The sequence below is a fragment of the Prionailurus viverrinus genome, chromosome A3, assembly GCF_022837055.1.
Source record: "Prionailurus viverrinus isolate Anna chromosome A3, UM_Priviv_1.0, whole genome shotgun sequence".
Lineage (NCBI taxonomy): Eukaryota > Metazoa > Chordata > Mammalia > Carnivora > Felidae > Prionailurus > Prionailurus viverrinus.
The window spans coordinates 114,860,129-114,932,217 of record NC_062563.1 but is presented as its reverse complement, the minus strand read 5'-3'; the positions used below and the strand labels follow the sequence as shown (position 1 = coordinate 114,932,217).

At 38.7% G+C, this 72,089-nt stretch overlaps 2 protein-coding genes across 2 annotated transcripts in view; one reads left to right on the top strand and one right to left on the bottom strand.

Annotated features, from left to right (window-relative positions):
• Window positions 1-29,641, bottom strand: part of NLRC4 (NLR family CARD domain containing 4) — a 37,982-nt gene extending 8,341 nt beyond the window's left edge. The window contains exons 1-8 of the mRNA XM_047853246.1: window positions 29,441-29,641; window positions 22,589-22,712; window positions 19,301-19,561; window positions 16,592-18,583; window positions 11,248-11,340; window positions 9,136-9,306; window positions 6,585-6,677; window positions 5,316-5,483 (exon numbers count right to left, since the gene is read on the bottom strand). Coding sequence (XP_047709202.1) covers window positions 5,316-5,483; window positions 6,585-6,677; window positions 9,136-9,306; window positions 11,248-11,340; window positions 16,592-18,583; window positions 19,301-19,561; window position 22,589 — 2,779 coding nt within the window. The 5' untranslated portion in view covers window positions 22,590-22,712; window positions 29,441-29,641. The remainder of the gene's footprint in view (window positions 1-5,315; window positions 5,484-6,584; window positions 6,678-9,135; window positions 9,307-11,247; window positions 11,341-16,591; window positions 18,584-19,300; window positions 19,562-22,588; window positions 22,713-29,440) is intronic.
• A 4,755-nt stretch (window positions 29,642-34,396) lies between these two features.
• Window positions 34,397-65,436, top strand: YIPF4 (Yip1 domain family member 4). Its single transcript, XM_047853254.1, has 6 exons — window positions 34,397-34,708; window positions 50,478-50,631; window positions 52,754-52,925; window positions 56,154-56,231; window positions 60,496-60,609; window positions 64,327-65,436. Exons 1-6 carry the CDS (start codon window positions 34,630-34,632, stop codon window positions 64,462-64,464), a joined length of 735 nt encoding a protein of 244 aa, XP_047709210.1. The 5' UTR covers window positions 34,397-34,629; the 3' UTR covers window positions 64,465-65,436.
• Window positions 65,437-72,089: the final 6,653 nt, after the last annotated feature.

Below are 72,089 nucleotides of genomic sequence, written 5' to 3'. Positions count from 1 at the left end.
GACTGTTCTCCCTGTCCAAGTCTCTTGGAAAAGAGGGAAAGGAACCTCTGCAGAAGGCTAGGTGACACAGATCTAGACACATGGGAGTAGAGACAGCCAAAGTGACATGGAAACAGAAGCCCTGGATCTAGGCTGACATCCTGGGCAGGATATGTATTAGGGCAGAGTTTTTTGTAAGCTTCAGGGTGTCCCCTCCTTTAGAGGAGTGTGAAATAAATTTAATGGGTTGCAATCAGCATCTATTTTAAGTGAAACAGAACAGAAAGAATAGAAAATAACAGCTTGTGTCACACATGGCATAAGATAATCACTTTCTGTGAAACTTTTTTAATGTGTATGTATGTGTATGTTAGATCATAAGATAAAATGTATTTTTTAACTGTGGGTCATAATCAAAAACAGTTTAAAAGACTCTGGACAAGAGGCTTTTTTTTTTTTTTTTTTTTTTTAATTTTTTTTTTCAACTTTTATTTATTTTTGGGACAGAGAGAGACAGAGCGTGAACAGGGGAGGGGCAGAGAGAGAGGGAGACACAGAATCGGAAACAGGCTCCAGGCTCTGAGCCATCAGCCCAGAGCCCGACGCGGGGCTCGAACTCCCGGACCGCAAGATCGTGACCTGGCTGAAGTCAGACGCTTAACCGACTGCGCCACCCAGGCGCCCCTGGACAAGAGGCTTAATGCAGACATCCAAGTTACATATGGCAGAAGAGAGAGCATAGGAAGAGTATGTGACCAAGGAGGAGATATTTCAGTTACGTCTTACAGGGACTGTTAGAGAAGGGAAAGGATGTTCTGGAGAAAGTGCGTGTACAAAGGCACTTTTGGGGAACAACAGAAGTCTGTGAGGATGGAACCTCATGTAAGTAGGGAGGCATGGCAGAAGATGAAGGTGAAGAGGAAGATAAGTTGAGGTTCCATTGTGAATGGTCTTATACATGAAGCAAGCAGGGTTTATTTTGATAAATTTTATTTGTTTTGCAGGCTGAGGAAGCTTTTTTTAAAAAAGGAAGATAAGCCTAGTATCTTGAAGTCCACCGAGGAAAATGATCACGGTACCGTTTATTGAACATAGACAATGGGTCAATGTTGAACTTCTTACTTTATATACATTAGTTTTATAACTGAGTGGCACAGTAACTGCTAATATGGTTGGTATTACAGTGACTCTCACTTGACAGATGAGCAGACCGAGGCTCAGAAACTTTTAGTTGCTACAGGCCATCCATCTATCAAGTGGAAAGGGTGGGCAGATCTGACCCCAAAAGCAGGGCACTCACCATTTCACAAAGATGGAGCCTCTAGATAGCAGCCTCATCACCTGGGAGAGACCAAAGGCAGAGAATACTTGGTTTTCACTCCAGCTTATGGCTCAAGCACAAGCAGACTGCTTTTCCTACTTGTGGGAGGTGAAAGAAATGTCTGGAGGGGACTAGGGTAGGGACCAGCAGCCACACTGTCTCCCCACATCTTCAACTCTTGCTCTTCTGTCTGCAACCCTTTCTTTCCCTGCTTTAGTATGACTACCTTATGTCTCTGCCTTTTTATAAAACAGGGATAATGTTATCTGTTATTAGGGGTGTAATGATAATTCCACAAGTTCTTCTTTAAAACACTTTGAGAATAAAGTAGTTACTGCTCTTGAGGTGTTCATTTTATACTTTTTTTTTTTTTTACTTGCATTTGAGGGTACATTGTTACAGCTCAATTTCCAAGAGCCAGCTGCCTTTTGTTACTCTTATTTTTCTCATTTACATGTGGAGGCTATAAGGCCCTGGGCAACTAAAGTCAAGTGGCAAATTACTGCCTAGCTCAGTTCTTACTTAATTAAATGTACAGTCTCTTTCTCTGGTCTCACTGGCCAGCCTGAGAAGTGGGCAAATCAGGCAGCTAACTACTTAAATATGTGAAAGATGCTAAAAGGCCTCTACCTAAAAATGCCTCCCAAACAAATGATTCTAATTCTACACACTTTCCAGTGGCCTGAAAAAGACACATCCCTTGTGGAGAAAGGGGAACCCTCTTACACTATTGGTGGGAATGCAAACTGGTGCAGCCACTCTGGAGAACAGTAAGGAGATTCTTCAAAAAGTTAAAAATAGGGGCGCCTGGGTGGCGCAGTTGGATAAGCGTCCGACTTCAGCCAGGTCACGATCTCGCGGTCTGCGAGTTCGAGCCCCGCGTCAGGCTCTGGGCTGATGGCTCAGAGCCTGGAGCCTGTTTCCGATTCTGTGTGTCCCTCTCTCTCTGCCCCTCCCCCGTTCATGCTCTGTCTCTCTCTGTCCCAAAAATAAATAAACGTTGAAAAAAAAATTAAAAATAAATAAATAAATAAATAATAAATAAATAAAAGTTAAAAATAGAACTACCCTATGACCCAGCAATTGCACTACTAGGTATTTATCCAAAGGGTACAAAAATATTGATTCAAAGGGGTATATGCACCCAATGTTTATAGCAGTGCTGTCAACAATAGCCAAATATCTATCTCTCTATCTCTCTCTCTATCTATATCTATACCTATCATGGAATATTACTTGGCATTCAGAAAGAATGAAATCTTGCCATTTGCCATGATGTGTATGGCACTAAAGTATATTATGCTAAGCAAAATAAGTTAGTCAGAGAAAGGCAAATACTGTATGATTCTACTCATGTGGAATTTAAGAAACAAAATATGAACATAGAGGAAAGGAAGGAAAAATAGGGAGACAAACCATAAGAAACTCTTCATATAGAGAACAAACTGAGGGCTGCTGGAGGGGAAATGGGTGGAGGGATGAGCTAAGTGGGTGATGGGCATTAAGGACACTTGTGATGAGCACTGGGTGTTATATGTAAGCGACAAATCCCTAAATTCTACTCCTGACCCAAATGCTACACTATGTATGAACTCATTTGAATTTCAATAAAAATTTGGAAGAAAAAAACACATATCCTTTCCAACTTGTTTAAGGTATGAAGTTACCTGACAGGGATAATTTATTAGCTAACTAATTAGCCTGTCACAGAAGCCACCTGCCTCCAAAATCACCCAGAATAGAGAAGGGATCTGTAAGAATGACACCCAGAATTACATGATTTGATGGGTTAAAGCAGTGAGTAAAGTTAGAGTTAGGAATTAAGGGAAGAAAAAAATCCAGCATTTGAAGCACCATTAGGGAAGGCTAAAACCCTGGAGCAGCCTAAGCACTTAGAGACATATGCATCTCTAGGAGAAAAGGTTTTAAATACAGGAGTAGGTGGGGAGTTAGTTTTGTAATGGGTACAGAGGTTTAGTCAAGGAAGATGAAAAAGTTCTAGAGATGGATGTGACGGTGGTGGCTCAAAAATGTGAATGTCCTTAATACCACAGAACTGCACACTTAAAATGGCTAAAAGCATAAATTTCATAATTTTGTACACTACAAATATATTCTAGACAATCTGTGACAGAAATAAAGTCAAGGTTGCTTTCACCAATGTTGCCTTAGATGGTATTGTAGTCAGCAGTTAAGATGGGGCCAGTGATCCTCACATCCTATTATATTCTCCCCTGTGTTGTCCCATCCCACAGTGGATAGGGCTGACCCAAGTAACCAACAGCATACAGCAGAAATGACCTTCCAAGGCCAGCTCATAAAAGACATTGCAGCTTCTAAATGGTTTTCTCTTACATCTCTTGCTCTGAGGGAAGTGAGCCGCCACACTGTGAAAACACTCATGCAGCCTATGGAGAGGTCCAGGGATGAGAAACTGAGGCCTCTGGGCAACCTGCCAACCCACTGGGGAGCCACCCAGAAAGCAGATCCTCCGGCAGCCCCATCCAACATCTGGACTGCAACCTCGTGACAGAGCCTAAGCCAGAACCACGCGGTTACCACTTTCCTCACCCACAGAAATTGTGAGATAACATTTATAGTTATTTTAAGACACTGTTTTTGGGGGTAATCTGTTACATAGAAATTAATAACACACAGGTAGAATGAAGACCTTTCATCAACTGCCTGAGGTTAATGGAATCTTCAGTCATTTCTATATCTCTATTTGTTCCTGGATTATATCACAATTGCTTAAAGATATTCAGTGATCCCATTTAGATAAAGTTGCATTTACCTTTATATTTTTTTTAAGCTTATTTACTTTGAGAGAGAGACAGCACGAGCACATGGGTGCATGGGAGAGGGTCAGAGCGAGAGGCAGAGAGAGAATCTCAAGCACGGGTTTGATCCCACGAACCGATAGATGGCGACCTGAGCAGAAATCTAGAGTCAGACGCCCAACCACTGAGCCATGCAGGTGCCTCTACCTTTACATGTTTTAAATACCCAACAGGTAACTTAAAAATATTTCCCCAAACTGGAGGAGCATTGCTGAATTTCAGACAGTTAAGGGTAGGAAGAGCAATTCCTAAACATAATATACCTTCTCAGGTAATGGGAATGTTTTTCCTTTAATACTTTTTAATGCTTAAAAACCTGAAGGCAGGCCAGTGTTTTAAACCATTTTACTCCTTGGGGCTCCTGGGTGGCTCAGTCGGTTAAGCACCTGACTCTTGATGTCAGCTCAGGTCATGATCTCATGGTTCTCTGACAGCACAGAGCCTGCTTGGATTCTCTCTGTCTCCCTCACTCTCTGCCTCTCTCTGTCTCTGTCTCTCTCTCATAATAAATGTTTAAAAATGTTTAAATCATTTTACTTCTTTTTTTTTTTTTTTATTTTTTTTTCAACGTTTATTTATTTTTGGGACAGAGAGAGACAGAGCATGAATGGGGGGGAGGGGCAGAGAGAGAGGGAGACACAGAATCGGAAACATAAATCATTTTACTTCTTAATCTCTTGATTAATTAATACTCCTTGAATGCTCTTTAAATATACTTGTACAAAAAGAGGAGGTGGGGCCCCTGGATGGCTCTGTTGGTAGAGAATGTGACTCTTGATCTAAGGGTTGTGAGCTCAAGCCCCACACTGGGTGTAGACATTACTTAAAAATAAAATCTTGGAGCACCTGGGTGGCTCAGTCAGTTACACATCTGACACTTGATTTCAGCTCAGATTCTGATTTCATGGTTCATGGGATCAAGCCTTGCGTCTGGCTCTGCACTCACAGCATGGAGCCTAGGATTCTCTCTCTCCTCCCTCTCTCTCTGCCCCTGCCCTGACTTAGGCACACACACTCTCTCTCTCTCTCAAAATAAATACATAAACATTAAAAAATAAAATCTTAACAAAAAGAGAAGGTAAATAAATAAATACAATTAATTAATTTTTAAAACCAACTTAAGAGCTTTGTTAGAGCTCACTTCTTTTCTCTTGGCTCTGTATGTATGTACCTACCTAGAATTCTAATCTCTGCATCTGTGAGTCTCCAGTTTTTCAGCCCAAGCTTGATGAGCCGCAGGGCCCCCTCCAGTTGCTCCAACAGCCTGGTCAGACTAACTCGTACATCACTCCACCAGGGCAACATGAGCACAGTCAGCTGTTCCAGGATGTACAGCCTGTCAACTTCAAGAACCAGAGAGCAATGCAGGAATTGAATCATCTCAATGGATTCTTCTTGATGAAGAATGAAGGGATGTGGGAAAAGGAATAGTCTTTATCTCTACAGCCTACTCATTGTGTGGTGATGTGATGAGAATCTACTTGAATTTTGGTTATTATTTTTGTGGAAAGTACTCAAGAGTATACAAATATTATGCAGAATAGTATAATGAAACTATATGTACTAATAAGCCAACCTTCAACAAACATCAGTTTATGGACAAGCTTCCTTCATCCTCACCTAATTCTTTTTCTCCTGAATTATTTTAAAGCAAATCTCAGACAGTAAATACAGTTCTTTTTTAAATTTAATTTAATTAATTAATTTTTTATTTTTTTAATGTTTATTGTTGAGAGACAGAGTGTGAGCGGGGGAGGGGCAGAGAGAAAGGGAGACAGAATCTGACGAAGGCTCCAGGCTCTGCAGAGCCCAGTGCAGGGCTCAGACTCACGAACCTTGAGATCATGACCTGAGCTGAAGTGGACGCTTAACCGACTGAGCCACTCAGGTGCCCCATATAGTTCTTAAAAAGAAAAAAAGAAAAAAAATGTAATCACAATATCACTATCACACTTTAAAAATCTTATCATTGGGGTGCCTGGGTGACTCAGTCAGTTAGGTGTTTGACTTTGGGTCAGGTCAGGATCTTTCAAACTCAGGTTTGTGAGTTTGAGCCCCACATCAGGCTCTGTGCTGACAGCTCAGAGCCTGCTTCAGATTCTGTGACTCCCTCTCTTTCTGCTCCTCCCCTGCTTCCACTCTGTCTCTTTCTCCAAAATAAATAAACATTAAGAAAATAAAATAAAAATCTTATTAACTCCTTAAATTTGTTTTGAATATCAATTAGTCTCAGACACTGGCCCCCTAGAATGAAGCAAGCAGTTGGGAGCCTCAGGTGTGATGAGCGTGTGAAAACTGGCAGCTCAAAGTCATTGGTCTGTGTCCCTTGAGGGACGTATAGTAAGGCACACACGGACCAAAAAACATCAGGGCCCAGATACGTGTTTCTGACTATCTAGTACATATACTCAACTATGTGATTTTGGCTAAATTGTTATTCTTACTCAGTTCATGTAGAGCTTCATTTCCATCCTTTTCCAGGTGATTTTCAGATAAATCAAGAATGCTCAGTTTGGCCAAATTGTGAAGATTCTGAGCTGGGAAAAAATTTCAATCCAAAATTAAAAGGCTTTTACAGAACTATATATGCATTTAAAAAATATCCTTAGGAGAATCCTAAGTCCTTGTCTTCTTTGTTGACAGCATACACATCATTATTTGACCTGATTAGTTAAATTATTTAATTATTCCCAAAGGTATCTGGCTAGATTTAACCCTGAACTTTCATGGCTATGACTAAATGGACAGATAGATATTTCCAGTCCTAAGCTCTAATAAACTTCATGTAAAGCCTAATGCAGCATAAAATATACTTGTTACATAACTATAGGAAGGTCACTCCATTTCTCCAAGATTCCACTGAAGCTTCATCTTTAGAATGAGGAAGTTGAGGGGCGCCTGGGTGGCTCAGTCAGTTGAGTGTCTGACTCACAGTTCCTGAGTTTGAGCCCTGCATCAGCTCTGTGCTGGTGGGGTGGAGCCTCCTCAGGATTCTCCCTCTCCCTCTCTCTCTGCCCCTTACCTGTACACACTCTTTCTCTCCCTCTCAAAAATAAACTTAAAAAAAAAACACACAAAAACTTAAAAACAAAGAACAAGGAAGTTGAACTAGATAAAATGTAAGATTGCTTCCAATTCTAAAATGTCTTTATGCAGGAGAAACAAAGGAACAACAACAAAAACAGATGAAATGAGCAGTTCTTTGTTTATCTTAATTTAAATGATTTTGGTAATGTCATAGTTGTGATGTTAATAATAAAAACTTAGGAAGTAAAAACAAAAAAAAAGACAGGTGAGAAAAATAGAAAACAAATAGCAAAATGGCAGATGAAAATCTATCCACATCAATAATTACATTAAATGTAAATGGACTAAGCACTAATTAAAAGGCAGAAATAAGACTGGACTTTTTTTTTCCCCCCAAAAAGCAAGACTCAATTCCATGCTATCTGCAAAAGATATAATTATGTTGAGGTAAAAAATATGGAAAATTATTTTACGCACAAGCGTTAATCGTAGAATAACATCACTCTAGCTAAAAACTGCTTAGTTCTTTTCTTTACATTAGGTATTTATCATGGTTGTTTAATCTAATTGAGGTTTCTCCTATCAAGACTAATAAGAAATATCTCTAATTAAAAGAGGTTTTTCATGATATATACTCTTATTAAACTATTAGCTATTATTATTATTATTAGCTGTTTTTAAAATTATTTTTTTAGGTAAGCTCTACACCCAACCTGGGGCTTGAACTCATGACCCCCAGATGAAGAATCACATGCTGTACTGATTGAGCCAGCCAGTTGCCCCAGCTATTATCACTTTTACTCAATTGTAGAGTAAAATAACCTCTGGGGTTTGGTGCTTTAACATAAAAAACCCATGGAACTCCTCTCAAAAAGAGTACAGCTGCTATTTATAGTTCTAAGTCTGTCTGTTTTCAGGATCAGGTAGAGAAGTAAGGATCTACTTATCCTTGTTTTCCTAGTGTTTAGCCTCTTCTAATCATGGGTTTCTCTAGCTTTTGGTTTATAGTAGCATACAAATGATTTCATTTTACAGATTCCGAGCAGTTTTTTTTTAAGTTTATTTTTTTTTATTTTTATTTTTTTATTTAAAAAAAAATTTTTTTTTCAATGTTTATTTATTTTTGGGACAGAGAGAGACAGAGCATGAACGGGGGAGGGGCAGAGAGAGAGGGAGACACAGAATCGGAAACAGGCTCCAGGCTCTGAGCCATCAGCCCAGAGCCCGACGTGGGGCTCGAACTCACGGACCGCGAGATCGTGACCTGGCTGAAGTCGGACGCTTAACCGACTGCGCCACCCAGGCGCCCCTAAGTTTGTTTTTTTAAGTTAAAAAAATTTTTTTTAGTTTATTTGTTTTGAGATAGAGCACAAGTGGAGGAGAGGCAGAAAGAGAATCTCAAGCAGGCTCTGTACTGTCAGTGTGGAGCTCAACATGGGGCTTGATCTTACAAACCATGAGATCATGACCTGAGCCAAAATCAAGACTTGGACGCTAACTGACGGAGCCACCCAGGCACCCCAAGACTCAACTCTTATATTAATGTACGTTAGCTGCATTTTAAAAGGGCAGTGGGAAAGAATTGGATGGCCTGAGAACATTTAAGAAAATCCTTCTCTCTCTGCTTCTCAATCATTTATTTATCCATCATCTAAATATTTATTAGGCAGTTATTATATAACAGAGTATGTGCCAAGTTTCAAGCACCTATTCTTTTCTTTTTGTTCACCATATCATAAAATTATAATATCTTCCATTATTCTGAAATGTTCTCCTAATTCTCCATTTTCATTCCAGTCATGGAGAAGATCATTAAAAACAGGCTAGATATTACCTGGAAGTCTTTATTATCTTTTCCAGTTTCTCTAAAAATTAAATTTCCTTTTGAGAGACTTAACATGCATTAGTATGAAAGTATCACATGTTCTCTTACACTGTTCTCATTCACTTAATGCAGGCAACAGTTACCTAGGGTTTTCATAGCATTGGCAGACAGGCAGCAGGAGACTAATTGGATTTCTTCAAGGTCACAGGGTTCAGCTGACAGAGACTTTACTATGTAATCCATTCCCTTCCCAATGTCAGACAAGTGGGTTATATGAAGTAAACACAACTTCTTCAGGTTTGTCAGACCTTCAGCTGCAAAAAGTAGGAAAGGAAATACATTAGGACACCAAGTTAATTTGATTTAAACATAGACTGATGGACTGAAAAGAAGGCAAAGAACAATTGCACACAGATCTTGCCACACTCTGTCTCTAGAGACCTTGAGTTATAAAAGCTGAAGAGAGTTGTTCTTCTTTCAACCATTACTCTCCAATCTCCTGGACCATACCAAGGTCACCTATGTGGAGGTCATTCTCTCAGTAACATGAGAAAAACTATAGTAAATGGGCAGTATTTTAATGCATATCAATGTGTGCCTTTTACCATATTTTTGGTAGGATGAGGATGAAATATTCTGAATGAGCACTTTCTCTTAATCTCCCCCCAAATTTTGGGAGGGGTGGAGTCTAAATTCAGAGGGGTAGCATGGGGACTTCTAGTGCTTGGTGTGCTTCTAGTGTAACTGTTTATAGTCAACTATATAGTTTAGGGGTTGTGAACATGAGCTTTGCAGTCAGTTTGATTCCTGGATCCCATACTTTAATTGTGTAACCTTGGACAGGTTATTCAACATTTTGGCTGTGGATTTAGGGATAATTATACCTATGCCCTGGGACTATTATGAGGATCCAATGAGAACAGGTATGTAAAAGTACCTAGTGTAGTGTCTAACCTATGCATAGTAACCCTTTAATAAACAATAAATTTAGATTTGTCTATTTAAGCTCAGACAGGTTCCTTTTCTTTTTTTTTTTAATTTTTTTTTCAACGTTTTTTATTTATTTTTGGGACAGAGAGAGACAGAGCATGAACGGGGGAAGGGCAGAGAGAGAGGGAGACACAGCATCGGAAACAGACTCCAAGCCATCAGCCTGCCGCAGGGCTTGAACTCACGGACCGCGAGATCGTGACCTGGCTGAAGTCAGGCGCTTAACCGATTGCGCCACCCAGGCGCCCCACCTTTTTTTGTTTTTAAAGTAGGCTTCATACCCAGAACAGAACCCAACGTGGGGCTTGAACTCGGAACCCTGAAATCAAGACCTGAGCTGAGATTAAGAGTCAGATGTTTAACTAACTGAGCCACCCAGGCGCCCCCTGCCCCAGACTGGTTCCTGGGGACCAGATCATCTGAGATAGGTATTTTTGAACCCTTTGTACCAATTAGTGAACCCTTTGTACCAATTATTGCGCAAGTCAATAAACTGTTCTAGGTTTCAGTGGCAGTAAAATGAGAGAGTTGAACTAGATGCTCTGAGGCTCCTTCCAGCTCTAATACTCTGAGTAATTTATAAGCATGCAACAGATGTTTATTGAACACTGAATTAATCTGATTATTCTTATATAGGCCATGTAATGAAAAAAAGGGCAGCCATTTTTCACTTGTAGGATAAGGTTGTCTTTAGGCAGGAAGCAGAATAAAAAAAGAATAAGGCTGAGGAACATTTAACTGAGGGCTCAAACAGTGGGGGGAAAAAGAGCCATGGGGGAGGGGGCAGAAAGCAGGGACACTGGAGGAAAACAGCTTCAATGGGAATTCTCCCTGTCCTGGAGAGGCTGGCTCCCTGTGACAAACCACACATTCTGCTCGTACTGTTTGGGTTTTCTTGGTCCACATTCCTTCTTGTGTTCCATTCCATTTACAAAGCTTTATTTAATTATGAAACCACAGTATAAACTTTTTTATACTGTTTCTATGCTTCAAATATAAACATAGTCAATCAGCCAGGAAGATAAAAACATATCATGGCTTCTGTCCCCCAAAGCGTTACAGTCTACGTGTGTGCAATTTACATAAAATGGTGCTGAAGGATTGGAATGGCCATGGAGAAAAACGTCTAGAAAATCAATGTAACACAAGTAGATAAAGGCATCCTTGCCTTATACAGACACAACCAGTGTCTAGGAGTCTTAAGTTAACTGTTCTTATTATCAAACTTACATTAATAAAAATAACAAAGAAAATAAAAATCTGACCTAATTTTATAGCATCTTCTTCATTCATCTTAATGTTGTACAGTATGAGCTTCATAAGATTCTTCAAATTACCCAAGCTGTCAGTCAGACCACCTGGAAAAAGAAAAAAGAATTGACTATCTTCATTTGTCATTTACTAGATTTTTGTTACCAATCAAAAAATTTTAGCTGCTCCATGGGCAAGAAATGCTCCTGAAATTGACACAAGAGTGTTTTGCTTTTGTTTTTTTTTGGTCAGAGATGGGCATCTTCTTTAGCTAAAAGCATGTTCTCCGAATATAATGGAGTTAGACTAGAAAATAATAACAGAAAGATAACAAGGAAATTTCCAAATACTTGGAAATTTAATAATAAGACTTGTAAGGTTTTCATGGTGCTATCATTAAATGATATAAATCCCAGACCAAGAGAATAAAACAAAACTTAAGACGAGTATAATTCATGAACATAGAAGCAAAATCCTCAATAAAATATTACTAAAGAACTCAACCATATATAAAAAGAATATTATACAACCACCAAGTGGGCTTTATACAGAGAATGCAGAGCTGTTTCGATATTTGGATATCATTGTATGTAATTCAATGTATTAATCTAAAGAAGAAAAACTACATGATCAAGTATGTTGATGCAGAAAAAAACATTTGACATTATCTGACATACATCCATAATAATTCTCAGCAACCTAGGAATAGAAGGAAATTTCTTCAACCTGATAAAAGTCATCTACAAAAAAACTACAGTTGATATCATACTTACTGGTGAAAGTCTGAATGCTTTGTTGCTAACATCAGGAACAAGGGAGGATGTTCACTCTCACCCCTCCTATTCAACATTGCACTGCAAGTCATAATCAGTGCAATAAGGCAAGAGAATAAAATAAAAACAAATTGGAAAGGAAGAAATAAACCTGTTCTTTTTGGAAGTGACATGAAGTGAGTGTAGCAAATGTGTAGATTATAAGATTGATACACAAAAATCTATTGCATTTCTATATAGTAGCAATAAATATTTGGCAACCAATTTTTTAAAATTCCATTTATAGTAACTCCAAAAGAATCAAAAAGTTAAGTGTAAATCTGATGAAACATATGCAGGATGAACATGATGAAAACTATAAATTATGATAAAAGAAATAAAAGAAAATCTAAATAAATGGAAAGAGAAACCATGCTCATGGATTGAAACATTCAACAAAATAAAGTTATCAATTCTCCCTAAAATGGCCTATAGATTTAATATAATTCCAACCAATATCCAGGAAGTTTTTGATTATATAAACAATGTGAAAGCCAAAGGAATCAGAATATAAAAAACAATTCTGAAAAAGAATAAAGTTGTAGAAACAACACTATTCAATTTTATGACTTCCTATAAAGCTACAGTTACTAAGACAAGATGAAATTATCAAGGAATAGACAAGGGTACTGGCAATTGATGGATCAATAGGCAAATAGAGTCCAGAAACACAGCCAACATAATCACAGCCAAATGGTTTTGGACAAAAGTACAAAGGCAATTCAAACATGAAAGAATAGTCATTTCAATGAATAGAACAACTGGATATCCATATGCAAGAAAAATGAACCTTGATCTAAGCATCATATTTTATATAAACATTAACCCAAATGGATCATAAATGTCAATGTAAACTTTAAGAAAAAAAGGTAGGAGAAAATCTTCATGACCTGGGGTTAGGCAAAAAGTTTTTAGACATGACACCAAAAGCTTGATTTGTACAAGAAAAAAATGACTGCAACTAAATCTAAAATTTTTGTTCTATGAAAGATGCTATTAAGAGAATGAAAAGACTAGGGGCACCTGGGTGGCTCAGTCGGTTAAGTGTCCGGCTTCAGCTCAGGTCATGATCCCATTGTCCATGGGTTTGAGCCCTGCGTCGGTCTCTGTGCTGACAGCTCAAGAGCCTGGAGCCTGCTTCAGATCCAGTGTCTCCCTCTCTCTCTGCCCCTCCCCGACTCATGCTCTGTCTCTGTCTCTCTCAAAAATAAATAAATATTAAAAATTTTTTAAAAAATGAAAAGACTAGCTACAGATTGGGAGAAAATGTTTTCAAATCACTTATCTGACAAAGGACTGGTATTCTTCATACATATTTGAGCATATAAAGAACACTCAAAACTCAACATTAAGAAGATAAATTACCTAATCAACAGATGGATGAAAACTTAAGATACTTGGCCAAAGAGGTATATAGTTGGCAAACAAACCTATAAAGAGTTTTCTATTTTATCAGATAAGTATGATGAAAGAACACTACACCCAGAGTTCCAGTTGCTCTACATCCTCGTCAGCACTTGGTGTTGTCAATTTTTTTTTTCTTATTTTAAGGCGATTGTAGAATGACAAAAATAAAACACACACACACACAGACAGGATGGTAAGTGCTAGTGAGAATGCAGAGCAGCTAAACCCCTCATATATCGCTATTGGAAATGTCAGATGGTACAAACTGGAAAATAGCGTGGAAGTTTCTTAAAAAGTTAAACAAGCACGAGGGGCACGTGGGTGGTTCAGTCAGTTGAGCGTCTGACTCCGGCTCAGGTAGTGACCATGAGTTTGAGCCTCACATCAGGCTCGCTGCTGTCAGCACAGAGCCCGCTTCAGATCTTCTGTCCCCACCCGCCTCTCCCCTGCTTGCGTTCTCTCAAAAATAAATTAACATTTAAAAAAAAGTTGGGAGTGTCTGGGTGGCTCAGTGGGTTAAGAATCTGACTCTTGATTTCTGCTCAGGTCAAGATTTCTTGGTTGTGAGTTCAAGATCCACATCAGGCTCTGTGCTGACAGTGCCGAGCCTGCTTGGGATTCTCTCTCCCTACTCTCTCTGCCCCTCCCCAACTTGTGCTTGCTCTCTTTCTCTCTGAAAATAAATAAACTTAAAAAAAAAAAGTTAAACACTTGTCATATGGCTTAGCAATCCCACTCCTAGGTATTTACCTGAGTGATTTGAAAACTTGTGTTTCACACAAAAACCTGCATACAAACATTTATAGTATCTCTGTTTATAATCGCCCAAACTGGAAATAACCTACGTGTCTTTCAGAGGTGATGAGATAAACTGTGGCATGTCCATATAATGTAATACTATTCAGCAAAGAAACAGATGAACTAGGAATATTCTGAAGAGATGTGGAGGGCAAAAATAGAAATCAACCTTGGGTAGAAATGTCAGGGAACTGAATTTTTAGCTATAAGAAAGAGTGAGCACTGATTACAAACTCAAATGTCAACAAGTCCAGGGAGATAATGTCATTCCAAGAAGTAGAACAGGTGGGCACTGTGCCCACGTGGATATTATGTATCTTGTCCAAAGGGCACAGGAGAAGTTCATGAAGCTCTACCAATTGTTACCAAGTGAAGATGCAGGCCCACAGTTGCTGGACCTACAATTGTCAAGAGAAATGAGTAACCTGTGTTTTCACACTGCAATCTCCCAATGTCAAAATGCTGACAACTCCGGCAGAAGGGTCATGGCTGGGGGATGTGAAAGGGAAGGAGGTTTCACTGTAGATTGTTTTATAATTTGAATCATATGAATATATTACTTAAAAAATAAATTTTAAAAATTAAGAACAAAATATTGGCAAACATTCAAAAGAAAACTCTACATAATATGTAGGCTAAATTCAGCATAGAGGTGACAGTTTGCAAGATCAGCAGAAAGGAATAGCCATCAAGAGGAGATAGTGAACTTCCTGACACAGAAGGTAATCTAAATGAAGTCTTGGTGACTATGCCGAACCTTATGGAAGGGATTCCTGCATTAAGTAGAAGGTTGCAAAGATTATCTGTGCAAGAGATTCTAGATTTTTCAAAATATTTACTTATCGAGGTGGGGGAGGGGTAGAGAGAGAAGGAGAGAGAGAATCCCAAGCAGACTCCATACTGTTAGCTCAGAGCCCCACCAAGGGCTCAATTCCATGAACCAGTAGTGGAAATCAAGAGTCACTTAACCAACTGAGCTACCCAGGCGCCCCAGATTCTAGATTTTTAAAAAAAAATTTTTTTAACGTTTATTTATTTTTGAGACAGAGAGAGACAGAGCATGAACAGGGCAGGGGCAGAGAGAGAGGGAGACACAGAACCAGAAGCAGGTCCAGGCTCTGAGCCATCAGCCCAGAGCCCGACGCGGGGCTCGAACTCACAGACCGCAAGATCGTGACCTGAGCTGAAGTCGGACGCTTAACCAACTGAGCCACCCAGGCGCCCCCAAATTCTAGATTTTTAAAGTGATATGAAATTTCCTTTACAGGGTGACAGATGAGGCAGAGCTTGATGAGAAATCTATTGCAAATGAAAAGTAATCTTGGATTACAGTCAAGTAGAGCAAGGCTCCTGCCAGCCTGTAGGTTCACACCACAAAGTATCCCCTGTTCGAGTCAACAGGCTGGTCTACACAGGTAAAGCTGGTCTGTACAGGTAAGGCAGACATTCACCTTTAATAGTATTTTGCATTTGGGGAAAATTTGCCTTTATTCAGAAAGATTGGCTCAACTTGTATGTGTCTGAGATCTGAAATTTCTTCATGTTAGACAAAATCTGTCCCCACAATCTTTTTTCAGAATGAAATATAGTTGGCGTTGGGGGGGCGGGGTATGCTCTGCAATCTCCTGGATGAGAATCCAGCAACACAATTAGCTACCAGCTCCTGCAAGTGATGAGTTTACAGGCTGGATTTCCTCCCAGAATTGAAGTGGGGAGGGGTGCCATTTGGCAGGGAAGCAGTGGGTAATGGATGGAGATGGAGAAGGGGGACAGGTCAGTGAAGATGAGCTTAACCTACCTCACATGGACGCACGCACGCGCGCGCACACACACACACACTACCATATAAACTATATTGCCATTCAGTCAGACCGTATAGCTTCAGCTCTGGGAATTCTCCCTAGGGCCTCCCCATATGACAGTCTACCCCCTTATGGACCTCTCTTGCTCAGTCCTCCTACCTCTCTTCCAAGTCCTGACATCTGGTTGAAACTTTTAGAAAATTCAGGGACCCATGGGTGGCTCAGTCGGCTAAACATCTGACTTTGGCTCAGGTCACGATCTCGTGCTTCATGAGTTCGAGCCCCAGGTTGGGCTCTGCACTGACAACTCAGAGCCTGGAGCCTGCTTTGGATTCTGTCTCTCTCTTTCTCTGTCTCTGTGCCCCTCCCTTGTTCATGCTCTGTCTCTCTCTTTCTCTCTCTCAAAAATAAACATTAAAATTTTTTAAAAATAAAAAAGAAACTATTAGAAAATTTAAAGCAAAACTGTATGATATCTAATATTTCCATGGCACCCAAACAGGCTTGATTATAGCTTAAACTGCTGATGTTTGTAATACCTGGAAGCCGTGGAGTCTGTAGGTCCTGAATACTCAAGGTTTTTAGGTTTGTCACGGATGTGATATGCTGCTCATCTTCTATGGTGAGTGGACTGGCTTCCAGGATGAGAGAATAAATGTTCTTACAGGTGCGGAGGACCAAACTAAAGCTTCCGGCCACACCAGCACATCTCTTAATGCACAATCTGAGGTTTTTAGCAGAACTGAATATCTTTCCCAGATATTTGATATCTTGTTTATTCAACTTGCTGAAGTCCCGGAGTGTGACCTCCAGAGTCTTGAATTCCTGCTTCCAGTTGAAGAACAAAGACACAGCCCTGCTGGGAATGTAGGTTTCTGAGGACCCTTCCTGAGTCCTGCTTGTGTCTTCTGTGGTCGTGTCCCTCAAAGCCATAGCTTCTCCGTAGAAGTCCAGTTTAATGAAGTCCAGAGCACTTGCACAATTAGGCAAGTGTTCAAAGAAGTCAAATAAGTAATCGGGGATGTTCTCTGAGTTGATATATAAGCTTTTGCCACAAAAGAAAGCTTCAAATTCTTTACTCAGGTCTGATTTGGATATACTCTCATGGAATAGATTAATGCCACACTCTGTAAAGGAACTGATGTTTATGGCTTTCAGAGTTTCTTGCACGGTGGTGTTTTTCACATTTTGTATAGACTCCTGCCTCCAGAGAGGCTTCTGGGTGACAGAGAGCCCAAGGAGGCTGCCATGTTGATACACTGCTGCAAGGTGTTCCAGAACAGTCCTGGTGGCTTCAGGAGATGATCCACATGTGTACAGGAGCAGGTTGCTATACTTGGATGTAATGTCTGAAATGAAAACCATTTTCTGCAAATAACCTTTCCCCTTGGTCACTTCCTCTGGCTCTTGAGACTTCAGCAAACTGCTGAGTCTGCGTCCTGCTATGTACTCCTGGAAGGAGTTATGAAAGAATTTATACTTTGGCTTGAACTGTTGAGCTGTGTATTTACAGAGAAGTCCAGTTGTCAGTAGGACATCCTCGTTCACACTGGACATGTCCTCCGGTTGGAAATCAAACCTGTGGGAGAACACACCCTCCAGAGCTAGGTCTCCACAGTGGTTCAGGCTCTGAGCGAAGTCACCTGCAGCCAGCCCCTTAAGTTTGTACTTGTTCTTCTGTATCAGCAGGTCATAGAAGGTGTGGAACAGTGTTGTTTGTGTGTAGGAGTGGAACTCGCTTTCCCCCATCTGGATTACACAAGTGATGACCACGAAGAGAGGGGTCTTCATCAGGTTCCTCAAGCATCTGGATTTCCTAATTTGGAGCAACAAGCCTTCAGCATGCTCCTTCATCAGCACTTCTCGGATGAGAGTCTGGGCACTGTCCTCTGTCATGTCCCCTACCTCGGCAATCAGGGCACCAAACTGCCTGATGTGTCTCAGGCACTCAGTGGTCGTGGTGACAATGACCGTATTCTTGAAGCGGTGGTTCTCCTTTATGAGGGCTTCAATCTCTGGGCAGTTCTGGGCCTTGAATTCATTGTAGCCATCAAGAAGAAACAGAACTCTCTGCCGTAGCTTCAGCAGCATGGCCATGAAAGTCTGCTTCCTGATGGTGTCAGGTATATCCAGGAGTTGATCACACAGAGTTTCAAGGAGCCCACCCTGGGCCCTGCTCAGACGGACAAAGAAGACTAATTTGAACTTGGTGAGAGCCCCACACGTTCCGGAAGCCCAGAGCATGGCGATTTGCTGCAGCAGAGTGGACTTCCCTTTGCCTGATTCCCCCTCAATGATGCAGGGACTCTGAAGAGTGTCTAGCAGCCCATCCAGGGTCAGCTGCTCCAATCGGTGATGGTGATGGTCCTTCTTCCATAGAACAGGTTCTGTGAAGGTGCTTTTCAAATTAAAAATAATGTCGAAGTCTTCACCCAGAGGATAGAAGTTCAGGAAAGATGGAGTATTGTATAAATACTTTAGACTCTGAGCCAAATCATCTAAGACTTCTTCTGACATCTGCTTAGAAAGACCTGTTAGAGAAGAGGTAAGGTTAGAGGACCCAATTCTGTGTTTCCCCAGAACTTAAGTTTTCAGGAGGATGAAGAGGGATTTATGTTGGGAATACTCTATTGGTGACTTTACTTTCCTTCTCCAGTTCTGAGCTGGCACAAAGGGTTACAAATATTTACTCTTCCCCTTTTGTCTTCTGTTTCCTTCTTTCCACCACATGGTCTTTGCAGCAGTCAATTGGAAATAGGAGTCTATGTTTGGGTTAAGTTCGAAAGTGTGTGAGAATAGTGGGGTGGTGTGGGGTGGTGTGGGCCGTGAGGGGTGGTTAGGGGTAACTTTCCCCAGATCAAGCCTTAACCTTGATTAAAATCTATCATAAAACAAAATACAAGTTATTATTTAATGATAATATTATTAAAAACAATTCCGCATTGGCCTAAGGAATGTCAAGAACCATGACTGCATTAATTTAAGTGCCTTCATTATCCAGTTTGATTTTGAAATGAGTCTTTACTAAATCATTAATCCCTGACCCTGGCATTACTTATTTGGCTTCACCAACAAGGGATATAATGGGAGTTTTTTCTGAGAGTGTCTGACTTTTTCCTTCGCAGAACCAAAACCCACTACCCAGTGATGTAAGGAGGGAGGAGGGCAGAGGCTCTCTCGTGGGGATTATGAATCTTCTCCATGGTTTATTCTGTTTGTAGAACAGATACAAGAAAACTGATACTTACTTTGTCCATTCAAGTCCTGAAACAGGGGATAGTTCCATTTTTCAAGAGATTTGAGAAAGAGGTTACAGGATTCCGAACCCTTCTTCAGAATCATGTGAATGATCCCTCTTGCAGCATCCTGCTCAACCTTCTCACAGCAAATGACACTTACTTCTTCGTAATTCAGAACATTCCACACAAATAGCTCGTCCACAATTTGCTTTATAACAGTCATTCCCATCCTTTGAATGAGCACTTGACTATTCTCCTTTATGAAATTCACTGAGGAGATGGGGGAAAACACGCACATCGATTTATTTACGTAAAATGTACATCTCAGCATCCTGTTGACAGAGCAGTAGGGTCATGCAGTTTTCCCCCTCTGGACCCACCTTGAGCTATGGAAATGTCAAATGTTTGAATTCCAGGCCCTCAAGAAAAGCTCTGCAAAACCCTCACCCTCAATCCCAGAGTTTTTATTGAGCAACATGGTGTTTCTTTGGTCATGAAGTAAGGGGACCAATCTTGTGCCCCAATATAAAAGGGTCTCTAGGGAGGTCATAGTGGTAAGACTGTGGGCTTTAGAATAATGAAACTGGCTTAGGATCTGCTAGTTGTTACCATCGGTGTAACCTCAGCAAGTTGCTAAATCTCTCTGAGCCTATTTCAGTGCTGTGCTGCTAAATATTGAACACACTTGGGATGCCTGGGGGGCTCAGTCGGTTAAGCATCTGACTTTGGCTCAGGTCATGACTTCGCAGTTTGTGGGTTCAGCCCCGTGTCGGGCTCTGTGCTGACAGTTCAGAACCTGGAGCCTGCTTTGGATTCTGTGTCTCCCTCTCTCTCTGCCCCTCCCCCACGCTCTCTCTCTCTCTCTCTCTCTCTCTCAAAAATAAACAAACATTAAAGAGTCTATTTCATATAGATAGATAGATAGATAGATAGATATAGATATAGATATATAGATATATAGATATGTAAACACCCTTTTTCTCTGGGGGTAAAGGCCCTAATTTGTAGCATGTCACCAATCTCCATGGTAGAAATATTTTTGCCATGGCTGATTTCAAGCTAATAACATGTCAGCTGGCTAAGAAAAATCATGAAAATTCAACAGGTCTCACTAAACAGTAAGAACCAGCTCCACTCCAGCCCTGGTTGCTTACCTGTCACACTGGAGCTGGGAACACTATTGAACTTATGAAGTTACGAGAATTCCTGTATAATATCTCATACAAAAGAATAGCTCAATACGTTACTTACTGTTTTTAGCCAACGATTCTGCTGTCACCACTCAAAGGAGTAGCACATTTTACCTCCCATAGAATTTGGTCTTTTCTGTAGAGTATGTGTGCAAAACAGTCGTCTGTACCAGGGGTGAGCTCTGGCACCTCTCCAAGTTCCCGGAGAAGCTGTACACTTCTGTTTCCAGCTCTCTGAGATCTAACTCTCAGATGCAGACTACACTGCACCTAAGCAGCCGTTCACAGCTTGGAGAAATGTCTCCCTGGTTTTTCACTCTTGGGCACTGTCTGCACTAGTTTTCTTCCTGTATTAGGCTGCTCCTGCTTTTCAGATCTTAAGCTCATCTCAACATTTATTTATTTTTGGGACAGAGAGAGACAGAGCATGAACGGGGGAGGGGCAGAGAGAGAGGGAGACACAGAATCGGAAACAGGCTCCAGGCTCTGAGCCATCACAGACCGCGAGATCGTGACCTGGCTGAAGTTGGACGCTTAACCGACTGCGCCACCCAGGCGCCCCTAAGCTCATCTCATATAAATGATGTGCTCCTCCTGAAGACCCCAAGGCCTCTCTGGTCTGAAAGGCACCATCTGGCACTCATTCCGATCCCCAGGATTTCACCCAGCTTCCCTTTCTGTCCGTCTCAGTTTCTACCACTAACCTCAGTTGGAATGGTACCAGATGACAGTGCACATGACCTGTCAGCGAGTCTTACCTCTCCCCTCCAGGGTCTCATCTGTCCTCTTGGCTTCTGCAGCATCCCTACAGAGATGACCCTTGAGTCTGAGTCTAGCCAGGCTCTTCATTGGATAGTCAAAGAAATGTCACCTCAGAGAGGCCTAGAGACTAGCCTTTTCACAAGGCTTTTCACAAGGCTTTTCACAAGGCTAGCCTTTTTAAATTTCTATTTAATATTTATTTTTGAGAGAGGGAGAGAGAGAGAGAGAGAGAGAGAGAGAGAGAGAGAGAACAAGTGGGGGAGGGGCAGAGAGAGAGGGAGACAGACTCTGAAGCAGGCTCCAGGCTCTGAGCTGTCAACAAAGAGCCCAACATAGGGCTCAATTCCACAAACCGTGAGATCATGATGAGATCATAACCTGAAGTCAGACGCTTAACTGACTGAGCCACCCAGGCACCCAATGCTAGCCTGTTTGAGACTAACATTTCTTTAGCTATAAAATTAAGACATTGATACTTTCTCTGTTTGGAAGACTGATGAGAAAGATTGAATAAAATCGCATAAGTCACATACATAAAAATGTTTTAAAATTTGAAAAGTGCACTGCTGTGTAACTGTAAGGTATTCTTATTGTTAACCGTGGTGTACCTCCCCCTATCTGGACTACCATACTCCTCTCTTATCAAGTAATTAGGTGAAAACACTGCTGCTTATTCATTCATTCATTAATTCATTCATTCATTAATTCATTCATTCAGTATTCATTCTTATCAGATTCTATCTAGGCCAGTGCTAATACAGTACAATATTCTGAGATGATGGGCATGTCCTCAGTTTGCACTGTCCAGTAGAGTAACCACTAGCCACGGTGGCTCTTGAGCACTTGAAATGTGGCTCGCCCAACTGTGCAACTGAATTTTAAATTTTACTTAATTTTTATTTATTTAAATTCACATTTAAATAGATACATGTGGCTAGTGGTTACCATATTGGATAGCACGGGTCTCACTCCAGTCATCAAAGTGGAAAGCATTACATTTTGGTTGCCACTTGGGTCCACACCATGTTTCTTCATAATGATCTTGACAGGTGTAGCTCTTTGCTGTCTGGCTGGGAGGATGCGACTGAATAGAGAATGGCAGGGGACCAACATTTTAAAACATACACCTGGTTACTCTTTGTGCGTAAATCCTGTTCTATGTGGGGTTGTGCCGGTTATCATGGGTTGCCATGTTTGTAACTGAATTCTCAAAACCACAGAATATTTATGGGGAATTTCACAAATAACTGTTGGGGAGAAGACACAGATTGATTTCCCATTCAATATCATCCATATTTGGTGGCACACTATACAACCAAGCAGATTTAATTTCTAGTATACTTACTTGTTCTGAAAAAAAGATTTTCACTTTTCTATATCTCAATAGATGATATTTCCAAATGCACAGGTCAAAGATGATTCTAATAGTGTTCCCTTCTTTTTGTACAACTGCTCCTCATTCTGTAAAACTAACAAAACAGAACCAAAAGCTATCAGGCAGCAACCATTGTCACTTTTGTACTTATTTTTTTCCACACCAAATAGGGACACACTGTATATACTGTTTGACATTCGTTTGTTTGTTTTTTTAATTTACTATATGTTTTCAGACCTTTCTATAGCAGTTAAGTTTTAAACTAATTCATTTTATTTAGTTATGTTTGTTTGTTTTAGTTATCTCTACACCCAATGTGGGGCTTGAACTCACAACCCTGAGATCAAGCGTCACATACTCTTCTTACTGAGCTAGCCAGGTGCCCCTTAAACTGCTTCATTTAAAAAATCAACCTCATTGGGGAGCCTGGGTGGCTCAGTTGGTTTGGCATCTGACTTTGTCCCAGGTCATGATCTCTTGGTTGACAAATTTGAGCCCCACGTTGGGCTCTGACAGCTCAGAGCCCGGAGACTGCTTAGGGTTCTGCGTCTCTCCCTCTCTCTGCCCCTCCCCTGCTCGCACTCTGTCTCCCTCTCAAAAATAAATAAACATTAAAAAAAAATTTTTTTAATAAAAAAAAATCAACCTTGTTAGGGCTCCTGGGTGACTCAGTTGGCTGAGTGTCCAACTCTTGATTTGGGCTCAGGTCATGATCCCAGGCTTAATTCTCCTCTCTCTCTCTCCCTGTACCTCTCTCCCCTGCTTTCACACACTCTCTCTCTCTCTCAAAACAAAACAAAACAACAACAACACACAAACAAAAATATCAACCTCATTAAGGTATAATTATATACAAGACATACATATATATGGTATATTTGTATGCAGGTATTATATTATGTATTTGATGTATATATGTTTATTATATATAATAAATGTTAATGATTATAATAATTATATATTATATAACACATTTGTGTGTATATATTATTATATTATATTAAAATATAATTATATATGATACAAAAACTACAGACAATAAAATGCAAGGAGCTTTGACAAATGTACACACCAAAGTCAATAATACCCCAGTCTATATTTAGACTATTTCTATCACTGCAGAAAGTTTCCTTGTATAATCCATCCCTCCTATTCCTCACCAAAGCAACCACTGATCAATTTCTTTAACTGTAAATTAGTTTCACCTGTTCTAGAGAGTCATATAAATGGAAAAATGTAGTATGCTCTCTTGTGTCTGGCTCCTTTCACTTACCATCATGTTTTTGAGATTTGCCTTGTTTGCATTTATTGGTAGTTGAGTCCTTTTTTGATTGAGCAGTATTCCATTGTATAAACAGATCAGTTTATTTATCAATTTGATTGATTGGCATTTGATTTGTTTCCAGTTTGTGGCTATAATGAGTGAAACTGCTATGAACATTCATATATTACTATCTTTATGGACATGTATTTTCATTTCTCTTGGATAAATACCTAGAAGTAGAATTTCTGAGTCATACGGTAAGTGTATGTTAATTTTTTTAATGTTTATTTTTTGAGAGAGAGAAAGAGTGCGTGAGAGAGTGGGGAGAGGGGCAGGGAGAGGGAGACAGAGGGTCTGAAGCAGGCTCTGGTATGACAGCAGACAGCCTGATATGTGGCTCAAATTCACAAACCGTAAGATCATGACCTGAGCCAAAGTCCGGTGTTTAACTGAGCCACCCACGTGCCCCAAGTGTATGTTAATTTTGTAGAAGGTGCCAAACCATTTTTCAAAGTGGTTATTACCATTTTACATGCCTACCACCATGTAAAACTAACAGTTCCAACTGTTCCAAATTCTCACCAACACTTGGCATTATCTATCTTTTTTATTTTAGTGGTATCTCATTATGTATTTTTAATTTTCATTTAATGATGTTGAACATCTTTTCATGTACTTTATCATTCTTTCATAAATCTTCTGTGAAGTATCTGTACAGATCTTTTGCCCATTTTACAAATTAAGTTGTCTTCTAATTACTGACTTTCAAGAGTTCTTCATAGATTCTGGATATAAATTGTTTGTTGGTTATATGTACTGTGAGTGTTTTCTCCTAATCTGTGGTTGCTTTGATTGTATCCAGGAATTAATTTATAGAGATAATGGAGTGACCAAATGGAGAGATCAATACCAATAAAAGAAGTTTTATTACTTACAACTCCCAGTAGAAGGAGGGGACGCCACATCACACAGGGCTGCCCGAGCAGCACCGGAATTGATCAGGAGACAGGAGAAAAGGAGAAAGCTTAGCCCACAGCCTGCATTATAGTTTTCACAGGAAGAAATGGTAAGGCAGGGCAGGCAAGTTTGAACAAGTTTAGGATTAGACAGTTTGAATAATTTTGGCAAACTCTGGGATATAATGGTGACTCTGGAGTGATTTAAGGCAAGGGAATAATGGCTTGGTGCCTGTTAGTAAAGTTGGTGGTTGGGGATGTCTTTGGATTAGTTGTTTTGCATAAGAAAGGCACACATACAGACAAGTGTTTCGCTGTTTCTAGGAATTAGTTAGCCCTGGTAGGCACAGGCTCTCCCAGCTAGCAAAACCCCCGAGCAAGCCAAGCATCATAAAATATAAAATATTAAAAACATGGTTAATACAAAGGTTTTATTAATACAACGGCCTTGTATCTTTTGGAAAACAAAACATTTTCCTTTTTATAAATTCTACCTTGGTGTGTTTTTTTTGTTTTTTTGAGGGGGGCTTTGTTTGTTTTTTGAGAGAGAGATAGTGGGACTGAGAGAGAGAGAGAAAGAGAGAGAGAGAGAGAGAGAGAGAGCTAGAGTGAGCATGTGTACACACTCCTGAGCTCGCACCCAGCAGAGGGGCAGAGGGAGAGGGAGAGCGAGAATCCCAAGCAGCCTCCACACCCAGCCCAGTGTGGAGCTGGACAAGGGGCTCAATTGCACAACCATGAGATCATGACCTGAGCTGAAATCAAGAGTCGGACGTTTAACAGTCTGAGTAACCCAGGAGCCCCTGAATTCCACCTTATTAATTTTTTCTTCTTTGGTTCATGCTATTTGTGTCCTATCTACAAAATCATTGTTATCCCAAGCCACAAAGATTTTCACCTAAGTTTTCTTGTAGAGGTTTTATAATTTTAGCTTTTACATTTAGGTCATTGATCCATTTGGGGATAGTTTTTGTTTATGAAGATGAAGAGTTGAAGTTTGTTTTTTTCCCCATAGAGATGTCCAATTTTTCCAGCATGATTGGTTGAAAAATTATCCTTTACCCGTTGAATTTGTGAATCTGCTTCTGGATTCTATTCTGTTCCATTGATTTATATGTCTGTTCTTATGCCATTATCACACTGTCTTGATTATTGCATCCTTATAATAAGTCTTGAAATCAGGTAGTGTAAACTCTTCAATTTTTTTTTTAAGAACTGTTTGCATTTCCATATAAATTTAAAGTTTTACTGATTTCTCTTGGGGCGCCTGAGTGGCTCAGTCGGTTAAGTGTCTGACTTCAGCTCAGGTCATGATCTCAAGGTTCATGAGTTTGAGACCTGCATTGGGCTCTGTGCTGACAGCTCAGAGCCTGGAGCCTGCTTCAGATTCTGTGTCTCTTTCTCTCTCTGCCCCTACCCTGTTTCTCTGTGTCTCTCAAAAATAAATAGATGTTAAAAAAATTATTGATTTCTATTTTTTTAATGTTTTATTTATTTTGAGAGAGAGAGAGTGTGTGAGCAAGGGAGAGGCAGAGAGAGAGGGAGAGAGAGTCCCAAGAAGGCCCCATGCTCAGCGCGGAGCCTGATGCAAGGCTCAACCTCACAAACCATGAGATCATGACCTGAGCTGAAAGCAAGAGTTGGACGCTTAACTAAGACACGCAGGCACCCTTATTGCTTTCTATTTTTAAAGGAAGCCTTTTTGACTTCTGTTTTCTGGTCTGGCGTATAGAGAAGTCATTACTCCATCCGCATACCAAGTAAAAAGTAACTGCCTAAACTGAAAATCAACACCTCTTTTTAGATCTGTCAGAGAATTGGGGCAAACAGGTGCCCCCCCAGGCTGGAGAGAAAGACAGGAAGATACAGAAAGTCCTACTTCCTGGAGTAGAAACCCAGAAGGAGTAGAAACTGATAATCAGAAACCTCTCAGGAACCAGTATCAGAAAAGAACTGGACCCCAGCACATTTATATGTAGAGCTGGAGGATCTGAGGCTTTCAGAGATGAGAGAAACAAGAAAAGTTGTCAAAACGAGAAAGAGTATCTTTGTGAGCAGTTTTTCAAATCGGCCAACTCATTAGCAGGTCATGATAGTAACTTAAGTGGGTTACAATTAGTATATATATTTTTAGTTTTTTAATTTTTCTTAAGTTTATTTCTGTTTTTATTTTAAGTAATGTCTACACCCAATGTGGGGTTCGAATACACAACCCCAAGATTAAGAGTCGCATGCTCCTCTGATTGAGCCAGGCAGGTGCCTTAGGATATATATTTTTAATGAAATAGAATTAAAACTATCAGAACACATGAACGTTTTATTTCAATTATTTATGTACCCTGGCACTGGGTACTGATAGAAGATGTATTTCTTTAAAAAAAATTTTTTTTAATGTTTATTTTTGACAGAGAGAGAGACAGAGCATGAGCAGGGGAGGGGCAGAGAGAGAGGGAGACACAGAATCCAAACCAGGCTCCAGGCTCTGAGCTGTCAGTACAGAGCCCGACGTGGGGCTCAAACTCACAGACCACGAGATCATGACCTGAGCCGAAGAAGGACGCTCAACTGACTGAGCCACCCAGGCGCCCTTAGAAGATGTATTTCTTATCGCGAGTGGCAGTCAATGCAGTTTTGAAGGTCAGTGTTCTAGAGCAACCCTTGTGGAGGGATATTTAATTCTGCCTGGAAGAGGTGACTTTTGAGTTGTTTTGAAGGAAACCAAAGTTCACCAGGCAGTAAAGGCAGAAGGGTATTTCTAGGCAGAGGGGCAGCATAGAGAAGGAGCCATGGGGGGTTACAGCCTGGAAGCAAGGATGAGGATAGCACGTGAGTGTGAGCAAGGGCCTATTTTGGTGTCAGGACTGAGTGCAAATTCCAGCTCTACCACTGTTAAGCTGGGAGGCCTTAGTACACAGAAAAGACTCAGTAAACTTCCTTCCCTTTCTACCCCCACAAAAAAGGTATGGGTCTTGGAGGTATCAGACCTCCACTGACTAAGCAGAGTTCAGTGAGAACAGACAAGAGGAAGAAGATAGAGGAAGGAGCCAAGAAGATCCTTGTATTCACATGTAAACACAATAAGCTAGTCCCTGAGTTGGCCATCAGTCACTTTGTCTGCTAAAATAATGAATTAAAATTGCTACGTGGATCATCAGGCAGGCATCTCAGCTGATTCTGAAGTTGCCAAAAATTCATATTCAGTTTGGATACTAGAAAATATTATTCTTACTATTAGTGTTGTAGCTGAATTATGTTCCCCAAAATCCATATGTTGAAGCTCTAACCCCCAGTACTCACTCTATGGCTATTTGGAAATAAGGCCTGTAAAGAGGTAATTAAGTTATAATGAGGGTGGGCCCTAATCCAATCTGACTGGGGTCCTATAAGAAGGTAAGATTTGTACACGCAAAGAGAGACCCCAGGGATTCTTGCCCAGTGGAGACCATGTGAGGACACAGTGAGAAGGCAACCGTCCGAAAACCAAGGTTTCAGGTGACACCTGGGTGGCTCAGTTGGTTAAGCATCTGACTTTGGCTCAGGTTATGATCTTGCGGTCTGTGGGTTCGAGCCCCGCAAGGAGCTCCGAGCTGACAGCTCAGAGCCTGGGGCCTGCTTTGGAGTCTGTGTCTCCCTTTCTCTCTCTGCCCCTCTCCCACTCATGCTCTGTCTCTCTCTCAAAAATAAATATTAAAAAAAATTTTTTTTGAAAACGAAGGTTTCAGGAGAAACCAAAACTTCTGACACTTTGATCTTGAACTGTAGCCTCAAGAACTGTGAGAAAAATGCTTTCTGTTTCTGTGGTATTCTGTGATGGTGGCCTGAACAGACTATAAGACAGCAGAGAAGTTTGCCCAACTTTTAAGAGAGTGACAGGAGACGTGGTTCTATCTTTTTTTTAAAAGTTTATTTATTTTAAGAGAGAGAGAGAATTCTAAGCAGCCTGATGCAGGGCTCAAACCCACGAACAGTGAGATCATGACCTGAGCCAAAATCAAGAGTAGGTCACTTAACCAACTGAGCCAACCAGGCACCCCGAAGCAGTCATTTAAACTCTCTGCCAGTTTCCACCTCTCTAAACTAGGGTTGTAAGGATTAACTGAGAGAAAGTATGTAGAGACCCTGTCAGTACTGTCAATAATAGATGTCCTGTGAACAGCAGTTTCCTTCACTTCTCTCTCCAGATATCAGCTTTCTTGCCAGGAATTCAGAGGCTGAAGGGACTACATAGCTCCCCCACCCCCAGGCCTTTTCAGTTCTGACCTATGACTCTCACAACACTTTTAGGAAAAAGAGTAGGTTTCCTTTCTATAAGTCCAACAAGTATTTTTCAAAGTCCTTTCCTTCACTTTGTCTCATAGAAAAACACACCTCTCTGACTTAATGTGCATTTAACATCAATTCCAAGTAATCTCATGACACCCCAGCAGACCAGGCTAACAAGCCTAAAAGTTTCCCAGCAGTCAAATCCAGCCATGCAAAAACACATTCTTCAGTGGTAAGCCTTTTATATCCCCACACCCAAGCTTTAATTGAATGTAAACCCACAGTTTAGTATTTGATTCTGAAACCCACCTAAAACCCCCTTCTCTCTCCCCACGTTACCTGGCTGAGCAATCCAGTTGCCCTCTTCTTGGTGGATCAAAAGAGGCTTTCAAAATAAAGTTTCTTCTTATTAGCTTCCCATTTCACGTAAAGTGTTGTGTGGGTTGAATGTCTCCCTGCCCCTGTGGTAGGGTATTGTAAGAGAAGGGCCAACATAAGTTCCTTTTTTTTTTTTTTTCCAAAGCGTAGTAAGAATGGTTTGGATACCAAAACTACCAGTTCAGAAAGGGAAGATGAGAGGAAGTAGAAGTAGCAAGGGAAAGAAGCTGACCGTGAACCTTAAAGGCACAATAGCTAGAAATTCGCATCAGGAAAGGAATTACTCATGAGACACTATACTCATTATTCACAACACATCAGTCTTACTTCTGTTGGTTTATTTATTCTATAGCTAAAATGAAGCAAAGTGTTTTTGAACATTTAATACATACTAATTTTTATGATTAAATGAGTGAGAGAGAAATTAAATGAGCCAGTTGGGTTGGCTAAAGCATATTGCTATTGCAGTCACAGCCACCCGTGCCAAGGATCCCAGCAGACTTCTAGCACATGTATATTCTCGGTCATCAGGGTCCTGGGCAACATTAGCACAGAGCAAATGGATGCATGGGACATTCTCCTCAATGTGAAGAGCCATAGGTTCCACTGACACACACACGTTCAAACCTTGTGATCACAGACTCCAGGAAGCCAGCTGACATTCAGCTCTGGAAATGGAGAAATCTCCCGGAAGTTCTCTTGAAAATGACACTCTTGTGTAATCTTTCCTCTATCTTTGCACAAACTACCATGAACTTTTTATGTTCCTTAACTGCCTAGTTCAAAAAGAGCACTCTGACGTTCACCTGACAGAAGGGGATAGCTAAGTTGTCCCCTAAATCATTTTCTGCATGTCGGGTTTTCTATGGGAGTAACAGCAGTCTTTTCCAGCTTGTGAGCTGGGTTTCTCTGATATGAGATCAAGGGCTGTGCTACTGGCTGGGTTTTAAATTTTTTGTGTGTGTTTATTTATTTTTGAGAGAGAGAGAGAGGGAGAGAGTGCAGGCTAGGGGCAGAGAAAGGGGGACAGAGGATCTGAAGCAGGCTGTATGCTGACAGCAGAGACTTGGGTGCAGAGCTTGAACTCAAGAACCGCGAGATCATGACCTGAGCCAAAGTCGGATGCTTAACCAACTGAGCCACCCAGGCACCCCCTAAATTTTAATGTAAATGTATGTTCATGGAGAAAAAACTATATAAATAGTCTGGGGGGAGGTAGGATTATGGTAATTAAAAATTTTCTTCTTTGCTTGCTTATCTGTATATTCTAATTTTCTGTAATAAACTCATATTGCTTTTTAATAACAAATTATATAATACAGGATAAAAAGGGGAAACATAGAAATGTGGTCATAGTGGGCCACCCAAATGTATCAGGTCTTAACCCCTGGAGATCGTAAATGTTGTATTTTTGTAGATGTGGATCTTGAGATGGGGACCTAATCCTGGATTATCTGGATGAGTTCTAAATGTGATCACAAATGTCCTTATAAAGGAGAGGCAGGGGAACCTGGGTGGCTCAGTCGGTTAAGTCTCCGATTTTAGTTTGGGTCATGATCTCACGGTTTGTGAGTTCATGCCCCATGTTGGACTGTGTGCTGACAGCTCAGAGCCTGGAGCCTGCTTGGGATTCTGTGTCTCCCTTTCTCTCTGCCCCTCCCCAGCTCTCTCTCTCTCTCTCTGTTTGTCTGTCTCAAAAATAAATGAACATTAAAAAAAAATTTTAAAAACTGCCAAACAGTTGTCCTTATGTGTTAGAGTTCCAGTTGGTCCACAACCTCTCCAATGCTTAGTATTATCAGTCCTGTTAAATGTAGCTATTCTAATGAGTCTGTAGTGGTATCTCATTGTGGTGATAATTTCCATTTCCATTGTGACTAATGATGTTGGGCGCCCTTAATGTGCTTATTGGCCAAATGAATATCTTCTTTCATGAAATATATCTGTGAATTTTTCTTCCATGTTTTAATGACAATGATTTATAAAAATTATCTAAGTATTCTAAAGACAAATCATTTGTCAGATATATGGATAGTGAATATTTCCTACCAGTCTGTGGTTTGTCTTTTCATTGACTTAATGTCTTCAGCAGTTTTTAAATTTTGTGAAGTTCAAGTCACCATTTCTTTTATGATTTGTGCTTTTCATATCACATTAAAGACCTTTGTTAACACTAGTAGCAAAGATTCCATCTGCAGTCTTAATTATCCTTTGCCATGTAACATAACATAGTCAGAGGTTCTGGGTATTAGGATTGGACATCTTTGGGGGTCATTATTCTGTCTACCACATATGTCCATCATCAGAATGAGGAACTGTTCTTCTGTTGCAATTGTTGAGTGTTTTTTTTCCTTCCTTGTAGACATTTTTATTTATTTATTTTTTAATTTTTTTAACATTTATTTATTTTTGAGAGAGAATGAGCAGGGGAGGAACAGAGAGAGAGGGAGACACAGAAACCGAAGCAGGCTCCAGACTCTTAGCTGTCAGCACAGAGCCCGACCCGGGGCTTGAACCTGTAAACCACGAGATCATGACCTGAGCGAAAGTTGGAGGCTTAACCTACTGAGTGCAATGGCTACTGCTTCATTTCTACCTTACAAATCTTGTGCAAACTCTTCTTTTGAGAAACTTTAGCCTAAAGGCATATGGGAAAATGGATTATAGGAATCATAGTTCCAACTTAACTGAGTGGACCCAGTACAAATGATCACATCCTTCAAATCTTTGCTCAAATGTGACTTTCCCAATTTTGCCTATCCTGATCATCCTATTTCAAACTGCAACTCATCTCACGTCCTTTGTAACCCAACGCCCTCCTAGATTGCCTTTAAATATTGGTGTTCCGGAGAGTACCACTCTTGGCACTCTTCTCTCACTTACTACACTCTTACTGGGAAATCTCTTCTGTATTCATAGATGCAATTACCAACCATACATTGATAATTACAATGCTACACTGTGCACGGGGTCCTTATTACCAAAGAATAACTAGACGGCTCAACCTGCATGTTCTAGTGCAGGTTGTTCAAAACTTTCCCTTCTCCCCAAACCAGGTCCTCTTTTATTTACTCACTTAATAAATAACACTTCCAACCACCTAAGCAAGAAACATGAAGTCACGCTAGGCTCTTTCCTTTTCTTCATTCCAAATCTCTTCTCCTTGATCACTAAGTCCTGTGGATTCCTAAACTTAATATGTCTCATATGGGCTTCCTCTTTTCCATCCCCAATGTTGCAACCCTCATCCACAATTTACTTATATTTCTGCAAAAGTCTCATAGAAGTCTCTGATCTCCAGGTGTGCCTAGCTGGCTTAGTTAAGTGTCTGACTCTTGGTTTTGGTTCAGGTCATGATCTCATGGTTTGTAGGTTCGAGCCCTGCATTGGGCTCTGAGCTGACAGTGCAGAGCCTGCCTGGGATTCTCTCTCTCCCTCTCTCTCTGCCCCTCCCCCACTCTCTCTCACTTGCAGAAATGAATAAACTAAAAAAAAACAAGTCTCTGCCCTTCAAGTCAAAATACCTACTACTGTGGATATTTTAAGTAATAATTCTAACAAGGATATCTGATATGTTATTCCTTTGCTCTAACTCCTTTAATGGTTCCTCCAATACTTCCATGAAGAAAAGCTAATCCTTTGAATAGCAGGTAAGATTATTCATGATTTCTTCTTTACCTATTCATGCAATCTCATCTGTACCCATTCTCTCCTATGAAATGTAAGCTCCAAGTAAACTAAATGACTTCCAGTTTCCCAAGTCCATTAAATGGTCTCTGGAATGTTCTGACCCAAGCTGACAGCACACTCCCCCCCCCCCAACCCATCCTCTTTGCCAGCAAGTTTTTGCTCATCCTTTAAGTACCAACTTGTTACCTCCTATGCAAAAAATATCAATATTCCTTTTTACACATTAATGGCCATGCCTTCCCATTGCTCTACTGCTTATGCATCATGCATCTCTGCAAGTCTGTCTCATGATATATCCTCAAACCCTCTCCTTCCAAATTGGAAGCCATGGTTATGTAGCTTGGACATTAAATTTAAGTATATGTATTTAAAGATTTAAGAACCTCAGTGGGTGGGGCACCTGGGTGGCTCAGTCCCTTGAGTGTGGGACTCTTGATTTTCACTCAGGTCATGATCTCACAATTCCTGCAATCGAGCCCCACATCACCCTCTGTGCATAGAGTCTGCTTGGGATTCTCTCTCTCTCTCTCTCTCTCTCTCTCTCTCTCTCTCTCTCTCTCTCCCCCTCACCCCTGTCCCTCCTACCCTCCCACTCTCTCTAAAATAAAACAAACCAAACAAAAAACCTAGATGAGTTTGTAAACTTTGATAAGTGTATCAACAGACAGGGCCTTGTAGCGAATAGAGCCCTGAACTAGAAGTCAGGAGATTTGAGTACCCTCCATTAGGGTACTTATCTTTTCTGGCCTCAGTTGTCTCTCTCATAAATACACAAGTGTGTCTAGATGACAGCCCTAGTTTCTAGGTAGCAATTTACAACTTATCTTCTTTTTTATTATCCAGTCCAGCCCCCTTCCTTTCACACATGACTCTCAGGGATGATATATAATTCAGTCAAAATGTTATTACAATTACTTAATGACTAAAGACAACGCAATCTGGGGATCCTAGACCTCCAGAAATGTTCTTAGCTCTAATATTTTTTTAGAATTTGTCCAGTTAACAAAAACGGACGAAAGAAATAAAGAAAAGCCACAAGAGAAGACACGTCAAGTAAAAAATAACAGCCAAGAAAGCTGGGGAAACCTAGAGGTCCCACCAATTAGAAGTGAACTTCCTGTCCTTGGGTCAACTTCCGGAATCAACAATGGGGAGACCCAATCGGAACCTTCCTCCAGGAGCCAATGGGAAAGCACATTACAAAGAGCCAATCCAAGGGGCGCTGTCACTGTTATGGTCCTGTCAGGGCGCCGGCGTCGTGGTGTTTGGGCGGCCGCCACCTAAGAGACTTTGGTGGGGCAGACTCGGGGGCAGCTCGTCTCCGGCCTCGCTCCCAGCTTGCACCTCCCGGCTCGCGGGCCTCACCGTAGGGCGCGCGTGCGGGCCGGTGTCGCGGCCGCCTTGGGGCCTGGGCCCAGCCGCAGCCTCCTCCACCGCCGCCGGCTCGGAGGGGCCGCGAGATGCAGCCGCCGGGCCCACCCCCGGCGTATTCCCCCTCGAACGGGGACTTCACCTTTGTCTCTTCGGCAGACGCGGAAGGTGAGCCTGAGCCCCAGGTGGACGCGGGGTGCGACGCGGTGGGCTCTTTGTGGTGCCGAGGCGGTTGCGGCCGGGTGGGGACCGGCAGGGAGCCGCTTGGGGACTCGAGCCCTCTGCGCCTGCCCGGCCTTCCGAGGGGGCCTGAGTAGACGGAGGGCTTTGGGAAGGCGTCCCAGATTACTCACTTGGCTTCTGGCTCTCCCCACACCTCAGCGGGGCCCACGGAACCGTAAGATTTTATTTCTGCGATGACTTGCTGTTAATCAAAAAAGGAGTGGTCCAGTTGGCGAGGGTGGGTATGAAAGAATGAAAACGAGGTAGGAGAGCTGTGTTCCTCTCTTATTTACCGAGAGAGAACTTTATGCCGATGTTAGATTCGGCACTGCGAATACAAACTTCTTAGAGGAGTTCGTGTTTTGTATGGACTCCGATATCCTGCCTACGTCCCAGTTTTCCTCCTGTTGTGTAGTGTTTGACCTCAATATTCAGAGAAGCGGGCCCAAGTGTGTTTGGAAGTTCTTGTAATACAGTTAGGTGTCCCCAAGGGCATCTACGTATTTCCTTGTGCTGTTGTGAGGAAGCCGTTGTGCCGGAGAGATTTTTCTTTTTTTACATCGTAGGAAAGTTTTTCCTCCTTTTCTCTGTTCCTTACCAGACTCTTTCTGACCTGACTCTTTCTCTGCTAGTCGGCTTCGAATTTTAATTTTATTAGACTGTATACACCAATTATTTGCCAACGACTAGACTTACTGCCCTATATGAAAAAAAAAAAGTATGCATAAAGCTGTAGAAATTTCAATCTAGAGAGCCTAACGTTTGCTCAGAAATCTGATTTCAGAGTGCATCAGTTAGTATAGCTTATTTTCCTTTGTTTTGTTTTCCTTGTTTTGATTTCGCAGTGGCGTTGTTTAAAAAATAATATTGTAGTTTTGGTCGTAACTTAAAATGGAAAAAAAATTTTTTATTTATCGTGGAGAACATAGCTGATACATTTATTTCAAAGCTAATATGAATAGGGGCACCTGGGTGGCTCAGTCGGTTGAGCATCTGACTTCACCTCAGGTCATGATCTCACAGCTTGTGAGTTGGAGCCCCACATAGGGCTCTGTGCTGACAGCTCAGAGCCTGGAGCCTGCTTCAGCTTCTGTGTCTCCCTCTCTCTCTCTCTCTCTCTCTCTCTCTCTGCCCCTAACCCACTCGCATTCTGTCTCTGTCTCTCTCAAAAATAAATAAACATTAAAAAAATTTTTTTAAATAAATAAATAAAGCTAATATGAATATTTGGTGAAATACAGCAACCCAAAAGATTTCGATTTGTTTATACTTGGTAGCACAGTGCTTCGGGAGGAATATCAAATTTAATTTTCCAGACCTTAAAAACATGGCCTTTTGAATTGTTCAAAAATTTTGAATTATTGTTCAAACTCGTGTATTTATGTATATATGTTTCCTATCCTCCCCTGCCCCCGGGAATAACCTCTCTCTCTCTCTCTCTCTTTTTTTTTTTTTTTTTAACATTTATTTATTTTTGAGACTGAGAGAGAGAGAGAGAGAGCATGAACAGGGGAGGGTCAGAGACATAGAATAGAGGGAGAAACATATAGACATAGAAAAGAGGGAGACATAGAATCCGAAACAGGCTCCAGGCTCTGAGCTGTCAGCACAGAGCCCGACGCGGGGCTCGAACCCACAGACCGCGAGATCATGACCGGAGCCGAACGCTCAACCGACTGAGCCACCCGGGCGCCCCTGGAATAACCTCTCTTAAATACACCTAAGAAATCTAACAATGATACAACAAGCAAACCCTCTGACTCTGTACACGAAACCAAGAAGCCTGGAATAAGTAAACCTAACGGATATAAGGTTTATTCGAACTTCTCCATTTAGCCTTTTAAGGATACCTATGCTTCCTGGATACCGAGGATGTATAGACAAGGATAGATATATGTCTAATAATACCCTCAGGCATATAACATTGTACAGTTTAAATTTATAGAGTATTTTAAGCAAATAACTTGTTTGATCTTTATAAGAATTCTGCTGAGCTTCATTATTCTTGTATTCTGTCATGAAAATGAGGCTTAGAGAAGTTCAGTAACCTCTGCATGAAGGATCTGAATTAAGAGCTAGTGAAATTGTGATGCTGCTTTCTTAAATATTTTTATAAATTGAATAGTGTATCTGAAGAATAGTGTTAAGAGTCCTGGGTTTGCGTCCTGGTTTTGCCACTTACTGTCTATATGATATTGCCCAAGTCATTTAGCCTCTCTTAGTTTCAACTTTCTCATATACAAAATGGGAATTAATACACAGTGCTCAAATATTTTGCAAATGCACAGCACTTAGTACCGTATCTGGTGGAGTTAAGAGCTTGGTACATGTTAGCAATGCTGCTGCTACTTATTTTTCACTATTAACTGGCCCCACACTTAGTTTTTATTGTTCTCTAACATGAAAATTTGACTCTGTAACTCCAGGTCTTTTCCCTGGTTCTTAAGCATATTATGTAATTTCTTTCTTCTCCCTTTTCCTGCCTTTTCTCTAACCATGAGTATTTTCAGTGTACCTTCCTTCTAGATTCTGTCCAGGTCTTTCTTAATGATACCGGTCTACACTATTTATGCACACATATCCTTTGTTCTAAAATGTGCCTCACTCAGTGTTTGTCTCCACACCTATACATATCCTAGTCCCCAGGCTTCGAATGCCTTTCTGCTCCTTACCTGAAGTTGAGAATTAACACTGAACTGGCATGCTCATTCCTTGGGGAAACCTTGCTTAACTGTCCGTCAGAAACAGACTTCCCTGATTGTTTCTGTGTCCCAGCACCTGCCACAGAATCCAGACTATAAACATCAGAAAATAATTGTTGAAGGGATAAATGATTCTTCCTTTCTTTTATCTCCTATGACATTGATACTTGGGACTATAAAACTTAGCACATTTTGTATAGTGTAACTAAAAAACTGCTGGATTTAGAGCCAGCAGACTTCAGTTAAAGTCCTGAGCCTTATAGTAGTGATGTGATATCGGGCGAGTTACAGAGTTTCTATAAACTTCCGTATTGTCTTCTATAAAATGAAAAGCAAAGGGGCGCCTGGGTGGCGCAGTTGGTTAAGCGTCCGACTTCAGCCAGGTCGCGATCTCGCGGTCCGTGAGTTCGAGCCCCGCGTCAGGCTCTGGGCTGATGGCTCAGAGCCTGGAGCCTGTTTCCGATTCTGTGTCTCCCTCTCTCTCTGCCCCTCCCCCGTTCATGCTCTGTCTCTCTCTGTCCCAAAAATAAATAAACGTTGAAAAAAAAAATTTTTTTAAATAAATAAATAAATAAAATGAAAAGCAGGGACGCTGGCTGGCTGAATCATAGAGCATGCTACTCTAGACCTCGGGGTTGTGAGTTTGAGCCCCATGTTGGGTGCAGAGATTACTTATTTAAAAAAAATTTTTTTAATGAAAAATTTTTAATGAATAGCATACATAATGTGAGTTATTTAAAATGTGTATAAAAGCAAGTTCCATAAGTACAAGTTAAAAACGCATGAGCTATGTGTGAATCAGCCAATAAACGAGTAGTGAAACCCAGGCTGAATCATTCAAGTCTATGGTATAAAACTATATCCAAACGCAGTACTGAAATGCATGTGTATAAATGCAACAGTGTAATGATACCATTATGTATATGTAAAGTGTAGTATAGAAGTTTTTAGGGATCCTTTGACTTTATTTCGTATCAGATAAATAAGTAGTTCTTTGCCTGGTTTATGTCCTGAGCACTTAGTAATACAGAGTCTGCCTTAATCATAATTTGCATTTTAATAAGATCCTGCTGTGATTCATATGCACATTAAAGCTTGAGAAGCACTGATTTAGAATGTTATGAACGATTATGTCTCAAAAATAAATAAATGTTTAAAAAAAAATTTTTTTTTTTAATTTTTTTTTTCAACGTTTATTTATTTTTGGGACAGAGAGAGACAGAGCATGAACGGGCGAGGGGCAGAGAGAGAGGGAGACACAGAATCGGAAACAGGCTCCAGGCTCTGAGCCATCAGCCCAGAGCCCGACGCGGGGCTCGAACTCACGGACCGCGAGATCGTGACCTGGCGGAAGTCGGACGCTTAACCGACTGCGCCACCCAGGTGCCCCTAAAAATTTTTTTAAAAAAGAATGTTATGAATGATTAGAAGAGGAGGAAATTTTTTCTAGCTGTAAGATCACGGACAGTTTAATGGAGATGATAATTTGCCTAACTTTGAAGGATAGATAATGTTTTATATATATAGGATGGAATAAGTGCCTCCATGTGTTAGGGTCTGCATATGAGGAAGTCCCTGGCACCAAGAAATAGTCTAATAAGAGATAAATTTCATTGTACATAATAAATGCTATAGAAAGTATTGTTCAAAGGAGGAAGTGGTTAACTGCAGGAAAGGATCAAGGAAGTATTCGGGGACAGATCAGGTATATTTTGGAGGATAAGTAGGCGTTCTTCCAGTTGAAAGGGGAAAGAGCATTCACTTAAGAACTGTGCCAGTACAATACATGCTGGAGGCTGTCCATGTCTTATAGTTATTAATCTTCACAGACCTAAAACAATGCTGATTTAGACCATGAGCTTCTCAGGGTTAGAAGCTGCGCTTTTCTCATACCCACTGCCTAGCACTGAGCCCAGCATACAGCAGGAATTCAGTCAATGATGAATGAATGACCATGTGATACTTTTTGATTAAGATAAAGGTGTTGTGCTTCTAAAACTGAAGCCAGTACTAATTCAACAGAATTAAACAAGTAGTTGGAAAGTCATGAACACAGACAACTAAGCAAGAAAGATGATGTAAGCCACCGGATAGACATTTTCTCATCTTCATATTTTTGTACCTCTAAGTATCTTTGTATCTATATGGAAACATTCATCTTCCCTGCAAATCTTAAAGAAAAGGTTTCTTTCCTCTTTTCTAAAAGGATAACCCTCTACTAGTGCTTTTATGCTCATATCTTCTTGCCTTTTGTGGAACTTTTCTTTCTCTTCACTTTTTCTCTCTAGCATTTTCTTTCTTCTCTGTTTGTTACATCTCTACCATCACAGGTCCCCTCCTAAATTACAGGATTTTAAATTAAATTTTTAAGTAAAATTTTCACAGCCATACTATCTCTGTTATTTCCTGTTTCCTCAGCATCCAGAATCCCTACTCTTTGGCATTTTGCTTGCTTCCTTCCATCTTCAGCAGTGTTGCCCAGGGGGGAAGGTTCCATGACAACATAAATTTGACACATGACAAATGATGTGTTAACCTAAGGTAAACGAGTTTCCTTAATGTAGAACTCCCAGAGCCTTTGGGGCACCTGAGTAGCTCAGTCAGTTAAGCATTCAACTCGTGATTTTGGCTTAGATCATGATCTCACGGTTTGTGAGATCGACCATGTGATGGCCTCTGCACTGACAGTGCGGCGCCTGCTTTGGATTTTCTCTCTCCTTCTCTCTCTGTCCCTCCGTGCTTGCTCTCTCTCTCTCGAAAAATATATTTAAAAAAAATTTTTAAACTCAAGTGGGGGTTGTAGTATACAGGATTTTCCAAACTCAGTGAACACCAAAAGCCTTTTGTGAAGAGCATGTCACAGGATCCAGATTCTGCAGAATATGCATAAAGAAACACTTAACTTCTAAAGACAAGTTTGATTTTTACTTGATATTTTATACTCTTTTTTTTTTTTTTTTAATTTTTTTTTTCAACGTTTATTTATTTTTGGGACAGAGAGAGACAGAGCATGAACGGGGGAGGGGCAGAGAGAGAGGGAGACACAGAATCAGAAACAGGCTCCAGGCTCTGAGCCATCAGCCCAGAGCCTGACGCGGGGCTCGAACTCACGGACCGCGAGATCGTGACCTGGCTGAAGTTGGACGCCCAACCGACTGCGCCACCCAGGTGCCCCGATATTTTATACTCTTAACAATTTGTCCCCACTCTATCTTCTGCAGCTTTTGGAGATAAACTCTGCCTAACAGAAGCCTGCAGCTTCTATGCCTTTCTCCCTGCCATTTCTTTTCGTTGGAATGATTTCTCTTCTCATTCCCTTACTGCTGATCCCATTATCCCTCATAGCCAAATTCAGGTTCTACCTCTACATAGTCTTCCTGACCACCTCTCTAGTAACTTAGGCCTATTTACTCCTTTGGCTCCTGTGATCACTTGGCAATTTGCATTGTCATTTACCTACAGAAGAGCGTGTTTTACAGTACTAATAGGGTTTTATGTTACATGCTATCTAAATTAGATTTTTAAATTGAGATATAATTTATATACCATAAACTTCACCCTTTGAAAGCATACAATTCAGTGGTTTTTAGTTTATTTATAAAGTTGTGCATCCACCACCACTGTCTAACCCTAGAACATTTCATCACTTCAAAAAAGCAAACCTATACCTATTTTTAGTTATTCTCCATTGTCTCCCAGCCTCTGGCAACCACTAATTTACTTTCTGTCCCTATAGGTTTGGCTATTCTGGACATTCATGTAAGTGGGATAATATGTGACTTTTTTTGTCTGGTGTCTTTTACTCAGTACTCAAAGTAATGTTTTTAAGTTTCATCCATGTTGCAGCTTGTGTTAGTAACTGTTCCCTTTTCTGGATGAATTATGTTCCATTGTTTGGATATATAGTACTATCAATTAGATTGTAAACTCCTCAAAGTAAAAACAAACAAACAAACAAACAAAAACTCCTCAAAGTATCTCACTTTTTTTATATCACTGTCAGGGCATTAAAGAAATAAGCTAAGTAATTCATAAATATTTATTGATAGATTAATTGATTAATATTGAAAACAGGGAAGGTACTAAAGTGAAAGTGACTTAATGTTTGTGATATAGTTCCTCTTGGCAAAGGGCAGAAACTTGTCTCTAGTCTCTTTCACTTTTTCAATATTGAGTTGGTCATCAACTATTTCAGACTAGCTCCAGAATAACTGTATAATGAATCTATTCTTCCTCCTCTACTGACACTGCCTTAGTTTGAGCTCTTACCATTTCTCATCTATACCGTAGCCTCCTGACCATACTCCCCTGTGCAAATCTCTCCCCTGTTAAATCAGTCTTCCATTGTGTGACCAAGATTATGTTTCCAAAATACAAGTCCAATTTTGTATGTTTGCTTTATTAAAAGCTTTTAATGTCATTTATTGATTTAAACTCTATGGAGCTATTTTCCCTTCCATTCATTAATTAACTCAACATTTGTTGAACTACATATTTGTTAGTTGCCTACCATATAGGTCAGGCATTGTTATAAGTATTGGGGAGATATGTTCAAAACAAAACTACAACAAAAACACTTAGTTCTTGCCATCATGGAACTTACAGATATTAAATAATCACACAAATATATTATTATAAACGCTGTGAAGGAAAAGTCCAGAGGACTATGAAAGGAATCTAGTCTGGGAGATGAAGGAAAATTTCCTGAAGCAAGTATATGAGAACTGAAGAATGGGTGGCATTTAATTATGTGATGTTGGAGAAAACAGCTTGGTACAAAGTTTCTGAGATAAAGGGGATCCTGGTTCATTCAAAGAACTGAGAGGCTTAGTGTGGCCAGAGCACAGATGGGGAAGGGCAGAAAATTGTTCTGGGGAAGTAGGCAGGGTGCATAGAGATTTTTGGACGTGAGCTAAAAAAAGCCGTGGAAGGCCACTGAAGGATTTTAACCAGGAGAGTGAAGGAATTGCATTTTACAAAGAATCTTCTGGCAGGGCGCTTGGGTGGCTCAGTCAGTTAAGCGTCCGACTTCAGCTTAGGTCATGATCTTGCAGTTTGTGAGTTCGAGCCCTGCATCTGGCTCCATGCTGACAGCTCAGAGCCTGGAGCCTGCTTTGGATTCTGTGTCTCCCTCTCTCTCTCCCCCTCCCCCACTTGCTGTCTCTCTCGCAAAAATAAACATTAAAAATTATTTTTTTAAAAAATCTTCTGGCTACAATTCAGAGAATGGATTGGAAGAAGACAAAGACACGAGTGACTAGGGAGAAAGCAGTCAGTAGACCATTATAGTCATGCAGGCAGGAGTCATAGTTTTCTATAGCTTGTGCTGGGAGTAGAAATGGAGAACAGTGGGCAGGTTCAAAAATATTTAGAGGTGAAAGTAACAATTTAATGGTGGATTGGATGGAGCAGGGAGCATGTGAATGAAGAAAATTGTCGAGGATAATTGAACTTCCAGTTTATCCAGCTGGATGGATAATGGTATCATTCACTGAAAGAAACTAGAGGAAGACCTTAGATATCAAGAATGTAGTTTTGGAATATTGAATTTTAGGTGCTTTGGACATAGTTAAAAAGAAACATTAAGCTGATAGTTGATTATATAAGTTGATATAAGAAGACTGGGCTCAATTTTTGCTTTTTGAGCTCAGCCTTCTTCAGTCTTCTTACCCCCAGTTATGGTCTGAATGTTTGGGTCTCCCTAAAATTCATTATATTGAAATCCTAATGCCCAATGTAATAGTATTAGGTGGGGATTTGGGGAAGGTACTTAGGTTATAATGGTGGAACCCTGATAAATGGGAATAGTGCTGTTAATAAAAGATTCCACAGAGCTCCCTATTACTCCCTACTCCTGTATGTGGGTACAAGGAAAAGTCTGTAAGGCAGAAGAGAGCCCTTACTTGATTCTGTTGGCACTCTGATCTTAGACTTCCAGCCTCTAGAATTGTGAGAAATCCATTTCTATTGTTTATAAGGCACCCAGACTATGGTCTTTTTGTTATGGCAGCCTGAACAGGCTAAGACACTCCTATATAGGAATCATAGTATCTACAACTTACAGTACAGTATTGTAATCACTAAGTTGTAGCCATAATAATCCAATAATTATCAGTGTTCTTTTGAGTAAATGATAATTCTTTTAGTTTATTTATATATTTATTTGAGAGAGACAGAGGCAGTGTGAGCAGGGGAGGGGCAGAGAGAGGTGGGGAGAGAGAATCCCAAGCAGGCTCCTCGCTGTCAGCATAGACCTCGACATGGGGCTTAAGCTCACATACTGTGAGATCATGACCCGAGTTGAAACCAAGAGTCGGACACTTAACCAACTAGCCACCCAGGAGCCCATGAGTAAATGATAATTTTTTGTCAAGGTGGCCAAACGTTTAGCCTACTCTTTGTGTGAAGATCCCCCTCCCCAGAAAGGATATTAAGTTTGATACAAGTTAGTAGTGTAGACAAAGGAATTGTTAGTTTCTTTTTTCTAAAAACTTTCTACTTTAACAAAAAAAATCATATCCACGTAGATATTATCACAAGTATACAATAGGCTAATGAAGTGTAATACATGGCATATAATGGGTGTGCAAGAATAGCTTCTCTTCCCTGTTTGAAAGTTGAGGGTCACCTGGGTGGCTCAGTTGGTTAAGCGGCCAACTTTGGCTCAGGTCATGATCTCACGGTTTGTGACTTCGAGCCCCGTGTTGGACTCTGTGCTGACAGCTCAGAGCCTGGAGCCTGCTTTGGATTCTGTGTCTCCTCTCTGCCCCTCCACTGCTCATGTTCTGTCTCTCTTTCTCTCTCTCTGTCAGAAATAAGGTAAACATTAAAATATTAATAAAGTTGAAACTGACTTCTTAAAAATTTTTTAAATTTATTTTATTGAAAACATTTTTAAACATTTATTTATTTTTGAGACCTAGAGAATGAGTCAGGGAGGGGCAGAGACGGAGAGAGGGAGACACAGAATCCGAAACAGGCTTCAGACTCTGAGCTGTTAGCACAGAGCCCAACGCGGGGCTTGAACCCACAAACTGTGAGATCATGACTTAAGCTGAAGTCAAATCCTTAAATGAATGAGCCACCCAGGTGCTCTGAAAATGACTTTTTATATTTATTTATATATATATATATATATATATATGAAATTTATTGACAAATTGGTTTCCATACAACACCCAGTGCTCATCCCAAAAGGTGCCTTCCTCAATACCCATCACCCACCCTCCCCTCCCTCCCACCCCCCATCAACCCTCAGTTTGTTCTCAGTTTTTAACAGTCTCTTAGATGCTTTGGCTCTCTCCCACTCTAACCTCTTTTTTTTTTTTTTCCCCTTCCCCTCCCCCATGGGTTCCTGTTAAGTTTCTCAGGATCCACATAAGAGTGAAACCATATGGTATCTGTCTTTCTCTGTATGGCTTATTTCACTTAGCATCACACTCTCCAGTTCCATCCACGTTGCTACAAAAGGCCATATTTCATTTTTTCTCATTGCCACGTAGTACTCCATTGTGTATATAAACCACAATTTCTTTATCCATTCATCAGTTGATGGACATTTAGGCTCTTTCCATAATTTGGCTATTGTTGAGAGTGCTGCTATGAACATTGGGGTACAAGTGCCCCTATGCATCAGTACTCCTGTATCCCTTGGATAAATTCCTAGCAGTGCTATTGCTGGGTCATAGGGTAGGTCTATTTTTAATTTTCTGAGGAACCTCCACACTGTTTTCCAGAGCGGCTGCACCAATTTGCATTCCCACCAACAGTGCAAGAGGGTTCCCGTTTCTCCACATCCTCTCCAGCATCTATAGTCTCCTGATTTGTTCATTTTGGCCACTCTAGCGTGAGGTGATACCTGAGTGTGGTTTTGATTTGTATTTCCCTGATAAGGAGCGACGTTGAACATCTTTTCATGTGCCTGTTGGCCATCTAGATGTCTTCTTTAGAGAAGTGTCTATTCATGTTTTCTGCCCATTTCTTCACTGGGTTATTTGTTTTCCGAGTGTGGAGTTTGGTGAGCTCTTTATAGATTTTAGATACTAGCCCTTTGTCCGATATGTCATTTGCAAATATCTTTTCCCATTCGGTTGGTTGCCTTTTAGTTTTGTTGGTTGTTTCCTTTGCTGTGCAGAAGCTTTTTATCTTCATAAGGTCCCAGTAATTCACTTTTGCTTTTAATTCCCTTGCCTTTGGGGATGTGTCGAGTAAGAGACTGCTACGGCTGAGGTCAGAGAGGTCTTTTCCTGCTTTCTCCTCTAAGGCTTTGATGGTTTCCTGTCTCACATTTAGGTCCTTTATCCATTTTGAGTTTATTTTTGTGAATGGTGTGAGAAAGTGGTCTAGTTTCAACCTTCTGCATGTTGCTGTCCTAAAAATGACATTTTAGCCAGCCATTCATGGGGAGAAAAAAGGTGGTCAAGCAAAGTTTACCATTTAAAATAATTAAACTATTTATTTTCATATATTTTAAATTCATAAGGTATTATATACATCTACAAAGGTGATAAAATTGCACAGAAGTATATACAATACACGAATATGTGCATATAAAACTGGTAAAACCTGAATAAGGTCTGCAGACTATACCAATGTCAGTGTCCTGGTTTTGATAGTTCTATGACATGGTACCATTAGAGGAAGCTTGATGAAGGGTACATGTAACCTTTCTGTATTATTTTTGCAACTTCCTGTGAATCTACAATTATTTCAGAATAAAAGGTTCAGTTAAAAGACTCATAAGGCAAACAAAAGAAATTTCTGTTAAATGATGTTTATGCCAAAATGAGATTTAATTTTTCCAAAGGTAGGTTCAGGAGATTTAATTGATTTTTTTTAAGTTTATTTTTTTGAGTAATCCCTGCACCCATTGTGGGGTTCAAACTCATGACCCTGAGATCAAGAATTACATGCTTTTCCAACTGAGGCAGTCAGTAGCCCTGATTTAATTGATTTTGATTAATATGTACGATATAAAAAATTTACAATATCGAATAGTAAGGCTATTAAAACCATAAATCAAAATACTATGAATAAGAATATAACCTAAGATACAGTTTTATAAGAGGCTTTAAAATTTTTTCTTATGGAATAACATCAAACTGTAATGTGAACCTAGCAATCATTATGTACTTGCATTGGTTTCTTGATCTCTTTCTTTGATCTATGCAAGCATTAAAATGTTTTCTTAAGTAAATTTTAAAAGTTTTTAAATTTATATTTATTGAGAGAGAGAGCACGAGCAGGGGACAGGCAGAGATGGGGGGGGGGGGGGGGCGGAGAGAGAATCCCAAAAAGGCTCTGCACCATCAGCTCAGAGCCTATTGTGGGGCTGGAACCCATGAAGTGTGAGATCATGACCTGAGTGGAAACTAAGAGCCAGATGCCAACTGACTGAGCCACCAAAGCACCCAAAATGTTTTTATAACTAAGATGGAAGAATGGACTTTATCCTTTCAGTGTGAAATGTGCTTGTTTTTTAAATTTATTTTTATTTATTTTAATGTTTGTTTATTTTTGAGAGAGAGACAGAGTGTGAGTGGGGAAGGGGTAGAGAGAGAGAGGGACACAGAATCTGAAGCAGAGCTGGATATGGGGCTCAAACTCAGAAACCACGAGACCATGACCTAAGCCGAAGTCTGACGCTTAACCCACTGATCCACCCAGGCACCCCAAACATGTGATTGTTTTGTTGTGCTGCACAAATATACAATTCTGTTTTAGATTTAAGCACACATGGATTTTATTTTCCAATGAAATGCGGTGGTTTTTATCCTCATTCTTGTTGCTTGTTAAATAAGAAAAAGCTTCTTCACACATATAAGAAGTTAAAAAGTATCAACAAAATGTGTATTGTTCATTGCAGGATATTCTTCTTTCTCAGAAATCTAGAACTCATCTAGCAGCAGAACAGTAAATCTCATCCTGAGTATACTATCTTACAGCACTGAGTTCTTACTCATCTTTCCAAGTGAAGTTGTTAGACTGAGAAGATTCAGAGAAAAGATCCCTCACCTAGTGATACACTTGAGTTTATTATTTTTTTTCTAAGTTTGTTTATTTTGAGAGAGAAAGCACAAGCAGGGGAAGGGCAGAGAGAAGGGAGGATAGAGGATCCTAAGTGGGCTCTGTGCTGACAGCAGAGGGCCCGATGTGGGGCTCAAACTCAGGAACTGTGAGATCATGACTTGAGTCAAAGTTGAATGCTTAACCGACTGAGCCACCCAGGTGCCCCTACACTTGGCGTTTAAAGGAAGGGAGAATTACTAGTAAATCTTGTCCTGTAGTTTTTCCAGGTGGCTTTCTGTTAAACTTGAAATTTACTGATCTTCCTCACTCTCAGCAAATAGAAGTGGAAACATTTTTAAGATTTTCTTTTGCAGTAGATTTTATTCAAAGATTATTTTCTTTTAAATCCACTTATTCTCTTTACATGTTTTTATTTAGCAAATGACAAGAATATTATAAAATATATAGTAAGAAATAATTTAAAATTAATATTTTATAATACCTATCCTAGAGTTGACAACCAAGCTAGCTGGTTCTCACTCTGGTTTAACTTAAGATACCGGTGCTCCTGGAGTAGTTGGGAATCTTGTTATTTTCTGACATTCTTGTTAACTTGCTAACATGTTAGGCTAACTACCAGTTTTTTGGACATTTCTTGTTGCTTTTTGTACCTACACCTAATTATATTTTGGGGGCACTAAGGGACGTGTGAAACTGCTATTGCTGGCATTCTTGCATATGTTCGTCATCTTTTCTTGCTTTATGAAAATGGAATGAAAAATACTACAAAATCTTAAGCTAAAGGTGTCTTTTTGAGGTTCAGGCATCCATGCTATGACAGACTGCTAACCATATGACTCTTTATCAGAGTATTTCTTTGCACCATAATTTATATATCTTTTGTTTGTTTAGATTAAGAATTTTAAGTGCAGTCCTTTCTGGAGGCCAGGAAACAGTTGTCAAGGTCCTTTCCTGCCTCATACTCTAAAACCTTTAATGACGCTGCCATACTAATGACTTCCTGATCAAAATCTTCCTCTTGTTAAATCAAGAAAAGCATTCTTTGTACCTAGTGAAATGTAATTATAGTTAAATTATACCTCTTTGGAGTTTTTTTTTTTTTTTTACTTAGATTAAAACAAGCAGAAAGTAATTTCAGAGAATATTTTAATCACAAGAATCTATGATAGTATTTACAGGGACTATTTGTAAACTAAGTAGGGAAGGACAGTGAATACAAAAGGCCTTGCATTTTACTTATAGCTGAGTAAACTCCCTTATAAAAACTTTAGAATCATATACTGTTAAACCTGGAAAGAATGTATGTATGTATGTATGTATGTATGTATGTATTTATTTATTTATTTATTTATTTTAGAGAAAGGGCGAACAAGCAGGAGAGAGGAGCAGAGGGAGAGAGAGAATCTTAAGATCTTTTTTTTTTTTAATTTTTTAAATGTTTTTTTAATTTATTTTTGAGACAGAGAGAGACAGAGCATGAGCAGGGGAGAGGCAGACACAGAATCCGAAGCAGGCTCCAGGCTCTGAGTTGTCAGCACAGAGCCTGACGTGGGGCTCGAACTCACAGACTGTGAGATCATGACCTGAGCTGAAGTCAGATGCTCAACCAACTGAGCCACCCAGGCGCCCCAAGATTATTTTCTAAAGTACCACTCCAGTCATGTGGCTTCTGGTTAACAGCATTGATGGTTGTTTAATACTGCATATTGTCTGTGCCTACAGATTTTTTTTTCTTAATTCCTGTATGACCTCAAGTCCTTTACTATTCTCATTTTTTCCCAACCAGAAAATGGGGCGTTTGTACAAGTGTGATTATCTGTAATCTCTAAGGCACAGTTGAAACTATGAATGGAATTTATTTTGTAAGGTCCATAACTGAATCTCTTCACTCCTTTTATTTTTTTAAAAATGATTTTTAAAATTTGTATTTATTTACTTAGAGCAGGCATGTACAGGTAGGGAAGAGAGAGAATCTCAAGCAGACTCCATGCTGTCATTGCAAAGCCTGATGTAGGGTTCAAACTTGTGAACTGTGAAATCATGGCCTGAGCTGAAATTAAGAGTTGGACTTACAACTGACTAAGCCACCCAGGCACCCCTCTTCACTCCTTTTTAGAGCTGACCTAAAAACAAAACAAAACCAAAAAAAACCCAAAACACATTTATTGTTGCCCAAACTAAAGATGAATAACATGAATATATAAAGAAAAGAATTAGCTGAAATAGTGGGGATCTCTTACTAGTCAGATTTATCCAGAACCAAGCACTTAACATTAGCTATTTGGTGATTTAAATGAGAGGATGTATGAATAATACATAAAAATGTAGAGAAAAATCTGTAGTTTTCTTTAGCAAATTTTGTGTAAGGTTTTCTGTATATGTGTAATGCCTTTAGAAAGAATTTATATAATCACTTTGTTCTGAAGAACATAGTATATGTAATAATGAAAGGAATCGGAAATGATATCATATATTTTGTATATATCTTCCATATAAAGTTGTTACAATCCTAGATTTTTTTTTACCAGTCTAGCTAATTATTTAAAATCTTTTATGTTTTCACTTCTCTCATGTTTCATTTTCTTGTTGTAAAATAAAAGATGGTTTTTAGATTTTTATCAGCTATAAAATATGAGGATCGTATGTAATAGCAGATGTTCATAGTTAGAGATCTTCATATGATAGTTATTTTAGGGGTGACTGGGTGGTTCAGTGGGTTAGGCATCCAACTCTTGGTTTCAACTCAGCTCATGATCTCACAGTTTAGGAGTTTAAGCCCTGCATTGGGCTCTTCACTGACAGTGTGGAGCCTGTTTGGGATTCTCTCTCCCAATCTCTCTGCCTTTCTCTCTCTCTCAAAAATAAAACAAATTTAAAACATTTTTTAAAAAATGATAAGTATTTTACTTGAATATGATGCTCTTGTTGGTTAAGATTCACACATTTTTACCTTGATTTATAATTTTGTCCTCTCTTCTCCTAAGATCTTAGTGGTTCGATAGCATCCCCAGATGTCAAATTAAACCTTGGTGGAGATTTTATTAAAGAATCTACAGCTACTACATTTCTGAGACAAAGAGGATATGGCTGGCTTTTGGAAGTGGAAGATGACGATCCTGAAGATAACAAGCCACTCTTGTATGTAGAAATAGTAATATGTATTTTTTGACTTTTAGAACTAGTCTGTGGGATTATTGTATTCTTTCATGTTATTTAAAGACAAATATGGAAAATCTTAACCTTTTTGATGTAAGGTTCTAGCTGTTTTTCAATTTTACTAATAATTGGAAATATTGAAATAATGGGAGAATATTTTTAACCTAATGAATGGCTAAAATTGAATGAATTATGGTTCTGTCTCTCTCACACACACACACACACACAAACACACACATGTATACTCCAAATGTTAGGGCTTACTTGGGCCTATAACTATCTCAAGTAAACATGCAGTTTAAGTAAAAAAGCAGGGTGCTTGCTGTGGAAATTCAGTTTAAGGCAAATTAAAACTTCCAAAAAGGTTATCACTCTAAAATCTTTCCCATATAGAAATTCTAGAGCTACCACTAGAAGGACTACAGAGAGTCTTTCACTTTCTTCATGGTACTTGAAATTTTTTAAGTGATTATCATTTGCAAAAAAAGTAAAGAATTTAACAACTTGAGAAGGAACCTGTAGCTCTGTAAAATTGAGGCATTATCAAGTTAATCTCTGTAATTACTAGTAGATTAAGTGCTGAAACATTCTGTTTCTTAATATACCATATTTCATCAAATTTAAGACAATAGATTTTAAGATGCAGTTATTTTATGTTTATCAATAAGAAGGAAAAATTATGTAAGACAGTATAAAGCTAAGATATCCAAGGGCTATCTTCTTAGTGTAAGAATAGATGAGAAAAAACCCACCACACATAAAGAGGCAGCAAGGATGTTTGCTTATCTCAAATTGGCAATGGGTGGGGTATTGGAAGAAAAATTTTCCCTGAGAATGGAAACCCCACACCACATCATATAGGATTGCAGTCTGAATTATTAATATAGTCAAGAAGGGCTCAAGCAGAAGATTTTAAAGTTGTCCCAAAGTAGTAGTTCCTCCAGTAGACTGGCAAATGGAAAGGAGGATCTTGGAAGCTCTTCGCTTCCCTCCAGGCTAAGGGAAGATACCAGCAATTGTGATAAGCATCCCAATTTTAGAGATGTTGAAATGTTGAAAATGTACTATCTTGGGAATGCAAGCTGGTGCAGCCACTCTGGAAAACAGTATGGAGGTTCCTCAAAAAACTAAAAATAGAACTACCCTGTGACCCAGCAATTGCACTACTTAGCATTTATCCAAGGGATACAGTTGTGTTGTCTCGAAGGGACACATGCATCCCCATGTTTATAGCAGCACCATCAATAATAGCCAAAGTATGGAAAGAGCCCAAATGTCCCTCGATGGATGAATGGATAAAGAAGATTTGGTATATATATGTACAATGGAGTATTACTCAGCCATCAAAAAGGATGAAATCTTGCCATTTGCAACTATGTGGATGGAACTGGAGGGTGTTATGCTAAATGAAATTAGTCAGAGAAAGACAAAAATCATATGACTTCACTCATATGAGGACTTTAAGAGACAAAACAGGGGCGCCTGAGTGGCTCAGTCGGTTAAGCGGCCAACATCGGCTCAGGTCATGATCTTGCAGTCCGTGAGTTTGAGCCCCACGTCGGGCTCTGTGCTGACAGCTCAGAGCCTGGAGCCTGTTTCAGATTCTGTGTCTTCCTCTCTCTGACCCTCCCCTGTTCATGCTCTGTCTCTCCCTGTCTCAGAAATAAATAAAATGTTAAAAAAAAAATTAAAAAAAAAGACAAAACAGATGAACTTAAGGGAAGGGAAACAAAAATAATATAAAACTAGGGAGGGGGACAAAACAGAAGAGACTCATAAATATGGAGAACAAACTGAGGGTTCCTGGAGGGGTGGGGGGGGGGATGGGCTAAATGGGTAAGAGGCAGTAAGGAATCTACTCCTGAAATCATTGTTGTGCTATATGCTAACTAATTTGGATGTAAAATTTAAAAAAGAAAAAAGAAAATAAAATAAAAAAAAAGAAAATGTAATATCTGTGGAATCTGTGAAATACAGTACTTCAGATGTAATGCTTTGTTGACCTATGGAGACAACACCGTCATATTTAAACTTTTCTTAAATTATGTTGCAGCTGAGTATTTAGAAGTGTGTGTCTTTTAAGAACTTTTATTTTATATTATAGGGAGGAATTGGATATTGATCTAAAGGATATTTACTACAAAATCCGGTGTGTTCTGATGCCAATGCCATCACTTGGTTTTAATAGACAAGTGGTGAGAGACAATCCTGACTTTTGGGGCCCTCTGGCTGTTGTTCTTTTCTTTTCCATGATATCATTATATGGACAGTTTAGGGTAAGTATATCTTACTTTATACAAAATGAAATATTTTAAGAGGTTTGAAAGTAAAAATAGCCAAATATTAAGGGTAATGCTACGTTATGTTTGAGAAATGCTTTACTTAATACCCATTATTTCTGTATTGTTCATCTCTAGAACTCTTCTTAATTAAATAAGCAGGGAGTACCTTAGATTAATGCTTTCCATACTTTTACATCATCATTCACATAGAAAGTATTAGTATTTGGCAACTGGGGTTAATAGATGGGACTACTCTCAGCTGAGCAGAAGTGAATAGTGACTAGAAGTGACCAAAGAGCTGCCCTTGCCTTTTATGATTTTCCCCGCGGGATGAAGGGTTTAAAACACAATATTCATAATGTGTTCTTACCTTTTATTCATTTTTTAAAATAAATATTTTAGGGGTACCTTGCTGGCTTTGTTGGTGGAACATGTGACTCTTGATCTTGGGGTCATAAGTTTGAGCCCCACATTGCCTAGAGTTTACTTGAAAAATTATTTTAATAAATAATGACAAGGATTCCAACAGTATTTGTTTTTATATAATACTTTGTTCTACTCTCGGGGGCTTTATCTTTATTATCAAAATACAACATACACACATCACTCCTTAATTCCTAGTTTAAGGCGTTAGAGGAATAAAAAATAACTTCATCACAAAATGATTCGGAAATGAATTCACTTCTCGTTGCTTCTATAACAAATTTCCACAAGTTTTGTGGTTTAAAACAGTAAAAATTTATGCTTTTATAGTTCTGGAAGTCAGAAATCCAAAATAAGTTCGAAGGAGCTAAGATTAAAATGTCAGGAGGGCTGGTCCTGTCTAGACTCCAGGGCACATTCTTTTGATTGCCTCTTCCCACTCCAGAGGCTGTCAGTGTTCCTTGATTTCTGACAGCATTACTACAATCTCTGTTATCATGGTCACATTAACTTCTTCTCTACAGTAGTCAAAACTCCCTCTGCCTCCTTTTATTAAGGACAGTTGTGATTACATTTAGTTCTCATCTGGATAATCCAGAATAATCTCCCAATAGCAAGATCCTTACTAATATTTACCTTAGATCAGTAGTTTATATCATGTATTCTGTTGGAAGTGTAAGGTGAATTGAAGAAGTTGAGTGGGGACGCTGGTCGACTACCTACCACTAATCATTCATCTAGAGCATCTCTAATTTTATCTATTTTGTATAATCTTTGATTTGAACAAAGGGTTTTATTTTTTTTATTTTTTTTTAAACGTTTATTTTATTTTTGAGACAGAGAGAGACAGAGCATGAACGGGGGAGGGTCAGAGAGAGAGGGAGACACAGAATCGGAAGCAGGCTCCAGGCTCTGAGCTGTCAGCACAGAGCCCGACGCGGGGCTTGAACTCACGGACCGCGAGATCATGACCTGAGCCGAAGTCAGCCACTTAACCAACTGAGCCACCCAGGCGCCCCTGAGCAAAGGGTTTTAAAGCTTAAAACAGATTACTACCTCCATATAATGTTGGTCAATTTGGTTTTGCTTGATATTTTCTCATGACTAGATTGGGGTCATAAATTTTTAGCAAGAATACTACTTTGTGCCCACCTCAGTATACTATCAAGGAGTATGTGATATGAGTATCTTTTTTTTTCAAGTTTATGTATTTGGAGAGAGAGAGAGCATGTGAAAAGGGGAGGAGCAGAGAGAGAGAGGGGAAGAGAGAATCTCAAGCAGACTTCATGCTTTCAGTGCAGAGCCTGACGTGGGGTTCAATCCCATGAACCATGAAGTCATGACTTGAGCTGAGATCAAAAGTCAGATGCTGAAACAACTGAGCCACTCAGGCACCCCTTGATATATCTTATTACTGGTGCTGTTAACATTGGTCGCTTGGTTAGGTGATGAGGTGGTGTGTGCCTAAATCCTCCACTGTAAAGTTGCTGTTTTCCCTTTTTTAAAAAAATAATTTTTTAAATGTTTTATTCATTTTTGAGAGAGAGAGCCCAGAGCATGAGCGGGGGAGGGGCAGAGACAGAGGGAGACATAGAATCCGAAGCATGCTCCAGGCTCCGAGCTGTCAGCACAGAGCCCAACATGGGGCCTGAACTCACGAACTGTGAGATTATAATCTCAGCCAAAGTCAGATGCTCAATTGACTGAGCCACCCAGGCGTCCCTACTTTTTTTAATTAATAAATATCTTGTAGACATACTTGATGACTATGCAGACATTGTGTTTCTCATCAAACGTTAGCCCACTAATTTTAGTATCTACAGATGGATCTTGCATGCAGCAATTATTACTATTGTTTACTGAATGGTAGTTTTCTGTTTTCCTCATTCCTTCCACATGTGTTAATTGGTATTCTGTATGGAGCAGCTATCCCTTCTTTACCATTGCTTAATCATTGATTGATTGATTTATGTAGTATGGAACCATGAATATTTTTTTTTTCTGGATTATCATCCAGTGCTATTGTCACTTATTTTATTGCTGAGGTTATCCCTGCTTTAGCCAATGAGAGCTTCTTTAGGTTAGCTTCTGTGTCCTTTAGACATATTCCCATCCTTTTTTTGAACATTTCCTTTCCTTCTAATTCTACAGAGTGTTCTGGGCTCATCTTTTATCTTCCGTGCTCCATCCCTAGAATCAATTACTTATCAAAGGAATCCTCATCCTTTTATCAGGGAATGATATTTAGAAACCAGGATCTGGGCAATAATTGTGCTTATTTTGCTTTTGGGGCTTCGTTATCTCTAGAACCTCGAAGCAGATGAAACTTAGAAGTGGAGGCATGTATCATTATTATATTGTCTCAGGAGTTAAAATTGTCTGAAAGTCTTCCACATTCCATCACTTAGATACATATGTAATTAATGTAAATTTTAAAGATCTCCCAAGAGGATCTATAACTTCTTTTGGTGATGAATCTTCCTTGCAAGATGCTGTAAACCAGAGGTTTACAAAGTAAACACTTTGTTCTTTTTTTTGCATTAATATTTTATAATAGATCTTGAAATACTGAGATTTCCTTAGGCAATTGAACATTGCTAAATTTTCAGTTTGGATGTAAAATTGTATTAACACATTGCATTCTTACTAGGTTTTGGAAAGATAACTGGGAATTCAAACTCTATAACCTGAAATTGGAAACACCAAGCTGTCTTGTATTAGAAGAGAATTGACTTCCTGGGAAATTAATCAATTTTTTGGTACAAAGTTATTAATTGCATGAATTTTTTTTCCCTTAAGGTGGTCTCATGGATTATAACTATTTGGATATTTGGTTCCCTAACAATTTTCTTACTGGCCAGAGTTCTTGGTGGAGAAGTAAGTGGTTAATTTTGAAAATAGCCTTTGTTTTTTATCATAAGCTTTATTTTTGGTATTGTAGATATCATCAGTAGCTATATATTCATCATAACTATTTCTTGTCGTGGAATTGCTTTTAAGTTATGCTACTTCCTTTAAGATGATCAGCATGTTAGTATTGTGCATGCTCAATAAATGTTACAAGAAAGGAAGATGAAAGAAAAGATCCCATACCACTCATAAGTAATTTACAGCTTTTCAGAGAAGCATATAATTTATTCTCTAGTACAGCAGTTCTCAAACTTTTTGGTCTCAGGTCCCAAAGAGATGTCTTTATGTGGGTTATATTTATCAATACTTACCATGTTAGAAATTAAAATAAAAATTTTAAATATATATTTTTGTTCATTTAAAAGTAAAGCCAAATACATTTTAACATAAATAACATGTTTTGTAGCAAAAAAATCTTTTTCAAAACAAAAAAGTGATGAGTGGCATTATTTTACATTTGTGTAAGTAGCTTTAATATCTGGCTTAGTGGAGGCTGGATTCTCCTATCTGCTTTCTGCATTCAGTCTGTTCTGATAACATTGTTTTGGTTAAAGTATATGAAAAAAATAAGGCCTTAAACAGATATTTAATTGGAAACGGAAGAGTTTTATTTTATGTATTTATTTATTTTTTTTTTTTTAATTTTTTTTTCAACGTTTATTTATTTTTGGGACAGAGAGAGACAGAGCATGAACGGGGGAGGGGCAGAGAGAGAGGAAGACACAGAATCAGAAACAGGCTCCAGGCTCTGAGCCATCAGCCTAGAGCCCGACGCGGGGCTCGAACTCACAGACCGCGAGATCGTGACCTGGCTGAAGTCGGGCGCTTAACCGACTGCGCCACCCAGGCGCCCCTTATGTATTTATTTTTAATAAATGTTTATTTTTGAGAGAGAGGGAAAGATGGTGAGTGGGGGAGATGCAGAGAAAGAGGGAGACATGGAATCCCAAGCAGGATACACCCTGTCAGTGCAGAGCCTGATGTGGGGCTCGAACTCACAAACCGTGCGATCGTGACCTGAGTCAAGATCCAGAGTCAGACGCTGGCGCCCAGGAAAGGAAGAGTATTTTAGTAGCTTTTTCAGATGATTGTGGCTATTCTTCTCTGATCCTACACCGACGTTCAACAAGTAGTATTTTCTTAAAGGTTTGTTGCAATAAGGAATCTCAAACCCTTTTAATGAACTTTTCATATTCTGTCTCATTAAAAATCACTTTGGGTGAATCTTTTTACCCATGCATGATCATTTGGAAAATACTGGTTCACTGGGTTTTGCTGATCTTCTAAATGTTGACACATCTTACTGTACACTAACAGAAAATCACATTCTTTAATATCACCTCCTATCTCATCAGAAATGTGTGTTAGAAAACTGTTAATCTTACAGTGGTAGACACAACTTTTCCAAAATTCTAATTTTTGCTTAAGGATAGAATTTTGTCGGGGCACCTGCGTGGCTCAGTCAGTTAGGCATCTGACTTAGTTTTGGCTCAAGTCATGATCTCATAGTTCATGGGATCAAGCCCCGCATCAGGCTCTGCACTAACAGTGCAGAGCCTGCTTAGGATTCTTTTTCTCCCTCTCTTTGCCCCTCTCCTGCTCACGCTCTCTCTCTCTCTCAAAATAAATAAATAAACATTAACAGGGAGGGGAAGAAGGAAGGGAAAGAAGGGAAGGGAAGAAGGAAAGGAAAGAAGGGAAGGGAAGAAAAGAATAGAAAAGAAAAGAAATGAAATTGTTTTGACCTTCCATTCTTCTGGAAGAGTTGCTGGGACCCTCAGGATCCCATTAGCCACACCTTTAGAATTGCTACCCCATTAAATAAGACTTTGTGAATTACTTTAAACCTAGGAATTCTGACAGTTTATTCTTTTTTTTTTTTCCTAGTAGTTTATTCTGTGGAGAGAGTAAAGCAGAGGGGATGCCAGGCAGAGAAGTGATTCAGTGTACTAAATGAGATTGATTGCTAAATGTAGAGATCTTGAGCTCTTTTGTCACATTTGGTAGAAAGATCTGCCGTGTTACTTAGCTCTTGTTTATCTGCTTTCCAGCTTCCAAAATTATGTTGCTGTTGTCCCATCTTCTGTTCTTCTGTTTAAGCCTCTTTTTTGAAGAAAATTCTATTATTAATGAAATAAAACATTGTATTTTGTGATATAGAATATATAGTTATCTATACACCATGCAGGCCACAAAGAATTATATGAAAATACCATCATTCATAAAGTGTCACAACTGACAATTACTATAAAGATGAGGAAATAACTTTCATCAAACTTTATTTTCTCCAAAACTATACAGTTATCTTATACAAAATAATACTTTGATTCTTGTAAATGGCTTTTTTGTCATTACACTTATTCTCTTTATTTCATGTGTCTGATCTAAACTTACAGAGTTTAGGATCAGGCTTTTGTTGCTGGTTCTTTTGATAGTGTTATTTTTTTTTCCTGTTTTATTCATGATTTCATGTATACATTGGGGCTTACATTACTGACAATAGTGTAAGGTATGTGAGTAATGAGAATGAACTTGATCTGCATTATCTGTGTTCTGAGAATGCTCAGGGGTTTCATCCAGAGCTCACTGAGCCTTTAGTTATCACTTCTTGTGGTGAGTGCTGAGGTGTGCCTTCATATTTATACATTTTTAATGTGTCACTTAGGGATCAGTTCTCCTTTCCCTAGTGAGCAACCTATATGGCCTCTATGTATTTTTCTGCTACTTAGTTTCTCCCAGGCATGTGCAGTGTTCTCAAAATGCATGATCATTTTGTGGTTTAGTTTCCATTTTTTATGCCTCTTTTAAAAAAAAGTTTTTCCCCTTTTAGTATAGTTTCAAGAGGGAATGATACTAGATATATGTGCTCAATCCATTATCTTAACCTAAAACCCTTAAATAAATTTAGAATAACATTTATCTGTGAAACTTTTTCACTCTGCATATGGAAATATAAAATAATTCTAATGGAGATTTAAAATTATATTTGTTCACATATTATTTGTTATGTTTTAACACAATGCCATGTAATATTTATATGAAAAAAGATATCACTAAATGCTTTGATAATTTGGAATTGTTGATGTAGGAGTTAAGAGACCTGGATCTTAATTTGAACTCTTTTCTCCTACCAACTTTGCTTTCCTGAACAAAGCACTTTGTCTCTCTAAAAATCAGTTTCTTCATAATGGAGGCAGTAATACCTACTTAAAGGATTGTTGCTGCATTTGATCTGTCTTGATCTATCATAGAGCTTGACACACAGTAGCCACTAAAAAATATTTTTTCCTTCAGTCTCTTCTTCCTGCCCTCCCTTCCCTTTTAGTCTGCAATTACCACATGTAGCTTTCTAGACCTTGAATTTTTTGCTTGAATTAAGATGGTTGTGATCCCTTTAAGTAATCCTTCTGGGGTGCCTGGGTGAGTTAAACCTCCAACTCTTGATTTTGGCTTAGGTCATGATCTCATGGTTTGTGGGTCCCAGCCCCACATTGGGCTGCTGTACAGACAGCAGAACCTGCTTGGGATTCTCTGTCTCCCTCTCTCTATGCCTTTCCCTGCTTGTGCTCTCTCTCTCTCTCTCTCAAAATAAATGAATAAAAAAATTTAAAATAAAAATAATCCTTCTACAACTTTAAGGAAAGTAGTGACAAAGTATACTGTAGTTGTAGTGAAGATAATTGGATATATAAGTCTCAAAAGAGAGAAGGCTTGAAATGTAGATTTGGGTATCAGAAAATTGATGATAATTGAAACAGTAGTAGATTGATAAGACTGTAGGAACATAGTGGGTTATATGATAATTTGAAATATAAGGCATATGATACTTCATGATTTCTTTTTTTTTTTAAGATTTATCTTTTTAGAGAGAGAGCACGAGCTGGGGAGGAAAGGGTTGGGGGCAGGGAGAGAGAGAGAGAGAGAGAGAAGAGAGAAGAGAGAAGAGAGAGAGAGAGAGAGAGAGAGAGAGAGAGATTCCTAAGCAGCCTCCACATTCAGCGCAGAGCCCAGTGTAGGGTGTGATCCCATGACTCTGGGATTATGACCTGAGCGGAAATCAAGAGCCAGGTGCTCAACCAACTGAACCACCCAGATGCCCTGAATACTTGTTGATTTCTTCTTAAATCTCACATTTATGAAAGTACAACAATGAATATGTGATGTTCAATAGTAATTAAAATAATTTACCTTGATTTCTATGATATTTATTTAAAATTTTGAAAATTCACAGGTTGCATATGGCCAAGTTCTTGGAGTTATAGGATATTCACTACTTCCTCTCATTGTTATAGCCCCTATACTTCTGGTGGTTGGATCATTTGAAGTGGTATCTACACTTATAAAAGTAAGTAGTGTATATCATAAAAATTAACTATTTTCCAATAACAAAAGTATACTAGTTCTCTGCCTCAGAATATTGTAGTCTGTACCTATCAAACATTTGTGTTTGGAACAGTGATCTTAGTCATTGATTGTGTTTCTTTTATTTTCTCATTTTAATCACCAGAAATTATAATGTATGTCTAGAGAGGAGTAAAGAACAAAGAGCAAATCAGGGTACAGGATATTACACTCAGATAAATTTTTTACTAAAAAAAAAATTTTTTTTTAACGTTTATTTATTTTTGAGACAGAGAGAGACAAAGCATGAACAGGGGAGGGGCAGAGAGAGAGGGAGACACAGAATCTGAAACAGGCTCCAGGCTCTGAGCTGTCAGCACAGAGCCCGATGCGGGGCTCGAACTCATGGACCGTGAGATCATAACCTGAGCTGAAGTCAGACGCTTAACCGACCAAGCCACCCAGGCACCCCTCAGATAAATTTTTTAATGTTGAATTTTTCTTCTCTGTGTTTGTTTGTTTGTTTGTTTGTTTTTGGTCTTTTCCATAACCTTTATTTATTTTTATTTATTTTTATTTATTGTTTAATTTACATCCAAGTTAGTTAGCATATGGTGCAACAATGATTTCAGGAGTAGATTCCTTAATGCCCCTTACCAATTTAGACCATCCTCTCTCCTGCAATCCCTCCAGCAACCCTCTGTTCTCTGTATTTGAGTCTTTTATGTTTTGTGTCCCTCCCTGTTTTTATATTATTTTTGCTTCCCTTCCCTTATGCTCATCTGTTTTGTATCTTAAATTCCTCATATGAGTGAGGTCCTACAATATTTGTGTTTCTCTGACTAATTTTACTTTGCATAATACCCTCTAGTTCCATCCCCGTAGCTGCAAATGCCTCTTCTCTGTGTTTATAATACAACTTCATAGGACTTAGATTTTGTGGATGACTTATATTTAAGATTTTACCAGACATTTATTTAATAACTGGTACTCCTATTTGAATAATAACTCCCTTATCAAATATGAAAGACATGGTTGTAATAAATTGGCTTTTCTATGTTGCAGAGATCAGCACTTCTTTATGCTGTGTTAAATTTACATTAACATAAATGCATCTTAAACATTTACTGATAATATTAAGTATTAATAAGTAGTAAGATAACCTAAATTTTGAATAACTTTGGGAAATAAATGCTTAGCACATGTATTTATATTACACAATGAATGTAATTTTTTTTCTTTATGAGAAAATATAGAACTTTTATCTTTTTTTTTTAATGTTTATTTTTGAGAGAATGTGAGCAGGGGCAGAGGAGGGGCAGAGAGCCACTTGAAGTGGGCTCCAGTCTCCGTGCTGTCAGCACAGAGCCTGTTGCGGGGCTTGAATTCAATGAACCGTGAGATCGTGACCTGAGCCGAAGTCAGACGCTTAACTGACTGAGCCACCTAGGTGCCCCAAAAATACAGAACTTCTTAAGACTACCACTTTCAGAACTGCCATTATGTAGCCTTCACATTAAAGCATTTGTTTTTAAGTACAGCCAATTAATTTTTATGACATTTGGTTTTATTTAAAGTCCCTTACTAATTCTAATATATGGGAGAAAAGATTCCTTTTAGAATTGGTTAACTACAGGGTAATAATGAGATATAAGTATTAGGTATTGAGAAGAGTAGAGATTTTGGAACCAATTAGTTCTAAATTCGAATTCTGGTTCTTCCACTTATTTGCTACCCGCTTGGGGCGATACCTTTTCTTATCCTCCTCTGCAAATTGGGAATCTTGACAACTGTTTTTTAGGGTTCATTATCAAAATGGTAAAGTATTTATGCTTGGCACAGAGAAGACACTCAATTAGTAGTTGTTATTACAAATATTATAAAAGAATATTTTGAGAACATCTTTGTATATTAGAACTACTTGATCACTTTAGAGACCAAGTACCAGATCATTCTTCTCTCTGCCTTCTAATCCTGAAATCTTTTTTTTTTAATTGGCATTATCAGCACTTAATTTAAAAGTCTTACAGTACAGAAGCTAGCCCCATTGCTGACATGTAATTATCTAGCTTTAGTGAACATACCACTTTACTGAATCATTCAGGATCTTTCTTGTTTGTGTGTTGTTTTAACTTGGGTTAAAGCCTGTTTGAATACTTCTAAGACTACTCCCAAAATTGCTAAAACTGTGTGTCTTCTGGTCACTTTTAGTAATCAAGTTCAATTGAAAGTTGGTGTTTAGCATTCTTTATGCAATTTATGAATGTATTATTATGAACCAGAAAGTCTTTTGTCATTAAAATTTTAGAATACAATTGTTTTAAACTTCAGATTTTTCTTTCCCCAGTTTTTTTTTCCTAATTGTTTAATCTTCTGTTTGTAGTGAGCCATTGTATGTTTGTTTCCAAGTCCAAGATTTATGGAGAAATATGTTGCAAAACTCTTATCATTTAAATCTCATTAGAATACAGTTTAATCTACAAGCATTATTTTTTTAACATTAAATCTCTGTAATTCTTACCAATCTTTAACTATTTACTTATAACAAAAAAAAAATGTATGACATACAAATGCAATTTGATCATAATCTTATTTCATATATTTCCCTATACTTTTCTGAAAGTCTAAAATATTTTGTAGCTTTTTGTTTTAGTTTAAAAAGAACAGTAGAAAACCGGACCATCTCAAATACATTTTCAGACTGTCGGTATTTATTTTTGACCTCTCTACCAGTGGTTCTCAAGGACGATTTTGCCTCCCAAGGACATTTGGCAATGTCTGGAGACATACGGGGTGTCACAAACGATGTTGGGAGTGGAATCTTACTAGTATGTCATGGGTCGAGGGCAGGGATTCTGCTAAAAATCCTGTCATGCACAGGTCAGCTTCCCATAACAATTATCCAGCTCCAAAATGTCAGTAGTACAAGGTTGAGATATCCTGCCCTGTGCCAAGTCCTTTTCTGTCATAGTTTCTCTGATTTCTACCCTTGAAGTTCTTCCTTTAATTTTATTCTATAAAATGCTGTTTGCAACTACACCAGTAAGTGTTCTATAAGTTTCCAGTGGAAATAACTTAAAATTTGGTACACGTATAATCTGAAAACCACAGTACATTGTATTTAATTAAACTCTTGTAAATAATTAAACTGTTATTTTTTTCTCCTTTTTATTTAACCCCATACTTTTACCTATTTCTGGGAAAATGCTGTTCTATTTCATAAACATTGTGTAAAATTTTCGCTTAGTCTGTTTTCCTACTTCTTAGAAGAAAAAACAGGAAAAAGTTTACTTTATAATGAAATTAATTTTCTTTCAGCACATTTCTTTCAGTTGGCCAAATTTCTTTCAGTTAGCCAAAACTTGCCTTATCTTAAATCACCAGGGACACTGTTAAAAAGACTAATTAACAAAACCCTTCCCTGATTTTGATTTAGCAAGCTAGAGTGAATCCCCGGATTCTCTTTAATAGGCACTCCGAATCATTCCTAGGATTAGACAAGTGTGATAACAAAAGGCTTCATTTGCATACGTCAAGGAACAAAGCAAGGATAAACATTCTTAATAATAATCTTAAACATTAAGTTTTACTGTTTACCACAATTGGTTGTCAGGGTTGTTTTAAGAAACTATTGTGAATGTTATTTTACGGTCTGATACCCAGAATGTTAATTGACTTGCTAATATGCTGCCTTTTGTCTTTTTTGTTTGTTTTTTTAAAGCTGTTTGGTGTGTTTTGGGCTGCCTACAGTGCTGCTTCATTGTTAGTGGGTGAAGAATTCAAGACCAAAAAGCCTCTCCTGATTTATCCAATCTTTTTACTATACATTTATTTTTTGTCCTTATATACTGGGGTGTGATCTAAGTCATATATGAGTAGAAAAAGACATGTTACATTTGTGTGTGTAGGCTGGGAACTCTTGCTAAGGGGATTGAAGAAATCCTGTTGCTGGTAAAATTTTACATGTTCCACATGTAAAGGCAGGTTGAAAGTCTTTTTAAAACAACATTTTTTTGTATTTAATTATTTGCAGTTATCTGGATTTTTTTTTTGGTCAGAATTCTGAATTCTGTTTGATTCTTCATATTCCAGTGAATAAAGTTTAAAAGCATTGTGTTTTTAAGATTGTGTCAATATTCACCTAAAAACTTGTGCCAAAAGCACCTGGAATGGTAATTATATTTCATTCAAAGGGTAAATATGGCAGCATCCTAATAATCTAAAAGCGCAATTTTTTCTTTAAAGGGTTTTCTCCTGCATTGCAGATCCTGTAGATATATATTTATATTTATACGTATATATTTATGAAATTATACTTTTTATTCACAAAATATATTTCTGAATAGCCTAAAAATTGAGATATTTTCAATCTGATGCTTAACCTTTCTTTAATTTGGCCATTAATCTTTTATTTATAAATTCAGATTTGTTTTTTAAATTGTGTATAATTTTAAAAATCTCATACATGCTTCAGTATGTCCTTGTTAAGAGTCCTAATAACAACTAAAACTAATTTTTTAACAGTTGCTGCTGTAGATTTGGTTTGCTTGGGTATGCTTTGAAAAACTATTTTTGAATGCCTAAATACCTGATTTCAATTTATGTTTATCTTTCTGACCAAAGGAGCAGGAGGTATAATGGATATGGCATTATTAAAATTGTCAATATGTAGAGAAATAGTAATATTTATAGCATCAGAAATATTTTTAAGTGGTACTCCTAAGTCATAAAAGTTGCTGGAAAGAGACCTTTAAAATCTTGTGGTCTTGAATAATGTTATATGAAGTAGAAAAAAATAAAATGCTTCCCAGCTGTGTGTTTTGTTTTATAACACCTTGTCCTGTATTACTAAACAAGTATCAGGTACTCTAACAAATGTACAATATTTGCTAAGGGAAATATTAAGAAATTTTAGTGAAATTTTTGTTGCAAATTATTTCATATACCCTGGTGTATACTTTAGTTAATATAACTTTGTAAAGTAGATTAAATATTTTATTTATGTCCATAAAACAGCAAATGCCTGGTAACTATCAGCAAATTATATTATCCTTTCTGGTCTCAGCTGGAAGAGTTAACTGCTGTCCTCAATATGATACCATTCCTTTAACAACTTTATGCATCAGGAAATATCTAGCAACTCTGAAGCAAGTCTTCACAGTACCAAACCCATCTCTCCTCCTTTCACTAAAAAACAAAGGGAAAAAAAAAAAAAAAAGGAAAAATTTACTTTAAGCTACAGGAAAAGGGTGGAGCTATCTTTGAGCCAGAGTAATGTGAAGATTACATATGCTAATTTTTAAAAACAAGCTTAGGACAATAGATTGAAGCACCAGAGGGACAGAATTTCTGGAACCTAAAATAATATGAAGTTGTGAGGAAGGATCAATAGCTACAGAAGTAGCAACTGTAAAATACACATTTGTCACACATAAGAAATTCCTGAGGTCACTACTTTGTTACAGTCAATTATTATATTTGATATTCATAGTGTTGACCCTGAATCTTCCCCCAAGAAGTTTGGGGGTTGGTCCCAGGGGGTAGAATTTTACTAAGCAGTACATTAAACCATTTTGGGACCCATTCTATCAAAAACTGGTTTAATTTTTTTAACCTATCAGTTCTTTAAGATGTGAATGAAAAGTTTACATATTGTATTGTGTTTATTCCCTAATGATGAAGATAAAATGAGGTATTGATGTTCTAAAAAGGTGTTTAAAAATAACAACATTTAATCATGAGAACTTCCGCTCTTTAGGGTATATGTAGGTACTATTTATCATGTTTCAAGATCAACCAACATACTCATGGGCTAATGAGCAAAGTAGTTAAAACAGATTGTCAGTTTGGAAATGTAATTTGTAAATTTGTACAAGAGACATTACTGCTAACAATGATAAGCTGACCGTGATAATGTCCTTTCCTTGAATTTTTATATAATAATATTTTCTAAGTCATACTGATTTTAAATCATGATTCCAACTTAATTATTAGTTCATTAGTATTTTTAAAACAGAACTCGCCAGATAGTCTCTTCTAGTTGTGTGTGTGCGTGTATGTGTGTTTTCAGTTGTAGCAATTGTCATGAATGTTAATCCTCAAAAGGAGAATTATGAGTAAATTATATTTACTTATATTTCAAATTGATTGTAAAATAATTGAAATTTGGATTAAAAATCAAAATCTCTTTATAATTTTCATTGTATTAGAAAACAGTTTAGGAAGATTTGTAAAGTTTTATGAACCATTATTAAACTTGCTTATTTCCAAGGTCTGTAAGACAGTTTTATATAATGGTGTGTGTTTCCAAAAAATTCCCCAAATATTAAAATGCTAATATAGAGTTCTAAATTAGTGAAAATTCACATTGACTGAAAATAATGAGGTAGATATTTTTGTTTATTGTTTAAAATTCAGTCAATTTATTTTTTAAAATTACATTGTACTTAAACATTGAATAAAATAATGCTTCTACAACCTAATAAAAACAGAATATTTTTCATATTGAGCAAAACTAATTGAATATTTTAAGATGATTGTTATTTATTTATCTTTTACATTTTTATGCATATTTTAGCCAGTTTTAGGCTTTAGGAAATTGTGACACATTTTTAAGTTTTGTTATAATGTCTTCCATGCAATTCTTTTTTTTTTTTCTTCTTCTTTTTTTATAGTGAACAAGTTGGGTTTTTTGTTTTGTTCTTTGCAGCAAAGGATGACAACACACGTCATAGGCTTGTATTAATGTAATTCTTTCTGGTTGCATGGCATGGCAGTCTGAAATAAGTCTTGATAGAACTAAAAATCACCCTCAGCGATTCTCTGCTCTGATAACATAAAATAATAGTGTTATTTTATTTTATTTATTTATTTTTTTGAGACAGAGCATGAGCAGGGGAGGGGCAGAGAGAGAGGGAGACACAGAATCTGAAGCAGGCTCCGGGCTCTGAGCCTTCAGCACAGAGACTGACACGGGGCTCGAACTCACGGACTGTGAGATCATGACCTGAGCTGAAGTCAGACGCTTAACCGACTGAGCTACCCAGGCGCCCCAAAATAATAGTGTTTTGTCACCACCTTTCATAAATGGTTCTTGAAGGGAACCCTTGTGTTAACATCTTCCCTTTCACTACATTTTAATTTCCCTTTAGAAACTGAATTACAGATGCTTTATTTCTCATTTGTGTACTTTCCTAACAGTAGTCTGTATGTTTGAGAATCTGTTGCCACTTTGTAAATAAATCCCAAAATAAGATTTTGACCTTAATAATGCTAGACAGTCTTCTATCTCTGAACTTCAAATCATGATATCTTCTGAAGAAAGTTCCACTTGTGATTATATTTTCTTTGTAACAAACTGGTATACATTTTAGACCCTACCTTTTCTCTATGGAGTGTAGTGGTCTGAAATTCAGAAATGAGAATATTCCCTGTTGAAGGCATATTATTAAGCATGAAGCTTAAGGTTAGATTTCTCATTTGAAATTCTTTTGATATGCTGAGGTTGCATCTTGCAGGTTAATTAAAGGAAAGAATGTCAGGATGATTAAGATGGCATCAGTAAAATAATACCCAATTTTTCATTTTTGTGTTGGTAGTAACCGTAGTTTCAGCTTTTCTTATTTTATGCAAAATATCCATGCGTTTTTACTTTGAAAATATGTGTAGTTTGCAAGTGCTTGAAAAAAATTCCTTAAACATCCCTTGTAGCTAGTTCAGTGGTATATTTGTGCTATCACTGAGATTTTTTAAAAGTTAGATATTGGTATGAAAAAATATTTTTATAAAGTATTTTGAACTTGTAATTAGAGCATGTGAAGGTTATTAGTATAGTAGAGAAGTAAACTTTGCTATTTGTAATAATTTTCTTAACTCTCGGAATATAAGTAGATTAGGTTTATCGAGAACAGATACCTTGGTTTTTCTATAATAGTTGCCACTGAGCAATTTTTATCAAATACAAATGGATTGCTGCTATTCACATAATAAGTCCTCGTTGTTGAAGGTAAATGATTGAAACTATGTATTTTTGCTTGATTTTATAATGACCCTACTCACTTTTGTGGTATTAATCAGTTGCTATGTGAAGTATTACTTAAATAGGATGCACCATGTGATAAGGAAACACTCCATATGTTTTGTAATCCTTATACAGAATTATTTTCTCTTAACTCTTATTCATGATGATGGGCCTAGGTGCTAAGTCCCTCATATTCAATCTTCTTTGCCCCATGGGACTTAGGAAAATCTTTTGCCTAATAAAAATTTATTTTCAAAGGATGGTACTGGTGGTGGTCCCAAGAATGAAACATTCAAAAGAAATGGCATTTGAACTGGGTACCCTGAATATGAAGAGATAATAGATATCAATCAGGTATTTATTGCCCCCTCTGTATGTGCTGGGTACTGTGGTAGGTACAAGGATACAGTGGTATGCAAAAACCACACATGCACACCCTAACTTTAATGAGCCAGTATTTTTGGAGAGAGAGTTTCACAAATTGTAAAACAATTGCAACAAATAGAGAAATAAGAACTGTAGGTCTGTGGTAGCAAGAGAATGTATAATAGAAGAATTAGATGAGAAAAGCCTTCCCTTAGGCAGTGATGCTTAAGGTATAATCTTAGGAGTAAGTAAAAGTTAACTAGGCAGAGGTGGGAGGGAAGACTATCCAGACAGAGGAAATAGTGGGTGTGTAGAAGGATATGAAAACCCATTTGGCTGAAGTTTAGTAGGTTATGAAATTGAAAAGGTTAAGTTGGCATTAGTCCGTACCTGACATTCCAAGCCATGTTTTCTTTGTCAGGGCTCTTGTTTAGAAGTACAGTACCAGAAACATGCTTTTAATACGAAAAGCCAAGATATGCAATTCTATTTTTGATTTTCCCCAGCAGAAATGCATGTTCGTATGCCACAAGAGACATGTGTATGGTACACAATAGCCAAAAATTGGAATCAGCATGTCCATCAACACAGAATGGGTAAATAGGTATAACACAGTGGAGTGTTATCCAATGAAAATGAATGACTGGAGCCACGTGTAAGAACATGGGGAATTACACAAGTATTATTAGTGAACAAAGCAGACACCAAAGAACTTATACTGTGTTGCTCCCTTTGTGTGAAGTTCAAACACAGGTAAAATTAAGTGATGGTGTTTAGAGATACATATTGAGGTGCAAAGTTTTTTTTTTTAACAGCTTTAATGATGTATATTACATGCCACAGAGTTCATCCATCATTGGTATACAGTTTGATAATTTTTATTAAGTTTGTCTAGTTGTACAACCACTACCACAATCCAATTGACAAAGTCATGTTTATAAAAAACAAGAAAGTGACCACCATAAAAGGTTAGTGGTTGGGGCGCCTGGGTGGCTCAGTCAGTTAAGAGTCCGACTTCGGCTCAGGTCATGACCTCACAGTTTGTGAGTTTGAGCCCCACGTCAGGCTCTGTGCTGACAGCTCAGAGCCTGGAACCTGCTTCAGATTCTGTGTCTCCCTGTCTCTCTGACCCTCTCCCACTCACACTCTGTCTCTATCTCTCTCGAGGATATATAAACATTAAAAAAAAGGTTAGTGGTTACCCTTAATGGGAAGGGAGAAGGGTTGTATTTGGAAAGAGTCATAAGAAGGACTTTCATGGGTGTTTGGTTTTTATTAAGTCATTAAGTTGTATGTTTTATGTTTTTTTCTATATGTGTGTTATAATGTAGTCTTAATTTTTTTTTTTAAGTAGACTCCACACCCAGGCTGGAGCCCATTGCAGAGCTTGAACTCATGACCCTGAGATCAAGACCTGAGCTGAGATCAAGAGTTGGATGCTTAACTAACTGAGCCAGTCAGGCTCCCCTTAAAATCTTTTTTTAATTGTTCTAAACAGGTTATGTATCTAACATAGGTAAATTATCATTTTTCATCTTTTTTATTACTGTTATTCCTCCACTATAATGCAAGCTCCTTTGGGACAAGGACATTTTCTGACATGTTCATCAGTGTATCCCAGTTTTTTTGAATGAATACATGAACCTGGTCATTGAGTCCTGAATTTAAATCCAAAGCCAGTGAATTTCACAACCAGCAGCCTTAGCATTAGTCTTTCAGAGTGTTGAAGTTTAGTTGAAGTTAGGCAAGACCTTAGAGATGATCTAATGAGTATAATCATTTCTCATACAGATGAGGAAATTAGGCCTAAGAAAGGATTGTCTAAAATAACCTTGTTGTGGGTGCTTGGGCGGCTCAGTCAATTAAACATCCACCTCTTGATTTTGGCTCAGGGCATGATCTCACAGTTCATAGGTTTGATCCCTGCAAACCTATGGGGCTCTATGCTGACATCGTAGAGCCTGCTCAAGATTCTCTCTCTCTCTCTCTCTCTCTCTCTCTCTCTCTCTCTCTCTCTCCTCTCTCTGCCCTTCCCTCACTCGAGCTTGCGCCCTCTCAAAATATAAATAAATAAACTTAAAAAGATTTAAAAATAAAATAACACTGTTCACCCACACAGTTAAGAGTTTAAGTCTCCAGGGGCACCTGGTGGTTCAGTCAGTTGAGTGTCCAACTCTGGCTCAGGTCATGATCTCCCAGTTCCTGATTTCGAGCCCTGCATCAGGCTCGCTGCTGTCGCCTGTTAGCACAGAGCCAGCTTCAGATCCTCTGTACCCCTCTCTCTGCCACTCCCCTGCTTGCACTCTCCAAAAAAATAAATAAATATTAAAAGAAAAGAAAAGTGGGGCACCTGGGTGGCTCAGTCGGTTAAGCATTCGACTTCGGCTCAGGTCATGATCTCACGGTCCGTGAGTTCGAGCCCCGCGTCGGGCTCTGTGCTGACAGCTCAGAGCTGGGGCCTGCTTCAGATTCTGTGTCTCCCTCTCTCCAACTCTCCCCCGTTCATGCTCTATCTCAGAAATAAGTAAACATTAAAAAAAAATTTTTTTTTAAGTCTCCAAACTTCAAATCTAGTGTTCTTTTCATTATGATCTGGAATATCAGTGTTGCCACTCAACAACCTAGGTATAGTTGTCTTTTTTTTTTTATCATAGTCCATTGTATAAATAATGGAAACATCTTTCCTTTGCTTTCCCTTTTAATTCTTCCTATTCCACTTTTTTTTTTTTAATTTTTTTTTTATATTTATTTATTTCTGAGACAGAGACAAAACATGAGCAGGGGAGGGACAGAGAGGGAGACACAGAATCAGAAGCAGGCTCCAGGCTCTGAGCTGTCAGCACCGAGCCCGACGTGGGGCTCGAACCCACAAACCATGAGATCATGACCTGAGCCAGAGTCGGTCACTCAACCGACTGAACCACCCAGGCGCCCCTCCACTTTTTAAAGTCAATGTTAGTTTTAGTCTTTCAAGTAGTGCACATTAACATTAAATAATAAAGGCTCAAAGGGCTGTTGTCCTTTGGATTGTCCTAGTACTTGGTACACATTAGCTAATATATTAGCTATTGATAATACTGAAGTCATTTAGATCAATG

Coding starts and splice junctions, on each gene's coding strand:
- YIPF4 (XM_047853254.1), top strand. CDS start 34,630: ATGCAGCCGCCGGGCCCACCCCCGGCGTATTCCCCCTCGAACGGGGAC. Junction 50,632..52,753: donor GAAGATAACAAGCCACTCTT/GTATGTAGAAAT, acceptor TTTATATTATAG/GGAGGAATTGGATATTGATC. Junction 52,926..56,153: donor CATTATATGGACAGTTTAGG/GTAAGTATATCT, acceptor TTTTCCCTTAAG/GTGGTCTCATGGATTATAAC.